This window comes from Phyllostomus hastatus, unplaced genomic scaffold (assembly GCF_019186645.2).
Source record: "Phyllostomus hastatus isolate PE091 unplaced genomic scaffold, TTU_PhHast_1.1 phas_contig_948, whole genome shotgun sequence".
Taxonomy (NCBI): Eukaryota; Metazoa; Chordata; class Mammalia; order Chiroptera; family Phyllostomidae; genus Phyllostomus; species Phyllostomus hastatus.
The window spans coordinates 4,889,109-4,958,039 of record NW_025333993.1 but is presented as its reverse complement, the minus strand read 5'-3'; the positions used below and the strand labels follow the sequence as shown (position 1 = coordinate 4,958,039).

Sequence of the window (68,931 nt, the reverse complement as noted above, 5' to 3'; positions counted from 1 at the left end):
GGACAGTGAGTAGGTGGACACCGTCGGGTTAGGGGGAGGGTGGGATGCCCACTTCCACTCCCACTGGAATGCTGAGGCCTGGGCCTGGCTGTACCGTACCTATGTCCCTAGAGGTTCCCTCTGAGTCTCAGGTGCACCGAGGGCTGGGGCTGCCCTGGCTGTCCCGTGTCACACGGTGCAGGATGCCACCCTGGTCTCCAGCGAAACAAACATTGATGTAACACGCGAAAATACCGGTTTTCTCCTCGACCTGACACAAACTGACTGATGATGAGTCCCAGGCCTGGAACTACACTTGTCAGTTGATCGCATTGTTCTAGAGTGTCTTCGTGTTAACACCAATCAGCCATGCCTCCCTGTTGTCATCAGTAAAAACACGCGGCTTTCCGATTATCCGGCGCATCATTGAAAAATGCAGGTCTTAGACCAGCTGCCTTGTTCTTAATTAACTGATTGATTAAAATCTTAGGCAGAGAATGTTTACTTAGTGTCTGCCGGGCACTGAGGTTATGAAGAAGGCCAACGTCTTTCCGCCTTCAGGGATTCGAAAATAAGCAAAGCTGGCAATCACGTAATTGATGCCCATGGTTAGCACGCCGCTTTTTGATCCATGAGATTTACGGTGGTGCACGGGTCAGATCGGGCAGCGCTTGCATTTCGAACCGTCAGGGTTTACAGTGTAACGCTGCCTGTTCTTACTGCGCTTGGAGCATCATTTCAGCACGTTGCTATCGCTGCTGGGTTTATGGTAGTTCCTGCACTGTTACGGCTCAGAAACCACCCACCATGAAAACCATTGTTCTAAATGGAGAAATGTGGTCCAGCTAACAATGTCTTTTTTCTGGCGCACACCACGGCGAGGCGACAACTTCCTGTGACGATGATAGACTTGTGCATCATGTTCACTGAATTGTAGAATTAGAAATGAGAACGTCCAAGATCGAGACACGTTCCTGGACCACTCAGTTCTGCTTTTGCAACACGGTGGACGAGGAATGAACACCTGCTAAAATGTTCAGAACGAATGACGGCGTACCTGTCGTTCTCTAGCAACCTTTCCACAGGTGCGGGAAGACCGGCCGTGTGTTCTGGACGGAGGGCTCTTCACAACGCAGCATTTATGAGGTTTCCAGGGTAGTACTTTTTGACATGCTTTGGTCTCTGTTTAAGCAAAGAATATATTGCAAAAAAACCTAGAAGGATATCATAGAAAGAAAGTGTTAAGACCTCACAAATAATCGTGGAAGCCTGGAGGAAGATACAGGGGAAGAAAAGTGGGCATTTAATAAAGAGGAGGAGCAACGGGCTGGACATCTGTCTGGGGCTCAGAACAGAAGTGAATCCTTACTTCATTCCAACAGCAAAATAAATATAAGAGAAATAAAAACGCAAGTGTTAAGAACAAGCCTGAAAAGAAAACGCAGAGTGTGGTAAGGAAGAGAGCCCAGTTAGTGGAAACAGCTGCGTAGAGACTGAACGTTTTTGTGTGATGAACACCATCGAGTAACAAGGCACGCCAGCGCCCGGGCGAACCATTTCCAGCGGGGACGGAAGGAGCTGTAGCGGGCAAAGAGGGCACGGACGTGCCACAGGACGGGCACGTCCCGGAACACAGACAGCCGGGAACGTGTAAGACGCTCGAACTTGCTCCGCATTGATTACACGGACATTAAGATGGAGTCCAGTTTCATCCACCAGAATGGCGAAGACTAAAGAAGTGGGGGGAACGTGGTCATCGTAACTCTGATCGACAGCAGTGCTGACCCCGCCCAGCTGTACAAAAACTCAGAGAGCGAAGTGTATCTCCGTGGGTGTGGCCATGTCAACATCTCCGAGACACGCTCATTTTCTGAGCGATGTCTCTGTGCAGCTCAGCATCTGCCCGAGTCAAAGGCGTTAACATCTCATTTTTTAACAGCTGAGACTTGCTCGGCCCTAAAAAAAACGAAATCTTACCGTTTGCGGCAGCGTGGATGGACCTAGAGGGTGTTACGCGAAGTGAAATAAGACGGACAGAGAAAGACCAATACCGTGTGACTACATCTATAGGCAGAATCAAAAGAATAACAGAAGTGAACAAACCAAACAGACACAGACTCGGAGATGCGGAGAACAGACTGAGGGCTGCCAGAGGGTTTGGGAAAGTGGGTGAAGCAGGCGAGGGGATCGGGAAGCACAAACTGGTAGTTACAAAATGGTCACGGGGATGTAAAGCACAGCACAGGGGATGCGTGTACAGTCAATACAATTGTAATAACTACGGGTGGTGCCAGACAGGTACTGGAAATACCGGGGTGATCACTTTATACGATCGTCTAACCACTACGCTGTATACCCCAAAGCAATACAAAATAGTGAAAGTCAACTGTAACAGAAAAATAAAACTTAAAAACAGGAGAAGATTTAAGACTTGCGTTTGGCTCTGTGGAGGGGCCGATTCGTTCCCACCCCCCTTGATGTCTGGATGCTCATTCCCAGACTCCGTGAACCCCCGGTCCTGGGCAGAGCCTGTCGCTTCACAAAGCAAAAAGGACTTCGCAGAGTGGCCAGCGGCTGGGTCTCTAGGCGAGATGGCCCTGAATTGTCCTGGCTCACCCACCTGGGGCTGGTGCAATCACAAACACCTTTGTTTGGCAGAGGGGCACAGGAGGGGGTGGGGGGTGGCGCTGTGAGGACGGACACAGGCTGGAGAGAGACGCTTCACTGTGGCTGTGAAGACGGAGGCACAGGCCAGAGGCCGAGCACAGGAGTGTTAGTCAGCGAGGGAAGGCGAGGGAAGGGGTTCCCCCGGAGCCTTTGGGAGGGGCCTCAGTTTTAGCTCCCTGAGACTCATTTCAGACTTCCGACCCCCAGAACGGTAGGAGAATAACTCTGTGTTGTTTTAAGCCAGAGTCTGGGGTAATTTTTTTTTCTTTTTTTAAATAGCAGCAATAGGAAACGAATACAGGCTACTTGGTGTTTGAAGAACACCAGGAATCAGAATGAGACGAAGAGCAGGCTGTGACACCGGAAATGAGATGCACTCTTACAAATCTGAAGAAGTCAAAGGTGGCGGGGAGTTCAGAGGCTCTGGGGAAGTCACCTCACGCTTCCAGGAACCGTCACCCGGGCCGCCTCTGGGAAGAGTCCAGGGGCAGGGGAGCCGGCGGGAGGGACTGCAGGGCAGGCTCTCTGGGTAGCACTCTGGATGGAGGCCTGGAGGTGTGGGGGAGGCCCCCCTCGGGTTGGGAAAGCAGGGTGCGGGGGTGGGGGGAAGGCTCGTGGAAGGCGAGGGGGTGGCAAAGGTGACAGGGAGCTGGCGAGGTCAGGATGTTCATTACACAGAGCAAGTAAGTTAATGGAGGGAATAAGTAAACGGACTCCTGGAGGCCAAGGTTCTTCGTGCCTGAAAGGGCTGTACTTCCATATAAACGGGGAAGGCTGGACGGAACCCCGGGTGCTGGACTGAAACAGGACATGCTGGGTTGCTACAGACACGCACGCAGACCCAGGGATACGGATCTGTGTGTGCGTGTTTCCTGCCTCTGCTCTCGGCGAAGGCCTAGACACCGTGACACCCCAGGAACACGGGTCCGGTGAGCACCACTCCCCAGTAAGGGAAGTCGGGGCTCCTGGCAGAAGTGGATGATTCAGGCCTGGGGCAGGTGAAGTTCAAGGTAAGGCTGCCATGTGGGAAAGGACACAGAAGCCAACCTGAAGCGGCCTGCACCAGTCAAATCCAGGACATGTGACTGTCAGATTAGATGAGGGGGATTATGAGAGAAGAACCTATTCCATCAAATAGGAACCCGCAAGTCCATACTGATAGAAACGAGCAAGTGAGAAAGTTCTTCCTTTTGGGAGGATGACAGCGAACACACGCACACGGAATGGTAGAAACGGGTGACGGCCACTTGGCAGCTGCCGTGGAAGGAGCTGAAACAGGAGCTGTCAACAGATGCCGTGAAGGGAAGTTGGATAAGGAACAGGATTTGGCACAAACACGAAGGGAAGATGGTGACCTTGTGGAGAAACCCGGCAGATACCACCTTGACCAGGTCACTATCGGGTTCATCCTCGGTGGTGGGACAGGTGGACCTCCTGTGTCCCTGTGACCAAGAAGGGTGCAGGGTCATTTCTTGGTCTTCCCATCGGGAGCTCGGCCCGAGTCGGGTCCTGAGGACACACCAACTTGACCCCCAGGGTGAGGGTCTCCCACAGGACGAAAGGCAGGGTGTGACATGACGAGAAAATGTCTTCCCTGAGCTTATGAAATCAGTATGATAGAGGGAAGACGATCGCAGACCTCAGGGCACTCAGGACACCATTTCAAACGCGTATCCACTTTTGAGATTAATGTGTTTCCAGATTTTTGCTTCAAACGCTTGGTCCCTCTGATACTGGAGACGAGTTTAAGAACGAACACGGATTAAGAAGAAAGGGAGTGTGCTGCACAAGAAAAAAAATGCTTTTCTGGGAAGGCATCTGAGTTATATACAGCGCCAGCTCTTCCAGGGCAACGAGCTTTTGTCCTCGGTTGTTTAATGTATGTTATTAGCTGAACGGACTTCTAAAGTCCAGTCCAGCATGAAAACCCTTCAATTAAACATATCTATCTATCTATCTATCTATCTATCGTTAGAAATCTCAAGCTTTGATAACACAGACATGTGCTATAACTTTAAATATAGAAGTTAGGTAGGTTTTGGTCATTTAACAATTTTACATATTTTATTTTTGATAAAAAGCTTAAATTTGTCACCAGCCTGAGCATTCCCGAGTAGTGACTTCAGGATTAGAAACTGTACTCTGCTGCCACCAAGTGGTGGGAAAGGAAATACAGGTTTCCAAACGTGTGTATTTTAGCTCCCTGTGCATGGCCGCATTTCTTGTTCATTTTTAGTGTTGACCTAATTATTTTCACTAGAAATTTCATTCTTTTTATTTTATTTTTTAATTTTTTTAAATTTTATTTATTTTTAGAGAAAGAAGGGAGGGAGAAAGAGAGAAATATCAATGTGCGGTTGCTGGGGGCCGTGGCCTGCAACCCAGGGCATGTACCCTGACTGGGAATCGAACCTGTGATGCTTTGGTTCGCAGCCCGCGCTCAATCCACTGAGCTATGCCATCCAGGGCTCATTCTTTTTATTTTAATAAAACTGTACTAAAATAACACCCATTTGATATGTCTTGCATGTTACACGTTCATTTCATTCATTCAACACGTATTTGGGGGCTCCCCATCAGCCAGAACCCGTGTGAGTCATGGGGATTAATAAACACAAACAGAAATGTCCTCGTTGTTGGTGCAGATTATGTGTTGGTAATAAAACCGTCCCGGCAGCGACTGTTCTAAGTGTGTTCAAGGAAGGTGGCACCACTCTGTGGGGACACACATGACAAAGAAACCGGATGGAGACAGTGACCTGGGAAGTCTTCTGTAGAAGCACCAGTCTGAGCTATGAAGGGGCAGTGGGGACTCGGTAGGCCCAGAGGAGTGGTGGGGAGGGAGGAAGAACGCCACAGAGGCGGAGAGAAGACAGCGCCAAGGCCTGGTGGGTGGACGGGGCCCCTGGGGCTGGGTGCGGCCCCCTGGGCTGGGCGCAGCGAGAAGCACCGGGGGCTCCACGTGGGTGTGTACGTTGGGGCTGCAGGGCCCCGGGAGGGCACGCTCATGACATGAATCATTAATCCAAGAGCAATGGGGAGGGAGCAGTAGGCGAAAGAGGCAGACCGGGGAAGGGGCGAGGTGACAGCGCCGCCTCCCGAAGAGGTGACCGGGGCTGCTGTACAGAGCGGGTGGTGGCAGCCAGGGCAGAGGGTTGCAGAAGGCTGGATGAAGGGAGGCGGGGATGGGGAATGACGAGCCAGCGGCGATGCAGAAATGTGAAAGATGCACAGGAGACGTCGCCAAGGCTGGGTGACCCCCCAGGTGCTGGGGTGACGGAATAGTCAAGGAGGAATCCCAGTTTCCCACGGGAGAGGTCCCCGTGGGTGGGGTTGTGGGAGATTGTCCGGGCTCATGCGTGTTGAGTTAGCGGTGTCTGTGAGGTCTCAGCCGGTGACACCGTTGAGCTGGTGTGGACACAGCGGTCTAGGTCAGAAAAGAAGGCCCAGCTGGAGGGACGAAGTTGGGGGTCAAGGGCATAGAGATGGTGGGCATGGATTTGTGCCTAAGTCAGGATATAGGGGACATGGGGGCGCAGCATAATGCGAAGAGACACTGTGCTTTGAGGAACTGCACTACTAAGGACCCCAGCAGAGGGGAGTGAGCCTGGGTGGGGGCAGGAGGAGCAGGGGCTAAGGGTTGGGGAGGGCTGGCAGGCAGGCAGGCAGGGAAGACCGGGTGTCAGAAGTGAGGCGGGAGCAGCAGTGTCAGGTTTCAGCGCTGCTGAGAATGAGCCCCGTGAGGCCTGCAGTGTCTGGTGGGTGTTTTTTGTCTTATGACAGAGTTGAGGGCGGAAGGCAGACTCCAGTGGGTTGAGGAATGAGAGTCAGGAATGGATGTATGGAAGAGGGCAATTCTTAAAAAAAGTTTGCCTTTCAAAGTGGATGAGAGATCGGGCAATGACTGGACGCTGAAGGAGAATCCAGGGAGTTTTTTTTTTACCTCTTTTTTGTGATGGGAGACTTGCGCATATTTAAAACCACGGGAAAGAGCCCGTTGAGATGGAACAGGTGACTGTACAGGTGAGAGAGTGAATAAGAGAGACTGACAGAGGGACAGCGTAGGGCTGACAAGCCGGAGGATGTGACATCAGAGTCACAAGGCAGGACGGCCTGGGACAGGGGGAAGGATCCTGAGTACAAGGTAGGTAGGGCTTGCGGCTGTGGAAGCTGGAGAGTGAGGAGACCCCCACTGGGCTGCATTAGGTGTCCCCTAGGAAGTGACAGCGTGAGGGGCAGGTGGGAGGCCCAGTCTGAGTGAGCACGGGGAGGTGACCATCTGCGACGCCCCGCAGACCTGCCAGTCTCGGCAGTCCTACCGCATCCCTTCGGTCAGTCGGGGTGTCACTCTGTGGAGAGAGAGGGAACGTGGGGGTGGGGGTCTGAGACCGGCAAGAGTACAGGTGTGTGGGGGCCATCGGCACCCCACGGGCAGGAACCTGCCACACCCATCAGGGCATCACTCTGTGACTGACAGACGAGAGCATCAGAGCATCGGTGCCCAGGTAGTCGCTATGGAAACCATCAGCACGGGGGTGGAGGCGAGCATTTGTCTCCATTTCAATGGCCTCTTTTGGCGCTTCTCTACAGAAGCGAAGAAGAAAGGGTAGGGAGCAAAGAGCCTAATTTCTTACGTGACTTTTTTTTTTCTCACTGGGAAGAAGTCCACGGACTATTTTATCCTTCCCAACAGCCAGTTTTAAAGTTCTGGCCATAGTTCCATCCAGTGACACTGTCTTATGGCCCAAGAAAGCCAAGGGACAGACATCTTTTAACGTTTAGCCTGCGATTAGTCAGGTGCTTATGTAGCGTTGTCTATCTGGTTTTTAAAGTTGCAATTCTCAAAATATGTACTAAAACTTGTATTTTTATCCATAAAATTCATGGGCAGTTTTTCCTAAACTCACTCACTTGAAAGAACAGAGAAAGAAGAAATAACATAAGACTGTCTGACTTCAAGGTGGGGGATGCGGGGGTGGGGAGTGACAGGAGGGCACAAGCAGGGAGACCAATTAGGAGGCGACTGAAATAATCAGGCACCTGATGATGGCGCCGGGAGCAGGGTGGTGACAGTGGGGGTTGGTAGAAAAGGACTGTGCATCTATTCCGGGTACATTTCGAAGGACGGGTTGACAGACGGAATGTGGGGGGAGGAAGAAAAACAGCAGTCAAGGAGGACCAAGGTCTGGGCAAAGGGGAGAATAGTTTCTGGTGCCTGGAGTGGGTAAAGGTGTGGCAGGAGCAGGTTTGGGGGAATGTCAGGAGCTCTCTGGACCTGCCCTGAGTTGAAGGTGCCTTAGCCATCTAAGTAAGGGTGTGGACAGGTGTCAGAACACGTGTCTGAGGTTCAAGGGAGACGCAGGGCTGGACATACATACTTTTACGGCTCACTGGCATTTAGATGGGTTTTGAGTCTGTGAAACTGCATGAATTCATTCAGTTGAGTTGGTGTGCAGGGGAAAATGTTCAAGGCCATGTTCGGTAGTGAAAAACGGGGCTAAAACAAAGTTACTGTTGGCACAAGCGCTCCAAGGCTGAGCGGGTGAGGGACAAACACAGCAGACACTTGAAAGGATTCCGAGTTTCACGGGCTGTGCTGGGGAAATGTCTGCACTAAGGTGAGCAGGGAAAAATAAAATAAAATAAAATAAAATAAAAAAGCAAAAGCAAATAGGTAGGTGCAGTACTGAAGAGATCAGATTCAGATGTCATAGAAAAATATCGGTGAAAGCCTGCAAGTCAGGGGGCGGGGTGGGGTGGAGGTGGTGAAATTGTCCCCTAGGGCCGGTGACCGGAGACTGCCCGAGGTCCTGGCCCCTTCCCCAGGCCGTACCCGGGCCGGCTCAGGGCAGTCCCTGCCCGAAAGCCCCCGGCGGCCAGTTTGCGGGGCTGGCGGGACCTCAGACGGAGCGACGAGGTCTTGCGAGCGTGGGGCGTGCGTGCGGTCACTCTGTGGGCGGGGGAGGGGCCGGTCGGACCACCTGGACCACCCGGCTACGTTACCAACTCGAGAGCGGGCGCAGCACCGAGGCCGAGCTGAGCCGGGGCCAGGCGACACCGGGAGGCCCGGAAGCTTTGGCAGGAGGTTTTGGTTTGGGCTCGGCCGGGACCGGGGCAGCAGGGGGCGCCGGCGGGGCCGTTACCTGCTCTGCTTGGTTCCCGAGGCAGCACCAACCCCCCGGCCTCCTGGCTCAGACTCGTCCCCTTGGAAACCAGCCCGCGGGGTCTCCTGGGACTGACGGGCAGCAGGGGAGGAGCCAGGGGGCGGGGCTGTGAGGTTCGTGCGCATGCGCACTCCGGTTTTGTCGCCTGGGTCGGGGGCGGGGTTTGGTGGCCCTTGGGGCGTCTTAGGCTCTGCATATCTCCTGGAGGGCGAAGTGGGAGGAGTAGTGCAGACGTCCATAAGGAAACCGCCTGCCGCCCTAGTCGGTGGCCCGGCGTGAGATGTTCCGTGGGCGCGAAGATCCCGCCGCTACGTCCCGCGCTCGTTTGCTCTTGCGCACGCACCGGGTGCTTTGAATCCGAGTCCGGAGCGAGACCAGTTCCCTGCCGGGGAGGGCGGGGGGCCAAGAGCCGAGCGCTCGCGTAGGCTGCTAGGCGCGCGGGTGTGGGCGCCAGGTTCCCCGGGAAGGGGGTGGACCCCGACTGGCAGGTGTAGACGCCTGGTCTTTGCCTATTAACCTCTCTCTGTAAAGTTGGATTTCTTTGGAGAAAGAACATGTGATCCCAAAGCAACGCACATTTGGTGTAGAGAATTTAGAATAAACGGGAAAGTGCCGAGAAAAACTAAAAATCAGCCCTGGCTGGTGTGGCTCTGGATTGGGCGCCCGCCTGCAAACCCCAGGGGCCACAGGTTTGATTCCCAGTCAGGGCACATGCCTGGGTCGCGACTGGGTCTTCCAGTTGGAAGCCAGCGAGAGGCAACCAAACTCTATCTCTTGCACATTGATGTTTCCCTTTCTCCCTTCCGTCCTCTCTCTGTAAAAAGTAAATAAGAAGAAAAAGAAAAGTAAACTTTCTTAAAAAGAAAGTAAAAACCATCTAGGTGATGAAATGCGTATTAATGAACATTTACATTATTTCTTCTCTTTCTCATTCCTACCCCCATCGTATCGCTGCCTTGTATGCTCATGGGTGAATCTTGGGGTCACCCCTGTTTCCTCAGGATACATGCATACAGGAGAAGCTGAAGGGTTAAAGGATGTGCACACGCTGAGGAGTTCTGGAGGTGATAAAAGTTTGCCTTACAGGCAAATGTCTTCAGTCATTAACCCACATTGGGGATAATCTCACTTCTTTTTGGAATGCCCGTTTTATTGTCAAAAATGGACATCTTTGATTTTATTCATTTCTTTGATCACTAGGAAGGGTAAATATTTTTCCATATGGCCAGTGGCCATTTGTACTTATTTTGTAATTTGCCTGTTCTGCCCTTTTGCCCATTTTTGCACTTGGTGTTTATTCATGTTTGTTAAAATGATTTGTTAGAATTTTTGATGTCCTTGAAACTCAGTTCTGTGAGATATGTTGCAAATGTTCCCCCCAGTCAATTACCTTTTAGTGGTGTTTACAGTGTATTTTGATATTTGTGGAAAGTCAGATTTATCGCATTTTCCCTCTATGGTTTTTGCACTGGTTTCTCTGTAATAGGGGCAGTCAGTGGACACACCCAAGCACACTGTCTCATTCCAGCCTTTTTGGGTGTCTGGGGTGTTCCCTTCCCATCACCACCTCTTCCTCCAGGGGATTGCTTCCGTTTCTGCCTTTGGAAGGAGTGCTTCCTTCTCATATGGAAGGGAGAGAGGTCCTTGGGATACAGAGTTGAAGAAGTGTCTTTTGGTTCTTACGGCGGTTCCCTCCATCATGCTACAAACCAAATGTACGCATGTGTTTCTCTATCCATTTCTTTTTTTTAATTAATTAATTTATGTTTAGAGAGGGAAGGGAGGGAGAAAGAGAGAGAGAGAAACATCAATGTGCGGTTGCTGGAGGCTGTGGCCTGCAACCCAGGCATGTACCCTGACTGGGAATCGAACCTGCGACCCTTTGGTTCGCAGCCCACGCTCAATCCACTGAGCTACGCCAGCCAGGGCTTCTCTATCTATTTCTTAAGGCGGCTGTGACGAATTGCCGCAGATCTGGGTGGCTAAAACCACAGGCATTTATTCTCCCGCAGTTCTGGGGGTGAGAAGTCTGAAGCCGAGGTCCATGCTCCCTCTGAAGGCTCCCGGGGAGAGTCTTCCTGCCTCTTCGGCCCCAGTTGGCTGCCCGTGTCCTTGGCTGCAGCAGCACCACTTCTGTCTCGGCCTCTGTGTCCACGTGGTGTTTTTCTCCGTGTCTCTGGGGTGCCTTATCCTCTTACAAGGACATCAGTTCCTGGAGTTAGGGTTCACCCGACACCCAGGATGATTTCACCTCGAGATATTTTCATCTGCAAAGACCCCGTGTGCAAATAAGGTCACAGTCTCAGATTTTGGGTAAACATGAATTTTGCCGGGGGGGGGGTCACTATTCAACTCACTGCAGTTACTATGGAGGTCACCGCTGTTATTCTACATAATGAAAACATGCCTTTATTTCTTGTTTTAGATTACACATAAAGTTCGGTAAATCAAAACATAGCATCTGGTTTCCTTTTTTCATGACATCGTCTGAGGATCTCTGCGAAGCTCGGAAGCCCATACCTCATACTTTTATCGTTAAAATGAGGTCGGATCCTCCTTTTACAATGTGTCCAGACGTACACTTTAAATACTGTAGAGCTTTTGTCAATTATACCTCACTAAAGCTGGAAGAAAGAAAATTCTGTTAAAATGGGTTCAAATAGAAACATACTGTTATTCGACTAAAACATCAAGGACTAGTGAGTTGCAATGATTAGCCTCCTGCCTCCCCACTGGATTAAACAGCTCATTTCTGAAGTGCATTTTCTAAGAGATTCATTGAGCTTTCTTTTAGGATTCATGTGGAATGTTTGGTATTTCTATTAATTATCTTGAAGTTCAGTGGTATCCCTGTGATAAATTAAAAGATCTTTCTGCTAGAGTTTTCACATTTCTAATTTGTACATTTTCATGGCATCAGTAAAAGGATAAACGTCTAAAAGTAATTCATAGTGAAAAAAGGGAGCTCTAGGAGTTTGAGGGTAGCCTGTCAGGATTTTTTCTGGTGTGGTTTGCAGATAAACGGGTTTAGTTCAAGTCTTGGATGCACCATTCACTGTTCCCACCATCTCCAGTTCTAAGTCCTCATCCGGGAGTAGACACAGTAATAGAGCCTAGTTGTAGGGTGTTTGTGCAGGTGAAGGAGTGGTTTATGCAGAGCACTTGGAGCAGGTCTGGCATGGGGCAAACACCTAAAAATTGTTAGCTATCACCTTGAGCAGGAACTTTACTTCTCCCAGGGTGTGCGGATGGAAAGCGGCTCCCTTACTGAAGGCAGCTTGGCCTCACGTGATCAGGGGGTGCACGCACCCTAGGGCACAGGCGAATCCAGCTATAGTTCATGTTCCTAATTTACAAAGTCAAGCAGTGCACACAGGAAGGGAGGGAGATAGAGAGAGAGAAAGAGAAACATCAATGTGCGGTTGCTGGGGGTCATGGCCTGCAACCCAAGCATGCACCCTGACTGGGAATCGAACCTGCGACACTTTGGTTCGCAGCCCATGCTCAATCCACTGGGCTACGCCAGCCAGGGCTTGCTTCTTGCTTTCTTAACAACTGGAGAAAAAGAACATGCTCATGTGACAAACTTTTAAGACCCAGGTAGTAAAAAATATATGACAAAAATTGTATATATTCACTGTAGAAAGTCTGAAAATACAGAAAAGATGAAAGCGGCGGTGACCTATGATCTTCGGTGGGCTTTAAAATAAAACTGATGATGCTGGTGGCTTCCAATGGGGGGGCACCATTAATCATCTCCACCCAGGGCGTGCTTTGGGGAGTGGCTAACTTGGCGCGTCAGGGCTGTGAGTTACTCTCCGGTGGAATCATCTCAACTGCTCGCCCTGATGTAAATGAATTTGAGCTCTGGTGCAGGGGCAGGGCCTCCTTTCTCATCACAGGCGCCTGCCTGGGTGGGAAGGTAGCAGGCCTCCAGGCCTCCCGGACGTTGGCCAAGGGGCCGTGGCGCAAGCCTGGCGTCCCTCCCTGTCCCAGGACGCCAGGGCCCCACCTCTGCCATGAGGAGCAGGGACTTCAAAAGTAAGAGACTCAAGTATCCAAGAGGACTGGATATCCCCCGAGGGGCCTTTGCCCCTCATGCCCTTGATCTTGCTGTTTCAACCCATTGGAAGAGCTGGCGGCTCGCATTGGGGCTTCTTACTAGATTTTGAATTCCTCCAACTTTGAACATAATTCAAATGATATAAATAAGATGCATAGAGCCTGTGACAAACAGATCAGTTAACACCCCCCCCTCCCCCGCCCCAATATAGTGAGACAATTTGCTCGCTGAAGGCTTTGCACTAATGGGCACTAATGGGCCTCCCTGCCCCGTCTGGGGTGTCAGTGAAACATTACCCACCCACCACCCGTCAGTTTCTGTTCTTTAAACAGAAACAGGTGGTCAGTGAGAAAGTGGAAATAGGCCACTCATAAAGGAATCTATTGTATGACGGTTCACTGATTTTCTTTCTGGGCCGCCCGGACACTCTAAAGGAAGGAAGCCGCTCTTCATTTATTTCAAGGCCTTTGTGACTCTTTGGACCCTGCCCGTGGTTTGCCAGAAGCCCTGTAAACTCAGCCTCTGCTTGAGGCTCAGTCGGTGTGTCCCGGGCCTTTCCAGCGCCCAAGAGCGCCTCCCCCCTTCCTGTCGCCTCCGCTGGGCGCCCCGCCTGCCTCCAGCCCAAGGCATCCCTGCGCAGGGCTCTGATTGGTGCGCGGTGCAGCCTCGCCTTTTAGGGACTGTTGTCGGGCATTTGAAGTGGTAAGGGAAAGGGTCCAGGGACTGCTTTTATCGACCAATCAAAAATCTTCCTGACAGGTCCCCAAATATTCCCGGGCCAATGGAAAGGACAGTCCAAGATGCCTGGGCTGCTCCCGGGAGAGGCAGATCTTAAGTTGCAGCGGGAGGGGCAGGAGCTCAGAGGAGCGCTGGGCCCCGCCAGCCCCGCCCGCCCGGCGCACGCTGGGCCGTGCCGCGGTCAGGATTTGTCTGGCGCCGCGTGCCTTCACAGGGGTGTGTTGGGGGGAGTCCTCTGCCCGACTATCAAAATGGTTATCAAAGTGTTTGTTGCCACATCTTCTGGGTCCATAGCGGTAGGTGTCTGATGGGATTTGTGGGCTTTCGTCCTAGACTGTTTTCCGAGTCGCGCAGACTCGGAAAGGAGCGGGGATGGCCCAGCGCTGGCTTTAAATGTCTTTTTGAGGAGTAAGTAAACGGTGGCTCTGCAGCGAGCCTGCGTGCCCTTGCTTTCTGCGTGTGTTTTCCCGGTGTTGAGGAAGTGTGTAAGCTGGGTGTGAAAGGAGACACGAGGAAGGGGGTGTGTTTGATTCTAGACTTCTTAACAAGTGATTTGTGTCTTATTGTGTTGCATATATTATGGGACCGAAGGCTTTTTTTTTTTTTTTTGGAGTGTTTTTGCCATTCATTCTACAGGATTTAGATAAAAGCTGCAAAGAAAGGAGAGTTGTTTAACAGTATTTGGAGCTAGAAGACTAAAACGACTCCTGGGTGTAATTCCTTGTGTGTGCAGTGTAACCGTACCAAAAGTGTAATACTATTATTTGAGGAAAATGATGTCACAGTGACAAGAACAAACATCCCTAAGGCCACAGTTTTAAATTCTCCAGGAATCCAAGCAGACCGAAAATAGGCACTGAACGCCGACCCCAGAGCAGTGCTCTCCCTGGGACCAGGCTGGGAATCAGCCGTCCGCCTGTCCAATCCCAGCCTTCATTCCAGGCGCCAGAGACCTGCCTTCGGAGACGGGGGTAATGGAGGGATGATTCCGGCTTCGGGACTGACATTTGGACCCGCATTTTAGCAGGAGTTTGGGAGGCTGTGGAGAGAAAACAGGGAGGGGGCTGTTTCCTTTTATATCCAGGTCCTGGATGGGCTCGGGTGACAGCTAGGGTTTCAGCAGTCACTGAGTCAGGGACGATGGTCTAGGTGAGGCGCTGGTGGGAGCGGCGCCAGCGGCAGCTACTGAAGGCCCCGCTCCTAGTGCGCGCGGAGGATTCCGGAGGGGGAGGGAGAGGGAGCGGGGAAGGCGCGAGAAAGGAGCCCGCCTGTCCGTTCTGAGCCCCACGGATCAGCAACGGCTAGTGATTTCTAGAACATCTTTTAACAGAAAAAAGTGGAGGAGGCATTCCAAATGGACAACTCTGCGAAGTGTTTCGCGGTTGTTGATGACCTCGGACACTGTGAGCTGACCTGCAAGGAGCGCACATTGTTGGGTTAGTTAGATAAAAATAACTCGGGAGGAAAATGGTTTTCGTGGGTTTTAAATACACTGTCGATGCTCATGGCTGGAAACGGCACCACTCACCTGCCCATCTTCTGCATGTTCTGCAGACCAGGTCAGGATGGGCCCGTGCATCCTCCTGGAAACAACGAATAAACTGATGGGTTTTGAAGGGATGGCGTGCTGTCCTACATGCCTTGAATTAGGTTTCCTCGGAGCATCGGGACAGGCACCGTCGGCTCCAGGGCCTTGGGAAAGCCACGTTACCTCCCTAAGCAAATAGTTTGGTGACGCTGGGAACCGTGTGACCTTGGAAAAGTTGTTTCACCTTGCCAAACCTCAATTTCCTTATCTATAAATGAGGATACAAATCATACTCGTCCGACAGGGGGCCTGGCAGGGTGTCAGGGGCTGAATCAGTGATTAATAAGTCGTGTAATTATTAATGTCATAATTATTAGCTCTGGTTAGTTAATATTTTATTGTTGTAAGTATTAGTTATTATAATTGTTAGTTAACAATAATCCGTATTATTAATTATTCATTAACATTAGTAGATCTGAGTCTATGATGATTATTTTTATTTTTAAATTTTAAAAAAATTTCTACATAGTGGTTGTAGAACACCATTTTATTATTTATTTATTTATTTATTTTTTAACATTTTATTTATTTATTTTTAGAGAGGCAAAGGAGGGAGAGAGAGAGAGAGAGAAATATCAATGTGTGGTTGCTAGGGGCTGTGGCCTGCAACCCAGGCATGTGCCCCGACTGGGAATCGAACCTGCGATGCTTTGGTTCGTATGGTGATTGTTTTTATAGGCATCATCCAAAGCCACAAAAATGGAAGAATTTCAGTCCAGTCCTAAAGAAAGAGAATAGATCATTTCTGTGGTGTCGGTTCCGACGATTTTTCCTGGGTGGGGGTGTTTCACCCAGAAGCTTCTCTGCAGGAGGAGGACCTCAGGGCGGATTCTGTGACTCAGGCTGTGTGTGGGGTGTTGGTCTGGAAAAACTTTACTCCTTCCGACTTTAGCCTGTGCACTTCAAAAACAAACTCGCGCCTCTGACCTAGTCAACAGGGGCAGCGAGGCATTTGTCGGATGCGTGGAATGCACGTAAGAGGAAGAACCAGACTGCATCTCTTTATGAGAGGTTACAGCTGTGCCCTGGGCATTATGGCTCTACTTTAACAGTGGATGTGAAAGCGAGGTTTTCACCGTGGGGTTTGGGTGGAGAGACCCCGGCAGCGAGAGAAGGCCTGTGCCCCTTCTGTGCTCCTCCTCTCTTCCTGAAGGCCACTGTCATGGCGGGCCGGGGGACAGAGGGAGAGAGGACAGCTCTCACCCTGTCCAGTACGCACAGCTCTGGAACGGCAGTCTTTGTTTGGGACAGGGCCTCACGGGGCTCCTGGGTGCCTCGGTCCTTTCTCCAGCCTTGCGTGAGTGTGAACACAGCAGGGAAACAAGGCTCTTGAGTTCGGTGGATCTGGGTAGACACCTTGGAAACTGTCTTCATTCCCTGGTGCCTCCGCTTTGTTATTTTAAAATGGTGATCAGAGCTCAGAGCCAGCAAGTCAGGCAAGTGTGCTGCCGGGTGTCTGACGGAGCAGGTTCTCGTCTTGGGGTACACATGCTTCTCCACATACCCCCTTCCAGGGTTCTCAGCAGGACCCGTGAGGAGGGTGCGCTCTGTCCGTCCTGCGGAGGAGGCGGGTGGCCAGCCTGCTCGGACAGTATCCTTCTGAGCCAGCGTGGAAACGCAGGTCGCCTCTCCCTCAAGTGCGCTGTGCTTTTCACTACAGTACAGTGACCTCGGTTGGAAAGGCTCCTAACTGTACGAGACAATAAACGGGCGAGTGTCCCAAAGATCACTCTGACACATTAGTGGGCCCGACAGCGGCCGGGTGACTTCAGGACAGAGCACGGCACTTCTGTCTGAGTCAATGCGACAGGGTAGGAAGCTCTCTGAACCAGCGCTGTGGTCCCAAAGGCTCCAAACGACACAGACCCCCAGGGACCCCCAGGTCCTCAAGAGGGGCTGTACCTCCCGGGGGCCACCGTGGTTCATGGCGCCCTGGAGGGCCAAAGGGGCGAGAAGTAGAGGCATCAGTGTGTCCGGTGAGAACTTCTGGGGTGCTGTGCCTGCCCCTCCCCGTGAAGCTTTGAAGAGGAGACCCCCTCTAACGCCTTGTTCCTGGAGGTTGGCTCAGGAGGACACGTGGAGAAGAGCTGCGCTTTGACTGAGGGTCTGGGGGGCTTCCTGAACAGAGACCCATCCCGGGGGAGGGCTGCAGGGGAGAGTCTCCCCAGCTCGGGGTGGGCATCAGGGTGTGGGTGAAGGCAGCCCTGCCAGCCAGGTGAGCTCACATGCTCGCTACTCCCCTCTCCCCTCCCCTGACCTCATCCTAAAACCCTTCTCCAGCTCTGGCAGGACTCAAGGTCAAGGGCTCCAACAGCCAGATGCCTATGCCTTTGGCCCCATCTCAGTTACTGGTGTTTGGGAGGTACCGAGGGTTACATTTAACTTTCCTTCCCTTTCTTTTGGTGGGGGCTGAGAATAGCATTTTGTACAATAGGACGCACCCAACCACCCTTGACATCCTGAAGACACAATTGCTTGTCTTGTGAGAAATGAGAGTAAACAGGTCTTCCCTTCCATCGCCCCCACCTCTCTGATTTTCTCCCAGAAGAAACATGTGAGGACTTTGGACCTTTCCCATCTATTCAGAAATCATGGGATGAAATGAAATCCCTCTGTCGTCTCCCTGCAAGGCCTGAGGGATGATTGATAGAGATGAAAGTAATGTTGGAGAGGTGGCAGCGGACGTTGGCCGGGCTGATTTGACTCCTGAGAAGGGTATTTGAGAAGGAAGGAAGACAGGGGTTTGGACAGAATAAAGGATGTTGTCTTTTGAATACTTAATTAAAGGTACACCTGCCTGAAATGCAGACACCTCTACTCTTCAAAACAGTGAAATTATCTCTGAAAATATCTAAAGGAATAAGGAATGTATAAAGTGGTGCAAGTAATTTGGACAGGTTGGCAAGTATGTAGAGAAAACAGGATTAATGAAGATAACAGTTTTGTCCAACCACCTGTCATCAGGGATGATGGGATTTTGTAATGTTCAGAAAGGGAGCCATGAAGCCGTGGGGTCCGGAGCCCAGTGTCCAGAGGAGGGGCGGAAGGTCTGAGCCTGCTCTCCCCCGCTCCCCCCCACAGGCCCCGGCACAGCCTTGGGGGAGGGCGCAGGGCTGGAGGAACCAGCAGGTCCTCCTGCGGCTCCGACAGACGCGGCACTCAGGAAGGTTCCAGCGTGCTGACGCCGGAAGCTCAAGAAAAACCCCATTATTCCACATCATTCTGTATGGCTTTTATTTTTATTTTTTGCCCACACTTGGTACAACTCTTACTGATTTGAAGTGTTGTATGGTGGCTACCAGCCACATTTAATTTATTAATCTAGGAGAATGCTTTTATTTGCAATATCCTTGCTATGTTGATGGTACAAATGTTAATTAAAAAGTAAATGTGTGATTACCATTAATATGTATGTGTATATGTAATTTATATATAATTTATTTTATGTTAAAAATTAGTATTAGTTTATATTATATTTATAATGAACATAACATATACAATCAATACACCACCCCAAACAAATCTGGGCTTAAGCATCCAGGGTTTAAACATCTACACGTACCTTACTTTTCCTTTAATTAAGAAAGAAACACTCAATACTGAAGTCGTTGATAGAATCATTCACTTTGGCAAAAATGAATAAAATAATTTTTGTTCGCATACTAACCTCCATGAAAGAAATCGGGTTTAAAACCATTTTTAATGTCTTGATTTCATCATTAGACAGTATTCACAGGACTTAAACATTAAGATATTGGATATTTCATGTCAACAATACTTCAAATTTTAATCTTAGTTTTAAAAAATGACCATATGTTGCCTCTTTATTATATTTATCTTGTTATACATCTAATTTGTGCCAACGAGTTCTCTATATTTTCCTTTTATCTAAATACACAGCTTATGACCCTTTCCAATGATGAGCTTGGCACAATGTCTAGTGCAGATTAGACAATCAATAAGCAAGTGTTGACTGATCATTCAATTGATCACTCTGGAACAGGGATGTCAAACTCATTTTCACCAGGGGCCACGTCAGCCTCGAGGTTGCCTTCAAGGGGCTGAATGTAATTTTAGGACTGTGTACATGTAACTGCTCCTTAACAGTTAAGCGAGAGCTCAGCACTGTTTCTGGGTAGAAAGAAGGTGCTGGGCTCGATAAAACAAGGTGGAGGGCTGGATTCCGCCCTTGGGCCTTCTGTTTGCCCCCCCTGTGCTCTGGAAGTTTCTCCCAGACGTTGTTAAAATCTGCAGTCCAGAGTCTGCTGTGACCTGTTCACCAGTGTTTATAAAAGAGGGCATCATGCATTTTTGGGAGAGAGTTCTTTGACTGAAGAGAGAAAATTGTTATAATTCTTTCTGGAAAGGGTTTCTGAGCTTTAAAGATGGCCTCCTGCATGAGAAGTGGCAGTTGGTGGAACAGTCAGTCGCGTGGACGTGGACGCCGGCTGAGAAAAGGTGTGGCCTTCAGAGCTGGGCATGTGCAGGGAGGGGGAAATCTCAGGGAGCGCAGAATTGTTTCACTGCGTTACTTTTGTGGGGGCCGGGAGAAACGTCCCCCAGCTTTCCCTGGCTTTTTCTCTGTCCTTCCCCTGCCGATGACCTCCTTCACGTGGGATTTGTTGGTTACCTGTATTACCGAACTCCTTTGGTTCAATGCGACTCATGTTCCTGTCTTCATAACTGGGACTGAGTGCGTTCTTCATGTGTGCATACTTGGTATTTGAGCTTCATAGTCAATTGTCATTTTTCTCTTCTCTTCTTGGTCTTCTCCCAATCATCCTTTTTCCTCTTAACCAATTCTTATTTATTTTTCGGCCTTAAAGCTTAGCAAAGAAAAGGACTTTGACGATCTCACACAAAAGCTGTGATGAAAGCATGTCTCTTTTTACTGGGTTAATTATACCATGATGAGTTTCAGACATTGATGAGTTTCAAACTTCAGAATTTAAGTAATCACTCTGCTTATCCTTAGAATGAAGAGGCATGATTTTATCTTTTTTTTTGTTTAAATACTTTGCAAAATTATTTCCGTTGTGTATATATAGTATAGTTGGATAAAGGGTTTAATTTATGTAAATGTAAGCAAAACATTAAAAAAAACAGTCTAATAGTTGTCTTTCTCTTCTTTTGACCAGATTAGGAAAAAACAACAAGAAGTGGTGGGCTTTTTGGAAGCTAATAAAATCGACTTTAAGGAGTTAGACATAGCTGGGGATGAGGACAACAGGCGGTGGATGAGAGAGAATGTTCCTGGAGAGAAAAAACCTCAGAACGGGATTCCTTTGCCTCCCCAGATCTTCAATGAAGAACAGTATTGTGGGGTGAGTTTGGGTTTCTTGGAAAATTCTTCTTGCATGTGTGTTTCTCAGAAATCGGTTAAAGCAATGACTTTTGAGGCAGCATTTGAAGGTCACATGTTTCAGGTCATGACCTGTTTCTACCATCCAACATCTGGATGGTAGGTCCATTGTGAATAAGCAGTTATTGGAGATTTACAGCATGATGGAAACAACAAAATGATGACTCAGAAGTTCTCAGGATTAGTTTAGGCTCCTTATTTTTTATCTGAAGAACTGAGGACAGTTGTTCAAACACAATATGCCTTTAGTTGGAAGGAATTCTAATCAGCCCGGCAGTGGTCACAGGTGCACCCCAGAGACACAGGGTCGTTCTCCCATTTATCAGGAATGGTCTGCAGAAGTGCAGTCTCACTATGGATGCAAGATACATGAATGTGCGTAAATGTGTCTAAGTGGTTTAAACGCAGTCCTGGACGTTCTGACTGCAACGGCGGTTTTATTGGGTGCATTTAATGGTTCATTTCACCGTAAAACCACTTCTTCAGAGTTTACAGATTCTATCCTGTAAATCAAATTGTTGGAAAGGAGGAACATATAAAAACTCAAAGGACTTTAGAACCTGAGAATTGGGAGTTATCTCAGGGGTCGTCTAAGCCTCCTCAGCCACTTTTCAGGTGCTGCAATGCCAGTGGCCCCTATGTGGTTTTAGGTTTCTTGACACATGTACGGGTGGGGTCCGCAGTAACACACTGAGCTGACCTGAGTGGTGTCTGGCTCAGGCGAGGCCGCCCAGGCTCCTGATTCTGCGTGAGCCCTTCTGCGACACTGTGGAAGCTGCGTCACAGCCCTGGTGACAAAGATTGGCTGTAATAAAGTAGTCTGGGGGAAGATCGTTTGTATTTTACTGGTAAACAAAAAAAAATGGAACTCTTCTGAGTTGTTGACAACTACACTACTGCAGAGTTGGTTTAGGGCTGGATCCCCAGTGAAGAGCTGACCCCTGGGCGGGGCCTGAGCTGGGGGCGGAGCTTCCTTGAGCTGCAGCTTTCAATCCACTGCTCGGTTTTAGATCACAGTTTCCTCCATTTTGCCCAAACAACCTCTGCTCCAAGCCGTCCGTGATATTGTGGCTCCTGGTATCGGAAGGGCCTGAGATGAGTCTGCACCCTCGGGAGCTACTAGAACGACAGCAGAAGAAGCCTGTGTTGTTCTGGTCTCTGCTGATCAGCCCCAAATTCCTAGGGCCAACTGGTAAGGGAACCAGCTAAAGCTGTGAAACTCTTGGAGAAGCCTTTTACTGTGCACACCTATCTGAGTGTTTAGCAATTCCTGAGCATGGACAGTGTGGGTGTGTGTGCGAGCGAATTCTCACTGTGTTGCAGTAGTCTTATTGAAAGCGTGTAAAAACAAATGTGAAGCTGGCAGACTTCTTAACTTTGGGGATTAGTCATCTCTGGCGGAGCAAACCAACATAACCTAAATTAACGGCTAATAAGAAAGAGATCGACTTAGGTGGGTATCCTGGCTTACAAGTGTGCAACAGGTTTAAACATTCTGTTTCTTTTTTCCAGGATTTTGACTCTTTCTTCTCTGCAAAAGAAGAGAATATCATCTATTCGTTCCTGGGTTTGGCGCCCCCGCCAGGCTCACAGGTAGGTAGGCTTGAACACCCCGCTGGGGCCCAGTGCAGCCGTCACACCTGCAGGCAGAAATCAGCATCCGAGACTGTTTAATAAACGATGACATTTAAATCAACATGATTTCAATGCACTCCCTATTCTGACAAACTCTTATGTATAGAGATAATGCAAAGTTTTTATTGACACGTATTGCAAAACTATGCTTTTCATATTTTTGCTTCATTATACTTTATTATACAAAATATGAAAGTTTGACAGTACCTTTAAAAAAGAAATATCATTGCATTCAGTAATTTGAAGTATGCTAATTAAATGTGTAAAAATATGAGTTCCCAGGTTGTGTTTAGGAAATTTTGTTACGAATTCTCATATATCTTATATTAGTTAATTTTATAATGATATACCACCTACTTTAATTCGTTCTATTTACAATAAATTAAGCTCTGCCTTTTTAGGCTAAGAGGGAAAAAGTAAGATCTAGACTCAAGAACAAGGTAAGTTTCATTAGTTTTTTTTCCCCTTCTGGTGAGGTTTCATCTTTGATTATGTATAATTATGGCTATTAAATAAAGAATTGTGCCAATGAAGTTAATGCCACGAATTCATCTAGTGACGATCACCCAGCCTTCCCCCTCTGCGGTGACCCCTGCGTTCCTCACCTCTGCCGACAGCCCCGTGCAGGACTCTCTGTGGACACGAGACGAACACACGTCTGTTTGATTCGTTTATTTCGTAATTCATCTGTTTGCTTGTTTGTGCCCGGCTTCATGTCTAATGAGCTATGTGATGACGGAGCCCAAATTAATTCTCACTGTAGGAGAAACAACCCAAATTGACCTTGGAGAGATGGGCTTGTCTCAGAGGCGCGTGTCTTTCATGAGTCAGCAGTCTTCCGGTAATGACATTGAGGTGTCCCAGTGCTTAGGCTGGCACCTGCAGGCCCAGCCCGAACGCCTTCCCCAGGTGGTAACACGTAGACTCCACTGCTGGTTAAGGGGATGTAAGAGGCAAACACCTTCCCTTTTAATGGAATCCCTTGCTGGCTTTGGCCAGCTTAAAATGTAGCCCGTTACATACACTTTATTAAGAGTGTAAAACAGGAACCAGCCAGGCAGTGAAAGACAAATACCATATGATCTCACCTTTAACAGGAACCTAAACAACAAAGCAAAGATACAAGCAAAATATAACCAAAGACACTGAAATAGAGGACAGGCTGACAGTGCCCACAGGGGAGAGAAGAGGGAATTTCAGGGGAGAATGGGAAGGGTTCACGGGAACAAACTTAAAGGACACAAGGTCAAAAACTAGGGGGAGGGTGGTAATGGGAGGGAGGTGGGGAGGGTTGGGGGGGGCTGGATTGAGAGTAAAAGGGAAAAAACTGTATTTGAACAATGATTAAAATAAAATTAAAAAAAGATTGTAAAACAAGTGCTAAAGGGTATTCCATGCAATTTCATCTTTTTTTATTTGGTGTTGGAGTTGGGTATAGGAGTGTGTTAACTGGGTCACGTGAGTTGAGTTATTGCATTTCAGAGGTGGCGCCTTCGTCGTAAGGTCTGTTCCTTGGTGGGGACACTCGGGACACTTGTGTCTTGGAGGGTGGAGGGAAGAGTGTCGCAGGCCGAGAGAAGAGCAAGTGGAAAGGCCCTGAGGCAGGAGGGAGCTTGGGGAGATCTACGGCCTGCCAGGGGCCCACGTGCTGGAGCTGGGGGAGGGCCCCCCGGGAGCCGGCAGCAGCAGGCGGGCAGCGCCCTGGACCCCGTCTTAGGGGCGATGGAGATACTGTAAGTGTTTTGAGTACAGGAGTAAAGGAACCTTCCTTCTTTAGTTTTGGCTACTGTGGGATAAATGGCACGAAGGGGTCAGGCTATGATAGTCATTCAGATGAGATGTTACGGCTCGGACTAGGGTGGTGGGGATGGAACTCGACAGGAGTGGATGATCTCAGGGTCTGTTTTGGAGGAGGGATTGATGAGACCTGCCGGCGGGCCTTTGCTAAGACCTTGGGTGTTGCCAGCTTTGCTTGGGGCTGTAGGTGTTTATGTGCGCACATGGGAAAGTCCTTCAGCTATCCTTTGGGAAGACAGGCACTTGATTTATGGAGATGATATTATTTGTCACAGTGGCTTTTTGTAGTAAACAACATTGTGGGGAAGTCAGCAAGGAAATTAATCTCCCTCAGGCTAAAAATAGACCCTCTTGACAATTACGTAGAAATGTACCCTCATAAAATGATAGTAAGTACCATAAGGAGCATTATTGCTTTTAGAAAAATTTTCTTGTCTTCGGCAGGCTGTGCCCGACCAAGTAGCAGGCTCGTGTTCCCAGGAGGGCTTTCTAAGTACGCTCTGTCTCCATAAAGTCCACTTTCGTTCTTTACAAGCATCTGGCCACATCTGATGAAATGAGCATCATTCTTAATCCCATGCTCCACTGGAGGCCTTGGTTGCATAACTGGTTTCCAATTTTGCCCTAGTAATAGGGAACACGGATTCTCCCTGAGCCAGGGCAGACAACTCTATTGCCATAAAGCATAAAAGCGTTCAGTAAGAATTTTTAGCCCTGGCTGGCGTAGCTCAGTGGATCGAGCGTGGGCTGTGAACCAAAGTGTCACAGGTTCGATTCCCAGTCAGGGTACATGCCTGGGTTGCAGGCCATGGCCCCCAGCAGCTGCACATTGATGTTTCTCTCTCTATCTCCCTCCCTTCCCTCTCTAAAAATAAATAAATAAAATCTTAAAAAAAAAGAATTTTTAAAGTCTGGAGGGGTCAGGCAGAGAGAATATCATTTACAAACATTTCCTTTCAACTTACAATTGTAGAGTCGACTACGTTGTTATGATTTATAAGAAGCTTAAGAGGGAAGACAGAGGGCTTCCTTATGTATCTAGAAAATAGAACACTAAGGTAATGTCAACAATATTGCAAAGAAAAGCTACCATCCTCCCTCATCGGTTCACTGAGTCCTGTGAACGTAGTTCTTGTTCCACTGGGCCTTAGGTTAGGAGTCTCATGAAGCCATCTGCCCCTTGACCACAGTTCTGGAAACCCTGACTTAGGATTGCGAAAGCTTCTCGGGAAGCATCCACGTAAAACAAGCTCAGAAAAATATCCCTGGGTGACCAGAGACCCAAGGTGACTGTGGTTCATTCATTACTGATAATTTTCAGGTGTGAAAGGCTTGATGAACTATAACAAGAATAAGGCACCCGACAGGAAAATTGGGCGGTTTTGGTGGTGTGCAAACAAAATAAAAAGTCAATCCAAGAAAGTTTTAGATAAAATGTCTACAAACATAATCAGAAAGGCTATTTTCGAAGGTATTTTCGGAGAAGACAGCCAACATTCTACCTTATTGGTAAAAATGGACGAATGCAGGAAAATTATTGCTCTAACACAATTATCTAGACACCTTCTATACTGCAACTATGTCAGGCATATGCACCATGCAGTATACCGTGAATGCTAAGCGTACTCGTGCCGTACGTGGCAGGGATATATCGACACTATCGAGTAACGAGATGCAGTAGGTCTGGAGCAGGTCCCGACACCCACAAGTTAATACAACTACGTGTGTAGGTGATGGGCATCCCCAGCTGAGAACCACTGTCCTGAAACGTGCTGCGCTTATTGAACTCGTTTTGCCATTGCTCCGAATTGCTTTCCACGAGAGCCCCCTAATCATACTGGAAAATGAATACAGAAACCTTTGATTGCGTGTCATTTTTGGCTAGATTGAAATGAAAGAAGGAAAGTCATGACCTTTAAAGCGAGTAACTGAAGTTATGGTTGATAACAGGTTCCGTCATTGTCAAATGCCAGGCCGTAAGGCACTAGGATCAGTGTCTTTTTTATGCATTATTTTAGGGGAGTATTGCTGAGATACCAATGGAAACTACCCAGTTATATCTGTAGAGCTATCCCCCCTAATTAGCAGAGATGAGTCCCGTCATGACAATGTCAGAGTGTGACACTTACTGAATGCTGTTGGGGTTGACTCTTCAGTGTCAGCACTTGTGTGTCCCAGTGGGTGCTGTCCTTGTGGGAGCCCCCTCAGGAAGCTCTGACATCACAGCAGCAATACCGACATTGCTCCAAAGAGGTTTCAGGCCCTGGCTGGTGTGACTCAGTGGATTGATGCTGGCCTGCCAACCAAAGCGCTGCTGGTTCGATTCCCAGTCAGGGCACATGCCTGGGTTGTGGGCCAGGTCCCCAGTAGGGGGCATGTGAAAGACAACTACACATTGATGTTTCTTTCCCTTTCTTTCTTCCTCCCTTCCCCTCTCTCTAAAAGTAAATAAATAAAATCTTAAGAAAAAGAGAGAGAGAGAGAGATTTCAGATCTTGTTAGAGACCCGGAGGCATCTTGTAGCTGAAGTTGGGTTTCGAGGATGCATCCAGGTCTGGTGACTAACACACCGATAGTTTGTCTGGATAACACCATTTTCAGCCCCAAATGACTTGTGATTAAAAGTTCTGATACTCATTTTCTGAAATGATTAGTGGGCTCCCCTTGAAAGCACTTTTGAGGGGTGGCAAAACTTTCTAAATAAGGGCAGCATGTCCCAGGCACGTGACGGAGGGAGAACAGACAGTTCCGAGGCCTGCAGATGGAGGAGCCTGAAGGGAGGAGGCAGAGGGAGACTTGGAGAAACGCGGGTGATATCCATAAAAAACATGAATCTGGGGCGGAAACATGTTCTGGAATTTCCTTGTTTACAACTGCAAGATGAGCAACAAAACACGTACACCATCGAGGCCCACACTCTCGTTCAAGAGGACCAGCAGTGGAAACACCTTGAACATGAACCAAAGCCTAGAGAAACAGGAATCACGAGGAGTAGTCACGAGTCAAGAATCAGGTCTCCAACACAGGGGACCTGGTGAGTGACTCACAGGAGTCCCAGGAAGAGAGGATCATTAGAGCGATCCGGGAGGGCCTTCCGGTTGGAGACAATGCTGATTCCTGCCCCTGCAGCTCTTTGTCTCATGACTGTGCAGGGAAGCCAGAGAGGGTGCTGCCCGAGGACCGGAAACTGGAGACGAACCCCTGAAAGATGGAAAGCAAAAACTTATCAAATGGAAGGGCTGCCTCCAGATCCATGAAGCCTTACACTCTCAGGTTGGGGTGGAGAGCTCCCTGGTGAATGCAAAATGCTGCTAATGTTGAGAACCACTTTCACTGTTGTCATTGTAATAATAGTGAAATCAAGGATGTCCAACTATCCTGGAAAAATCTCGGAGTGTGGAAGGGGCCAGGTGGAAAAGGGGACATACTATATCTGTGAGCACATATATCATGAGGCTACTGTGTGTGGATGGGGATTTGTCGTCTCTCCTTGTCGTCTCTCTCTCTGACGACATGTGCGCTAAACCTTGTGTTGTTATTCCATACTTATCTGAAGCTTTCTTCCTTTAAAAAGCATCTCGTTTCTCTCTGGTCCTCAATTAGATGCTGTCCGTCGTGTGGATACACCCCACTTTGCTTTTCCGTTCATCCTTTGGTCGCCTTTGGGCTGTGCCACCTCTTGGCTGTTGGGAGTAATGTGAACTCGGGTGTGCAAATCCTCCTCCTCTTTTAAGTGTCAGCTCCTTCTAGAATCTTCTTGTGTTGGTCCATTCTTGTTTTGCCCTTTAACATTTTTTTTTAATTTATATTAAAAATGTTTTGCCCCGAGTTCAGAGTCACCGTGTGTTGGAGGACTGGGCTGTAGAGGGTACCGCGTGGCTGTTCTGCAAGGGGGCGTTGTCGGTGAGGTTGGAGTGTAACAGGGATTGAGCCGCACGTCATTCATAAGGGCACAGTACAACAGTCCTTCAAATAGAAACGCAAGGAAAAGGAGGAGACTACAACAGGCCTATAGGTCCAGAAAGGAAGCTGGAGTAGAATTAATAACGTCAGATAAAGAGGAAGTCAGAGCCAAATGCATTAACTAGGGAAAGGGGGTGTTATGTAATAGAAAATGGTATCAGGAGCTATTTTAAACATGTACACAAATATAATGAACAAACTTAATTTAGTAGATATTTTAGATATGTTCAGGATATACATACACACACGCAAGAATAATAATAATACATAGAATTAATAGAATGTATTTTCCTCTTTTACTTATTAAACAGTTTCCAAAGTTGTCATACACTTGGTCACTTGGTCAGGAAACCTTCATAAATCTCAAAAAAGGATGTTTTAGCAGACTGCATGCTTAGCCCATGTATAGACTTACAATCTGAAAGGGAAACATAAAAATTGGAGAAACAAATGTACACCATTTAAAATAGCTCCGCATTCAAGTGACAATAAAACTGATACTACAGAGCATCAAATAATGAACAAAAGATTGTTTCATACCCTAATCCCAATATGTAGCTGCGTTAATCAAAAGAGCATAAAGCAGGCGGTATAGACCCAGCCCTTTTACTCTGGTTTGTAATTGATGTTTTCTGCCTTTATTTTCTTGTCTCTCTGGAGTAAGTGGTGGTGACTGTCCTCCTTATTGAGGTCACAGTGTTGTACAGATAAAATGAGGGACAAAGACAAAAAACTTGAACAGTTAAATGATGTTCAAATGCAAGCTATTATCCTAAAAAATACTCCGAAACATTTTCAATTTATATGACGCAGGTGACAAAGCCGACGGAGGAGGAGTCTTCCCTCCCCAATGGCGACGTCGCGGGAGAGGCACCGAGCACCGCGGAGGTAAGAGCTGGTGTCTCGAACCACTTTGCTGCAGCCCAGCTTCCTCAGAGTGTCAGCTTCGTCCTCGTCCTTCTGTATCTACGTCTGTCGGTCCACCTTGTCTATCATCTGTCATTCTGGGTTATCATCCATCCATCTGTCCATCCATCCACTCACCTATCCATCTTCCCGCTCTCTCTCCCTCCCTCCCATCCATCCATCCATCCATCCATCTCCTTCCTTCCTCCCTCCCTTCCTTCCTTCCTTCCTTCCTTCCTTCCTTCCTTCCTTCCTTCCTTCCTCTCTCTCTTTCTCTTTTTCTTTCTTTCTCTCTTCCCTCCCTCCCTCCCTCCCTTCCTTCCTTCCTTCCTGTCTCTTTCTCTTTCTTTCTCTCTCTCTTCTTTCTTTCTTTCTTTCTTTCTTTCTTTCTTTCTTTCATCACCTAGCTAATCTTTTAAAATCTCTAAAATTATAAAGCCTCCCTCTCACAGGAACAACAGAAAACAAACCTTGCCTAAACATCGAATCCTTTGGCATTCTCTTTGTAAGCCTTAAATAGGTAAATTGAAACTCCTCATTTGACAGTTTATTACTCTACGGTGCTCGTGAATCAGATCTGTTGAATTTCACCAAGAGCTCCAATCCGCAGTTTCGATGGGTGGTGACCCTGTACTCTAGTATGGCAATTGTCACCCACTGTGTGGTGGCACACTGGGGCATGCGAGGGTTTTTAAAATAGGCAACACCTGACTATTTGGTCAGGGACACTGACCTCTTTTCCTTTAGATTGTCACATAAAAAAATGACAACAGCAATACAACAATAGCCATCTGTTATGAATAAATCAAAATTGTACCTAATTTTTAAAATCAGATTGGCAAGAAGTATAATATGTTTTTTGGCGTGCCACAGAATTTTACTAGTTTGTGTGTGCCAGGAGATGACAAAGGTTGAAGATCGCGTCTCTAGTCGCTCAGTGACCTAATGAACAGGAGGTTACGATCGCATGGTTTATACGGTGCGCGTCCTAGTAAGGACACACCGCGGCACTTGTGGCCCGGCGTCTCCTGGGACGCTTATCTCAGATGAGCGACACAGCGGGTTTCCTTTATGACCAGGGAACAGAGACAGCTGAAGAAAGTGGCGAAAATGAGGCACAAAAGGAGGACAAGGAGGATGAGGACAACGTCGCCGAATCCCAAGAGAAGAACGTGAGTGCTGGCTTGTCTCACCGTGGTTGCGCGGGGCTGGGTCCTGTTCACCAAACATGCACGGGGCCCCTCCCGGCTGCTGGGGATCCTCCTGGGCACAGCGTGAGGATGCAAGGAGGGAGCCTGGAGTTTAGCTGGGGAGAAGCAGGTCATTTTCATGTGATGGGTTAACTGCTGGGCTGGAGGTGGGTGCAGGGCTGAAGGGAAGCCCGGGGAAGCACCTGAACCCAGGCCTGGGGGGCCGTCTAGACAGGACTTTCCTAGCTTGTCATTGTGCTGTTAGGGTTGGGTTGAATTTTTGTTCTTTATGAAACAAGGGACCTTATTCCTTGGTCACGAGCAATGAATGACAGGCTCCCAGCACACGTCCACCAAGAGCACTGCCCGCTGGGGACACGGCGCGCAGGCTGTTTTATGGGAAGCCAGTAGGAGCTGAGGATAGACAGGGGGCCCCTGGGGAGGGGAACCGAGATCAGTTAAAATCCAACCAGGGAATCGTTACTCTCAGGGGAGCGGAGGCCTGTTCCAGTCGGGCGGGGCTCCGATTCAGCAGCCACAGGGCAAAGGGTGGGGGAACGTGATGGGGGGAGAAGATGGGTTCTGGAAGCGCCAAGCTAGATAATGGGGGACCAGATGGACGTCTTAATGCAGGAATTCTAGGAGTGTGGCTGGGAAGGCAGGTGAGGGGCATCCAGGTGCAGAGGGAGCCTGAGCAGGTGGGGTTGTGGGCGCTGGGCTGCGCCTCCCCCCTTTGGCAGAGTTACAAGGTGAGCTTCCGCGTCCTCGGTGCGGTTGTGGCCAAGACTGTTTCCTGAACCCCGATGGTCTGCCCTTCTACCTCGTTATCAATTCCGCAGCGGTGTGGGTGGTGGGCCCCTATTCCCAGCACGTGGGCTGCGACTAGGAAGGGCACCGAGACTGGCAACCGTGCCGTGAAAGTGGGGGTTTGGGGCGTGGGCACCAGCCCGCCTTTGTCTTAAGGAATTGAAATCCGGGAGGGCTGAGGGCAGGAAACTCCTCGTATTTGAAGATTGCCATTTCAAAATATGCACAATTTAAGGCCCTTTGAAGTTATGTTTTTATTTTAAAGAAAGATGAAATCTTTAATTTTGACCTAGAAGTGAAATGGGGTTTCACGGCAGCCTGTATCATTCAGAAATTAGAGGACAGGCTGACAGTGTCTAGAGGGGAGAGGGGAGGGAATTTCAGGGGAAAAGGGGAAGGGTTTACAGGAACAAGTATGAAGGACACACGGACAAAAACTAGGGGTTGTGGAAATGGGAGGGAGGTGGGGAGGGCTGGGTGGGTGGGCTGGGATGGGAGTAAAAGACAGAAAATTGTACTTGAACAATAATTAAAATAAAATTTTAAAAAAGAGAGAAATAATAAAATTAAATGAAATATAGGGACAGGTTCATCATCTTATAATTGAAAAATCTGTTTTTATCCTCTGAACTTGGCACGAATTGCCTGATGCATTTACAATACTATTGATTTATATGTCGAGATTCAGTTTGCTTCTTTTAAGACAGAGAGGCAAAGATAAGAACGTTACACCCGATCCCTTTCTCCTGTGGGTCCGAGAGGAGGTGGCGTTTGTGGGGTCAGACCTGCCTCCCCGTCAGGGGCAGGATCTGTTCCCGCCTCTCGGCCCCTGGGCCGGGCTAGCTCAGGGGCATGCTGAGCCATCCAGCCTGCGGGTTCTCTTTGTTACTGTTTTTTTTTTTTTGTTTTTTGTTTTTAATTGTGAGGCCAAAGTGAATTGTAGCCTTGTGAATTCTGATAGGAACGTAAAAGAATCATTTTTGTTGCTTTGCATGGGCTGTGATGAAAAACGTGACAAAGGAAAAAGCAGTTTTTAAATTTTAAGATGAAAGTACTGTTCACATTGCACTATCAAACTCACTTTTTAGCTTTTGAATCATGTTCCGAAATAGACAGATGCTGGCTTTTTCTCATTTGAGAAGTGACACATGCTCTTTGACCGACTTTGATTCAGTTCAGTAACAAAAACAGCCCCATGCTTTGTCAGTAGACAGATGAAAAGTGACATCATAACATGATTCGCTTTGGGATCGAATATAGAGGGGCGTTCGTTGAAAATGCAAAAAGGAGGCAAAAGCTGTCCGATGTTTAGAAGCCGCGTTTCGTGCTCTCAGAGCCTGCTGTCTGTTTCTGTGGCCTGGGGTCTGTCCGCAGACGTGAGGCCGGGACGGCTGTCTGGCTGTTTGTCGTCACACCTTACCCACAGGGCCCGCAGGCTCAGACAGGCGCTCTTGTAATTAACAGGCCAGTTAGATCTCAGTGTTTTACCTTGTTAGCATTGACCTTTTCAACATTGATTTTCAAAGTACTGGACACACCCTGGTAGGTCCTGCTAGACATTACAACCCAAAAAAGCCAAGTCTTTTGGACAAAAACTCTGGCTCCGTTGAACCCTTTCTAGAGGAGAGTTCCCGGATGCTTACGTTTTCTCTCCCCCTGGCCTGCGGTGTTTAAACGGCCGTGCTCCCCAGCTTCCCGCTGCGCCCAGCGCTCCATGAGCCACAGGCAGGATGTGGCTCAGCAGGCCTGGATCTGGTTCCTGCATCTTGCGTGCGAGGAGAGGCAGCTTCCACTATTTCTTTGGATGTCATTACATCGGCTGGGCCTCCCCCTCTCATGGCTGTCAGGAAGTTTAGCCCTGGGGGAAGTGTTTCGGGGACCCTCTGCTGCCCAGGGTCTCGGGGTCATCCTGCGTCTCGGGCGGTGACTGGAAGGGGAGGAGGCTCTGCTGCTGTGTCCGTGGTGGGCGTGCGTCGGTGCGCCTCTCCGGCTGCCTGTTGTAGCTGTTGGGCGCTGGTCCCCTGCAGAGAGCCCAGGGCCACCTGAGTGCCCCAGAGGTCCCTGGCTCTGCTTCTGTGTGCAGGCAGGACTTGGGCAGCGCCACTCCTGGAAAGCCACCTCCCCTGTCCCCTTCCTCTTTCCTCTGGCTACTTCCATGTCCCCACTCTAAGCCCTAAGCTCCAAGCTCTTTTTGTTTTTCAGGAACCATGTAGCTTCATCAGCTCGATTAGCCCGGGGTTTTGAACAGCAAGGCCTAGAACTTCTTCCCTGGGGGCTGACAACCAGGACAAATGTGTGACTATTATCTTGGAGCATGGGAGGGGCAGTGGCAACTCGACTCTGGGCCCGCAGTTTCGTGTGGTAGGGAGGACAAAACGAGAATCTGTAGCCTGGTATTCGGGCACACGGTTTATGAAAGGACTGCAAATGCATTTTAACCTTTTATTCTAAGATAATTATGGACTCACAGGAACATAGCACGGGTCTGTGTGCCCTGCCCCTCAGCGTCCCCCAAGGGTGACATCATGTGGTACGTGGCTGCAGGGTGACATCGGGGCCGGGAATGCGTCACTGCTGCATCTCTGTTAAGTAGACTACAGACCTTGTTCAGCGTTCACCACTTTTTAAACCTGTCACTTGAGTGTTAAGAGCCATTTTCAGGTGCACGATGGTGCCAACTCCCGTGGGAGCTGGCAGCATCAGGCTGAGGACAGACCCTCCGAGTCAGTGTCTGGGGCACAGGCCCGTCCACCTCATCTCAGCCGCGGCGCGTGCCCACTCCGTGCACCTGTGCATATCAACCGATGCCCTTTTGGCGGAGAGAAATATTCACCTAAGAAGGCTGTATTGATGGAAAAGACCAGAAACGGAGACAGAAACCGTTAATGACGTGGACCTCTCCTGACTCCCTGTCCACGTCTCGGGGGTTCTGAAACGCAAGGGGCCAGGGTGTGCGCCACCGCCGGCTGACAGGTTGGGGCAGCGTTTGGGAGGCCGGACGGGTACGCTGCTGCAGAGACCCTGGACGGACGCCCAGGGAGATGTTGTCTGTAGCTGCAGACCTGCTGGGGGGGGAGGGGGCTCCGTGAGGACCCAGGGAGCCATGAGGGGCTGAGGGGCAGCGGTGGGCTCGTGGATGGTACCTGAGGAGGGAAGGGGGAAAGCGACAGTTCTCCTCAGCTCCGGGGCATGCTCTCACAGGGACTGTAGACCGGGCCATCGTGAGGACGTTACGAAACCCTGGAAATACTGAGGCTGGTTCATGTTTGTGTCTGGTTTTCATTGCCTTTCAGTTGTGTTCTCTGCCAGCTCAAGTCCTCTCCAAAGTGTCTTAAGACCTTGGCCCGATTATGGTTTGTAAGTCACGCCACTGGGCTTCCTCCAAAACCGGTCGGGAGGAAAGTGGCTTCCGCAGGAGGCAGGCATCGGTGGAGGCCCTGGGGCAGCCCCCCTGTCTGGCTCCCGAGGTGCCTGCCGACGGGGAGAACTCAGGCCTCGCCGCCGCCCTGAGCCAGCTGCCCTGCCCAGGTGACTGCTGGCCAGCCCTCGGCTTCCTTCCACGCCTGCCACCTGTCCCAACCGGGCGGGCCTGGCCCTCACCACAGCTGACACCTGTCCTTACTGCTGGCCTCGCACCGCCTTGGCAGCCTGCTTCCCTGGCCAAGTGCCCACTTCTGAGGCTCCCCCGCCTGGCTTTCTTAGAAGAGCAACGTGGCGAAGGAATTTAAAGCTGCAGCTTTGTTAAGGGAATGGCTTATACCCTTGCCCTAAGATTTGGCAAGAGTTTGACTATGTGATTACAATTATTTTTATATTTATTTATTTATGTTTAAGATTTTATTTATTTATTTATAGAGGGGAAGGGAGGGAGAAAGAGAGGGAGAGAAACATCAACGTGTGGTTGCCTCTCACATGCCCCCTACTGGGGACCTGGCCCACAACCCAGGCATGTGCCCTGACTGGGAATCGAACTGACGGCACTTTGGTTTGCATCCTGCGCGCAATCCACTGAGCTACACCAGCCAGGTTGATTATAATTATTTTTTAAAAAAACCCCATCCTTTTCATCACTATAATGATCTGCCGAGCAAAACACCATTAATAAAGCCCTTTTTGTCAACATCATTATCCGCCGACCATAAAAGTCAGCCCCAGCATTGTGTGTTGGTAAGGATCTGCCTGATTCTGATGTCTTACAGCTCTGTGAGCTAAGGAGGGGCATCTAAGTGTTTAGTGCCTCTATCCCACCTCCTCCTGAGGGGGATTTGAGACAGGAGCAGCTACCTAAGTGCACTCATCCAACGCTGTGTTGACAGAGGGGGTGCTGCCCCCTGCCCCGTGCAGCTCCAGGGACCGGGTGTGAGCCCCTGCCACGCGGTCCCTGCCTCCGGAGCGCGGGCTCTGATGGAGCTGGCGGCGGTCAGATCGAAGGTTCGTCAGAGCTTGCTTGGCCCGGGCGTTTCTGCAAATTCTCTGAGCAATTGCTTTCTCTATTTCATGTCTCTTTCAAGAAATTAAGGTCAGTTCAGGTATTGATGAAGACCCCACGGTCCTCATCCTGCGATAATGGCTGCTAGCCAGCCTGTGAGACCCTGGCGGCCCTCCGGGCTAGCTCTAAGGATGACCCATTTTTAATAGTGTATCTCTTCTTCTTTTTTTAAATGTGAATTTCTTTTTTTAAAAAGATTTTATTTATTTATTTTTAGGGAGGGAATGGAGGGAGAGAGAGAGAGAGAGAAACATCAATGTGCGGTTGCTGGGCGTCATGGCCTGCAACCCAGGCATGTACCCTGACTGGGAATCGAACCTGCGACACTTGGGTTCACAGCCCGAGCTCAATCCACTGAGCTACGCCAGCCAGGGCTGTATCTCTTCTTAATTCACTTGTTTCAGCTGAGTACCGTTAGCACGAATAATTGGATTTAGAAAAAATGTAAAACTCACGGAGTTGGTAATTCTGTGTTGCACATTGTGAATTTTCATTTGATATGATGTGGATAAGAGGACAATGTTCTTTGAGATGGAAAGAGTTCATAGCTGACTTTCCATGCTGCTTTACCCAGGTAGCACGCGGACTGGGCTCACCCCTTGGTTGCAGACGGTGGCTGGGTCCCACAGATCCCAGATGAGTGGGATTTGCCCACCTGAGACCCATATAATTTTGTTAACCAGCATCACCCCAATCCACCCAATAAGAAGGAAAAGTACCCCAAATGAGTGAGATACAGGTCATGCCTCAGGGAGTACTCAGACTGGTCAGGGAGACAGATAAGAAATGATGATTGTGGGAGCAATGCGGGGGGGACCCCTAACTCAGCCTTCTGGGCCGGGAACGTCTTCCTTGAAATGTCATTTTAAGCAGCATCCTGGACGCGTGGCTGACATGAGAAAATAGCACGTGTGTTGTGTGTGGCTGAGACAAAGAGGGTGACGGTGGAGCCTAGATGGGTAACGGGGGCCCAATGGTGGTGGCTCTCCAGCCATTCTGAGGATGACGGGTGTATCTTGGAAAAGTCAGAAGTTTTGTTGTTCTTTGTTGTCACAGCAACAAAGAACAGGGAAGACTGGGAAGCCTGGAGGCGAAGTAACACAGGTGAGGAGGGCCAAGGCATGGGCAGGTTTAGGCAATATTAAAGAGCTTAAGTCATGCCCTGGCTGCAGTGGCTCAGAGGATTGAGTTCCAGCCTGTGAACCAAAAGGTCGCTGGTTCAATTCCCGGTCAGGGTACATGCCTGGGTTGTGGGCCAGGCCTCCAGTAGGGGGCGCATGAGAGACAGCCACACATTGATGTTTTTCTCCCTCTCTTCCTCCCTCCCTTCCCCTCTCTCTAAAAATGAGTTAAAAAAAAACAAAGAGGTTAAGTCAGCGCATCACTGAGAACCTACCTCCGGATTTTGCAACGAGTCCAGGACTCTCTTTTCCTGGGCATTCTTTTAGCAGTGACACTTGCGCGCCATCGGTGGTGGTTAACGCAAGGACAGTCTGGTTAACGCTGAGTCCCGTTTAACGCCGAGTCAGTGCCTGGGGCTGACTCAGCCTTGGCCAGCTGGATCCGGGCTTTCAGGGTCTGCTTTTTCCATGCCAGTCTTCAGAAACCCAAGAGTATTGTTCCAGAACTGGCCAAGAACATAGGGCTGGGCTGGGGGTTGCGACAGTGTGGTGGGTCCTCTGTGCCTTGCATGCCACGGTTCTCCCTGTTCTGTGAGTGATCCTGAGAGGCAGCAGGTCCGGAGTGGAGGGCTCTGATTTAGGAGCCAGGAGCCTTGAAGTGAGTTCCAGCTGTTCTGCTTGCTTGCTCTGCGGCCACTGGCAAATTATTTAAATCTGTCTTTCTCCGTCCAAAGAAGGAAGTGGGTGACAGGATGCCCGTGGCTGCGGTTGCTGCTTTTGTTGTCTCAGTCCGAGGTGCCGTGAGCGCACTGCCCGAGTGGTGAGACTGAGAAATTTTTAGGGACCGCTTCCCTTACTGAAAGCAGCCGTAGTACTCTGGCCCCGGGGAAGTGGATGGGAAGGCTGTTTTGGGAATGGATGGGAAGGCTCTTACTTTTTGCATTTTTAGCAGGTATGTCTTGGTTCTATTCCTTTGATCTGAGGGAAAAAAATAGAAATTCTGTAGAGAATATAGTCAGTAATACTGTGATAGCTATTTGTGGTGCCCAGAGGGTACTAGACTTATCAGGGATCGCTTGGTAAATTATATAAATGTCCAATCACTATGCTGTACACCTGACACTAATAAAAAATACTATTGACTGTCAACTGTAATTGAAAACTGAAAATAAATATCACCGCCACCCCTCCCCTCACTTCATTAATAAAAAAAAAGAGAGGAGTTCCAGTGGGCTGGCGGAGGGGGGTCCTGTCCGAGCCCGTGATGGCCTCCACCCCCCTCACCTTGCAGGTGTCTCTCTGTAACCGGAAATCAGCGTGTGAGCCGTACGCGGCTCAGAAACGGTATCACACTGTCTGATGGAGGAGGGGCGTTTGATCTGCTTTTATTAATTGGTTCCAAGCTGTCGTAAAGGCACACTTATGAGGACACAAAAGTAGAAAAGACATAGTTTTGTTCCAGTTTTCTGATTGCTTACATATATGGTAATCTGTGGAAATTTACTAGGCAGCCCTGTAGATCTGCAGTAGGTGTTGGACGCGAAGATAGAGTTAAACATATAATGATGCAGTATTAATAATTCTATTTTCTCAGGTGTATGAGTGACAGAAAAATGTCTTAATCTCCTAGTGTTCTAAGGGCTTGAATCTATAATGCGTGCAGTAAGTAGGTATCGCTTAGTTCTCATACCTTTGCTCTTTGTATGTTTTATCCATAAATTGTTCTCTTTCATTTTGATGAACGTGTATTTTATTATAGTTTGCTTAGTATTTAGATTCAACTTCAGACTCATGCCAATTTATATTTTTTCCTTTAATGTCGGCTTATGGACCCGAGGAGGAAGAGGCAGAGACAGCAATGGAGGAGGTGCAGTAGCAGACTTAACAGCTGTGCTTATAAAAAGCACAGGCTTTTGTAGTGAGAGAACTGTAGCTTCAGCCACGTTCTCTTTGTTCTTCGAGATACAAAGAAGCTGATGCAGCCCACGCTCCCAGAAAATCCTCCTTTCCCTGCTGAGAAGGGAGAGATAATAAGTTGGAGATAAATGTATCCAAGGGAGGTGGCTGGGAACGAGGGCTTGGCGCTAGTCCTTTTTCTGAGCCTCTGGGGGTGAAGGTGTTGCCAGGGAAGCCAGGCTGGGCTGGGCCAGGTCCTTAGGTGGAGATTTCTTCTCCATTCTCTCCACCCCGCCCTTATGCAGCTTGCACGGTGCCCTTGCTGCTGTTACGACCACTTCCTGTTCCCCCCCGCTGTCCTTCACTGAGGTTATGGGGGTGGCTGATGCACCTGACACCAGACAGACGAGCTGGACGGTGGTGTGTGAGTCACGGGAGGAGGACGCCGTGCAGTGCGGGGCCACGCAGGGGTTGCACTTGGATTGGCGTGAACACAATCAGGGGGTTGGATCGGGGCTCTGTCGTATCGAGAGGATGGGGTGTCCCTGGTTCTCACGGAGGATGTGCTTGGCCTGTTTGTACATTTCGGGGGAGAGGCAGATACCATGTCCGGTCCCTGTGATGGGGAGGGTCGCTTGGCTAGGGGACCTCATCTGCCGGAGCAAGTGGGGAGGGGACCGAGAGTGAGGCCGTTCCAGGTCCTCCCGGTTTTAGCAGGTGTCAGGACAGCAGCAGAGGTGGGCACCTCGGACACCGTGAAGTTCACACGTGTGGCTCATCACAAAGTGTCCGCAGGCTCTGTGACCTCAGGAAACCATGTGGCCCCAGAAGTTCTGGCAGGGACCTCTCCAGGGAGAACATTATTGATCTGGGAAGAATTTTTTAACCTGCCTCCCCAGCTAAGGTTACAGGACAGTGGTTCTCACCCAGGGGCAGGCACTGGAATCGCCTGGTGATTTGGAACCTCAAGAAGCCTGCCTCCCTCAGCTGGTGACTAAGACACCCCTGGCCTGGCGGGCCTTCCGAGAGAGCTGGGCTCCGGAGCCTTCCACACAGGGAGGAGGGATGAGAGATCACACAGACATACAGGAGTCTCCAGTTCCTTGTTTGGGTTATAGGCTTCCTCCCATGGCCAAGGGCAAAAAAGAATTAAAATTAGCCCTGGCTGGTGTGGCTCAGTGGATTGAGCACTGGCCTGTGAACCAAAAGGTCGCCGGTTCAATTTCCTAGTCAGGGCACATGCCTGGGTTGCAGGCCAGGTCCCCAGTAGAGGGCGCTGAAGAGGCAACCACACATTGATGTTTCCCTCTCTTTCTCCCTCCCCCTCACTAAAAGTAAATAAATAAAATCTTAAAAAAAAGAAAATTAGAAACATAAACATATACACTCAATAAAATAGTGCATTTAAGAAGGAAATGTCTTAAATGAATAGAAGTAGAATAAGAACTAAAATATAAGAGAATCAGGACAAAAGGTTAAGAATTAAAAATAAGAAAGTATTGGAAATTAAGAGTATTGAGGGTATAAGACTTAAAAGTACAATTAAAACATTAAAGGAAAGATTAGAAAACAGTGTTGAAGTTATTAAGGATAAAATTTAAAGGAATAAAGTTTATCCTCTGTACCACGTAATTCAGACCGTTAGTGGGCTAGCTGGCATGTTTATTGTAGAGTCTGTGGTGTGCATTGTGTGTGGTGTATGTGTGTTGGGTGTGGTGTGTGTATGTGTTGGGTGGGGTGTGTGTGTGTGTTGGGTGGGGTGTGTGTGTGTGTTGGGTGGGATGCATGTGTGTTGGTTGGGGTGTGTGTGTGTGTTGGGTGGGGTGTGTGTGTGTGTTGGTTGGGGTGTGTGTGTGTTGCATGTGGTGTGTGTGTGTGTGTGTGTGTGTTGTGTGTGGGGGGTGTGTGTGTGTTGGGTGGCGTGTGTGGGAGGCCCTCAACTCTCATATGGGACTTTACACTGCATTCCTCACTGCATCTGTTGACCCTTCCTCTTCCCCACGATAAACTGGTTTTTGTTACAAACAGACGGGAGAAGTGACCGAGGAGGGGGCAGAAGGCGAAGCAGAGGAAGAGGAAGCGGAGAAGGGAGAAGAACCAGGAGAAGAAGAAGAAGAAGGAGAAGAAGATTCTTAGGCCTGTCCGTGCTTTATTTCTTCAACTATTTCAGGTGGTCACCTAATTCCGGGCTTGAAAACTTGTTTATTACTGTATGATTTCTATGCTGCATTTCAGTGGTCATGGGAGTGGCTTCTAGTTCAAATGTGTCTGTCTGTCTTCCTGAGGCTTGGGGCTGCCCCCTTCTGGAGCTGCATGGCTGGTCGACTCCGTCAGGCCCAGGGCTTGGGCCCGGGGCATGGCAGCGTGTGGATCCTGGGAAGGAGTGTACCTTTGAGGAGGAGCCTGCTGTGTGCTTATCTCCCCCTCCTTCTCCACATGACCTTTGTTATGTGTAGGCGCAGGCGGTGTTCTGTGTTCAGCCTTCCAGTCCACAGACCCGTCTGCCGACCCATGTACTTCCATGTCTGCAGGGGAATGACAATCGATGTCTACAGTGGTGGTGATAAATTGTATAACTTCAAAAAAACACAGAGCTGGCTGTCATTCAAGAAAGACAGATATCGCTGCTAGATGTTTAGTGATAAGAGCTTGGTATGACACACTCGCTCATTAAGTGTTAACCAGAACACTCGTGCAGAAACACCGTGGAACATGGTGACGTCGCTTTAGGGAAGTTTGAGAAGCGCATTTGCTGCCTGGTAGTTTTAAACTTCTACTGAGGATGAAAAATCATTATATAATCCTTAAGTTCGGCAGGCGCCACCTAAATATATTCATAAGGTAGTGATAGTATCTAATGGTAGTAGATATAAGAACATGGGGGAATTGCTCAAGCAGCGTGGGCCTTACAGGTAGGAGAGACTGTGCAGAAACACCTAAAGATCACTAAGTGCTATAAAAATAGCTGATTCTACAAGTCATATAGCAAATGCTTATGTAAATGTATTGTCATTATTTGACCCTAAAGTTGAGGCCGTGGTTTGCTCTGGTGTTATAAGAATTCTTTTTAAAATTTAAATCAAAATGAAGAATTTAAGAAAGTTCCCTTCCTTCCATGTCATGCCTCCACCAACATGCCCATAAGACAGGGTTTTGGGCTGCTGGAGTCAGGGGCGCAGGGCAGGCGGGAGAAAGTGCGGGAGTGAGCCCCCATCCACCCCGCAGGTCTTCATAGGGTCTGCGGTGAGGCTCAGAGCCCGTTTATGCAGGGTGCGGGGAGGGGTCGCTCGGAGAAGAAGAAAGAAATCCCCGGGGCTTTGTCAAGTGTCTGCTCCCGAGTGACACGGCTCTCGGTACCAAAGCCCGGTGTAAATAGCGCAAACCTCCTCTCATGACATACTTCTACCTAGACCTGAAGAGCCAATGGACAGTCTTGGAGCTAAATACATTCTGAGGGAATCTTAGAGCTGGCGAGAGTAGCCGTCACAATTGGTTATGGGACCGTGAACGTTTCACCACTCATGTATTTAGACTGCACGGCCAAGGTAGCCCATCATCGGGCGTTTTCCCAGGCGGTTTCCTTCCTGTGCTGGGCACATGTATTTCTACTCTAAGGCCTAATGCTGTCGTTTTGGGCATGATCCCCTTTATCTTATTTACTTATTTGTTTTCCATGGTCACTATTGAGAAGTCTGGCATCAGTCTTACTGGTGTCTCTCATCCCATTTCTGAGGAATTAGGTTGGGAGCCGTATTTGAAAAAGAACAACAGCCAGGTTAGTTTTCGGAAGTTTATCTGAAGAATGGGTGGGAAGGAAAATAAGCTGATATTTGTCCTGATAGCAAAAAAAAAAAAAAAAATTCCCCACAGTAGAAGACTCATAGGTGCTGTGCGAATTCACCTCTACTCCCTCTGAAGTTCCCTAGGAGCCATGCAGCTCTAACGCGGCAATCATAACACCGCACTGAATGTGGAACGGCGCAGCTGAGAGAACCCTTCGTGTGCCCAGGTGGCTTTGCAGGCTGATTAGAAAAAACAAGTGATGGCAGCTGTGGCCAGTGCCTTGTGCCAGTTTCTCTGGTGGCTGCTGGTTCGGAATCCTGTCCACAGAAGCCTGCGGTGGGGTCAGGATGCCCGACGGGGAAGGAGCGAATCAGACAGCTCCCTACATGCCCCCTGACCCCTGGGAACATTCAGTATCCTTCTGTAAACTGCAGCCCGGCCGCGCAGTCTGACATTCGGCACACTGTCCAGCTTCCAAAGACAAGCCCATCTCGTCTTGTAGTTCACGTTGGTGGTGTTTAGGGAGAGTGTGGCCATGAATGGAACCAGGAACACATTGTCATTTCCTGTTTGATACTGATGCTCAGCTGCTGCCCCTGGAGAAATGCCAGGGGGCAGGGGACCGAAATGGCACTCCTGGAGGGGCTCCCCCAGGACCAGACTGTCAGCTGAGCCTCTCCGCTCACGCCCTCCACACCGAGGACGTGGCCTTCCTCACGGTGTTTGCCATGTGCTAATACAGAGAAAGACGTAAACCTGGTCTGGTTTCCCGTGAGAAACACTTCATTTCCTTCCGTGCGCTTGGAACAAATGAGGAGTAGTGGTTTATGGAATAAAAGGGGCCATACGCCCCTTTCTTGCGTGATGAACAGTGAAGATTGTGCTAAACATTCTTTTTCTCCCTTTGACAGCCGTCTCCCTAACGCTCTGTCTTTCTTCCAGAAAGCCCAAGTCTTGAAGCGACATTTCAACCGTCTCCCCACAAACCAGACTCAACACACGCCTTGGCCGGAGGCGAGCCTACCTCTCAGCCCACCCGGGGCCCACGGAGGACGTGCACTGGCTGGTCAGGTGTCCGTGAACCTTTCTACTCATCACATCACCATGAAGTTCAACGTCAGGGCAACACCCGCATGCCTTCCCGGGCCTCGGCTTTTTGGCCTTTGCCTATTTTTTTCTTTTCTCTTTTGCTCTGCATGCATAGACCTTCTGGCTAATACCCTGAAAAAAAAAAAAAGGATTTCCAAATATAGAACTCCTCTTTGTGCTAGGACAAGTATTTCTCTGTATGTGCCTTATGCGACTTGCCTCGGAATTAGCTTTCAAAGTAGAATGCTTGCTGGAGAACAAGCATGCAAATAAAGATGAATAGCAGAGATCTTGTCCCAAGAGCAGCCGGTGTTTTTGGTGTGGTCTCTCCTTGAACGTGCCTGCGCTCCATCTGTCTGTTGCCCCGCCCAAATCTCAGCCGAACTTCTCGGTCTGCTGGGGTTGGGTGTGTGTGGTTTCACCGATGACTGGGTCCGTGTGTTCAAACACCGTTGATTGTCTTACGACGCCCTGTTTTCTGCTGTGCACACCGCTGCGTGCGCTGTCTTTGAAGCCTCGCCCAGATGTAACACTATCATCCAGGTGTGTGGGGATGGCAGCAAGGGTAAATACATTTACAACCCCGTGTCCTTGGCATGTTTCCACGCCGAAGGGGGTGGCTGCTGCTTTTTCTCGATGGATCGGCAGCCGTGGCTGTGATGGGCCGAGCCTGGGCCTGTGATTTTGCCTCCGGATGCCGTAGTATCTGTCCCGCAAGAGCTGGTCCAGCCCCAGTGACTCTTCCGCCAGGAGGTTCGACAGCCCTTTTCCGCTCACCTGCTGCCCCTTGCTTCATTATAGATATTTTTCTTTCTCCGGAGGTTTTGTTGCCATCCGTCCCTTTTTAAGGGAATGTGCTATGCATTCCTCGTATTTTTCTTGCTGCAAACGTTGCTTCTGTGCTGTTGGAATAGCTCATTTCCTTGCTTTTTAAGGATGATTTTCTGATTCAGGGATGATGATGGCAATTCGACTGGGCGTGCCCATCAACTTTGCCTCCTCCCGAGTCTGCTGGTTGTTTTGCAGCTGAGCCTGTTTGTGTTATTTCAGAATGTTTTCTACGGTGGCAGAGGCTGTGCGGATCTTAGGAATTCTGGGAAACAGCTCTTTTCCGGCCACCCTAATAACAAAAACAGGCCTTTTGAAGAGAATTAAGTTGATTTTGTTCCAAATCGTTGATGCAGATAACTTCAAAAACCTTTCTCCCTTTGCTAAAAATAATGCGAGAGCCGACAGTGAAATGGAAATTCACGTAGTTAATAAATTGACTTCTGTTTGTACTTCACTGCACTAAACTGTGTCCCCTCTAAGAGCATGTGTTATTTCTTAACAACTCCGTGCACAAATAGGCCTCACACTTTCTCTAGGCTGACGTTTAATTCTTCCGTGACAAGGTAGGACAGGGCTAGATTTATTCTTCTAGGGGCCAATTTTCCTCCTATTTCTCCCATTTGCAAATGAAAATAAGCCTTTGTGTTAATAACAAGCAAAGATAACAAACCAGACCACTTATTTAAATTGGATTACTTTTTTGTTATGTTGTCTTTCTGTAGTCATAAAAGGAATATTCTGGGAGAGTATTATTTATTCACATTACATTTTCTTTTTTTTAATTATTGCTCAAGTACAGTTGTCTCCCATTTTCCCCTCACCACTCTCCCCCGCCCCCCCCACCCTCCATCCTTCCCCCCTTTGGCTTTGTCCACGGGTCCTTTATACATGTTCCTTGACAACCCTTCCCCTTCTTTTCCCTGTTATTTCCCTTGTCCCTACCCTCTAGTTACTGTCAGTTTGTTCTTTATTTCCATGTCTCTGGTTATATTTTGCTTGTTTGTTTGTTTTGTTGTTTAGGTTCCTGTTAAAGGTGAGATCACATGGTATTTGTCTTTCACCGCCTGGCTTGTTTCGCTTAGCATAATGTTTTCCAGCTCCATCCATGCTGTTGCAAAGGGTAGGAGCTCCTTCTTTCTTTCTGCTGCATAGAATTCCATTGTGTAAATGCACCATAGTTTTTTGATCCACTCATTTACTGACGGGCATCTAGGTTGCTTCCAGCACTTGGCTATTGTAAATGGTGCTGCTGTGAATATTGAGGGGCATAGGTCCTTTTGAATGGTTGTTTCAGGATCCTTAGGGTATAGTCCCAGCAGTGGAATTGCTGGATCTAGAGGCAGATTCATTTTTAGTTTTCTGAGGAAATTCCATCTTGTTTTCCACAGTGGCCGCACCAGTCTGCATTCCCACCAACAGTGCACTAGGGTTTGCTTTTCTCCACAACCTCACTAGCACTTGTTGTTTGTAACATTACATTTTCTTTAAAGGATTATCGAAATGCAGACATTACTTGGATAACAATACCATATAAATAGAATAAGTTCTCTTGAAGATTTGGCTTAACCTTCAGTGGCTAGTGGGCCCAGTGGCAGAGGGAGGAAAATCCTCTAATACAGACTGTGCAATATCAAAATATAATTTAAAAAATCTATATGCTTTATCAGTGCAGGAAGTTTCTGGAAACTGAACAGCATTGTGAATATGTAAAAAAGGGTAAAGAAAAACCCAGTGCACAGGAAAAGTCATTCTGCACAAAAGAGACAAGACCAGAAAATGGAATAATTATATGATTCATATATAATTATATGATGATTTGATGCTAATAGAAGCTCAAAGAGTTTGGTTTGTTGGTCTGTGGGAGCCCTAAAGATTCAATGTAACAGTTCCTTTTGTGTTTATAATTAGAAAAGCAAATACTCCCAAATTTGAAGGCATTTTTTCTAACCGCTAAACAGGAAGTGCTCCCTTCTCTCCGCTTCATCTCCCTCTTGTTTCCTTGCATTTCTGCGGGTTGAAATCATTTGGTACAAGAACCCAAGATAGGCAATACGAATGCTTTGTGGTTGTCATCGAGTTCTTAGTTTTCCAGATGAAATGCATTGGCTGAGAAGGCTCTCGAGGGATATTTAAAACTCTCTTCTTTCAAAAGCAGTGTAGCTGCTACACCTGTGCGCGCAGGGTTCGGTGATGTGGCCCCAGTGAGTTGTAATAACAGAGACTGACCATTAGGTGGGGACAAAACACAAGCTTCTTGATAAAGTGTCCGCCCTCAGCGTCCTGGGCAGTGTGTCCAACTTGGGGCACTGTTGGAGTCGGAAGGTGGGCTGGAGGTCCTTGTTAGCCAGAGGAAGAACTAACAAACAGAAAAAGTCCACCCCCCTGGGTCAATTAATTAGTGTATTGTTTATAAGGATTTTACCCAAGATCATTTATTTTGGGGAAAATGTTATTGATGCCTTCTTTGAAGCCATTGAAACCAACCGTTGATGGTTTGAATTTCGCAGCTTTGCCTCACACACAGCAGGAGTCCAAATGGAGTCTGCAATCTATCACCTACTGACAGTTCTGATGACGGTGCAGGGCCTTCCTTTAGCCTCTCAATGGTTCTAGCTCCTCAGAGAAGAATACACAGAACCCTGGGGAGCCAAGTGGCTGCTTGTCCTCCTCTGTTTCAAGCCTTTTTGGCCATAATATAACACATTCCCAAATATCTGGAAAGAGATTCATGACCCTCACCAAAGCATTCATTTTATGATTGTCTGAGATACTCAGCTTTAAAAACAAAATTATTTCCGCCCTGGCTGGTGTAGCTCAGTGGATTGAGCCCAGGCCTGCGAACCAAAGGGTTATGGGTTCGATTCTCGGTCAGGGCACATGCCTGGGTTGTGGGCCAGGTCCCCAGTAGAGAGCCAACCACACATTGATGTTTCTCTTCCTCTCTTTCTCCTTCCTTTCCCCTTTCTCTAAAAATAAAGAAATAAAATCTTAAAAAAAAGAACCCACTTAAAAAATTATTTCTTTTGGAAAGACTTTCTCGTAAGTGGATAAATAAGTTGCTAAACCTTTAAAACGCCTCAGTAGGTCAGGTTGTTTTCCAGGCCTAGACATCGGACATTGTTGAAGACACCGCAGTGCTCCCGGGGGTGAAGACTCACAGTGTGAAGGGCTCCACCAGGCGGTGTGTGGGGCCTGGAGGGGCTAAGGGGGGGTTGGGGAACAACTGGGGGGAACTCGGCCAGGTGCAGGGGAAGGGTCCTTTCAGCTCAGGAGCCTGGCACCTTCTCTCACCTGCTCACACACATCCAACTCAGTTTAGAATTAAAATTAGACCGCTGGTATTGTGTTTCATGGTATTTTAATTTGCTAACATTCATGATGTTAGCAAATGCCTGCTGTGCGTCGGAGTCCGTATCTAGGGCTTCACATAATCCCTGTGGTAACCCGATGAGGGGGAGCCACCCTCATTTACAGATAAGGAAACTGAGGCAGGGGTGAGTTCAGTACGTGTGTGAGGTCACACAGCCTGGAGATGGCCAGGCTGGGACTCAGATCCACCTGAGTTCCACTCTGAAGCCCGGACCAGCCTTCCCAGCAAACCCTTCCTTTCTGTCCTTGACCATGGCCTTGTCCCTGGACAAGGCTGGCCAGGGTGGTAGATGGCGTGCACCCTGTGAGCCTCCTCCGGTCCACAAATTCTGCCCTTAGACTTGACGCCATGGTCCAGGCGAACTGTCACGAGGAGCAGTCCCGTTTCCTTTTCTTCCAAGTTCTCGTGATGCCTGCTGTGGCTGCCACCAGTTACAGAGGGACTTGGTCATCCTTCTCTACCATGACAATTTACTAACACAACCCACAGGACTCGGAGAAGTGCACAGCTCATGATTAGAATCTACTGTGCAAGAGACACACGAACAGCCACAGGAACATGTACACAGAGCAAGGGCCAATAGGGTCCTAAGGGGGCACCTATGTCTCTGTGGAGTAGGGGTGCACCGCCCTCACGCCCATGGCATGTTCTGAAACCAGAAAACACCCCCAAACTCATCTTTCTGAGGTCTTCATTGAGGTTTCATTTCGTAGGCAGGATTGATTAGCCCATTGTGCTTGAACTCCACCTCCAGCTCCTCTCCCCTCCCTGGGGTTGGGGTTGGGGTGGGGATGAGGCCGGAAGTTCTAACCCAACCGTGTGACCGACTTTTCTGGCAACCAGCTCCCGTCGGGAGCTCTCTGGATCCCCCCACTCCTCACGAGTCATCTCATGGTCCGAAGGGGCTCCTCACAAATAACAAAAGATGGTCCCATTGACACTCAGGACAGTCCCAGGTTTCCGAGAGCTCTGTGCCAGGAGCCGGAGACCGAGGCCAGATGTCCTCTTATTGTGCCACCGCACCCACCGTGACTGTCGGGTTGGATGGGTTCTGACAACTGTGTCTGTTCACGCGACAACACCCCAGCGAGACCCAGAACATTTCCATCCCTCCGCAAAGTCCCCCGTGCACCTCAGCTGCTGATCTCTCCCCTCCCCTAGGACCCGGGCAGCCTCTGCTCGGTTTTCTGACACTTTGCTTATTTCCTTTCATCTGCCTGGCTTCTTTCTCTTCCTTCTCAAGATGTTTTGGGTATTCACGCATGTTGGTATCAGGAGCTCGTTTCTCTCCTTTGCCGAGTAGGGGGCTGTCCGAGGTTGTGCGTTCATACAGCCGTGGGTGGCCATTGGAGGCATCTCCAGTTTGGGGCTATTTTGAATAAAGACCATGAACACTCGTGGGCAAGTCTTTCTGCAGACAAATGTATTTACTTCTGTGGAGTCGATACCAAGGTTGTAGGGTTTTGGGGACAGAGTGCGCATGCCATCGTCCTGGTCACCCCGAGCACAGCGCCTCGAACCTCCGTGTCAAAGGACTTTCTTGGTCAGCAAAGGGAACAAAACTCACAGTTTGCTGTGTGTGCCAGACACTCTTGAAAAGATTTTTCGTATATTGTCTTATTTAGTCCTTCCAACGCCCTTCAGTCCTAAGTGTTACTCTTACAGAACTGGATTTCTGGCTGAGGAGACAGAGGCTCAGAGCACTTAGCTGGTGGGCTGTGTGACGGGGAGGCCACCCCCCTGTGCGACTCCAAAGGCCACGTTTATTTGTAACCACTGTTTCTGGCTGCCTGCCCAAACAGCTCAGGCGATTTCATTTGCGGGAAATGTTCAAGCTGTCCAGACAGACTCCGAGGCGTCCCCGTCCTCCCCGGAGCCTTTCTGGCCACTGGACTAGGTCAGACCCCTCTGCAGCGAAGGACGAAAGTGAGCCCGCCACTCTGGGACGCTGGCCGTGTTGTCGTGTCACTTCCTGTCCAAAACAAGAGACTCGTCAGCTGGATTTTAGACACGGACCCCCATCTTTCACGTTATCCCCGTTTTGCTATTCAGCGAATTCTGCATTGTGACCTCGTGGGAACTGAGACTAATTGCCTGGCTGCTGATGTTCTGCGTCTTAGCAAACCACACTTCCACCACGTCCGCGGGCTACTCTGGGGCCTTTCTGTTGAGCCGCAGGGATCTTTTGGAGAAAAAGACAGCCTTGCGGGGATTCAGTGTTCCTCCCCTCCCAGCGGGCGTGAGAGGCGGGCACAGGAGTGTTTGCGAGCAGAGCTCAGCGTGGCCTGCAGCGCGGGAACGAGGTGAGAGCGGCCGTCGCGGGCTGGCCTGTGCTGGAACGGCCCGGCTTGGCCGCAGGACTAACGAAATGTGGACACAAGACTTCGGTGGCACCAGGTAAATGGCCCGTGGCCCCAGATCCTCCCCGGACCGCCCTTCTCTCCACTGCCTCACAATCCAGCTTCTAAAGGGTTAGCCCCCCGTCTCCACATGGGGCCGCTGAGCCCTGTTCCAATGGCTCAGCCATGTCTGTCGCCACCGGTCAGTCCCCATGACACAAAATCGTTTGGATGCAACTCCTGGCAAAATGATTAAAAATAAAAAACCTTACAGGTATTAGGCCAATCATATTCTTAACTCACTTTTCAGCATTAAAACCCCAGCAATCCATTGCTCTCTCCCCTCACATTTCAAACACATACTTTAAGAACAAACAATCCAGGTAGAGTTTATCTCCACGTTTTTCTGGCCATGCAGAAGCACAGGCAGCCAGCACAGTCTAACGAACAGTTGTGAGCATGAATTTGGGGGTCAGACAGCGTCACTTTTGATTTTTGTTTTGCTACGTCCTCGCATGGCAAGTCATGGCAAGTCACACGACTTCTCTACGCCTCAGTTTTCTCATCTGTAAATTGGGTAAGATAACATCTGCTTCACAGTGTTGCTGGGGAACGCGTGGGTGCAGAGGCTCACCCGCAGGGCTCCCTACGTGCTGGCCAGTATTTCAGCCGGGGTCCTTCCTGGGGGTCCTTCAGTGCTGAGTGCCGCTATGAGACACCTGAGGCTGCTGCTGCTAATTCCAAAACGACTTCTTCTGTTGCCTCCGACGGCCTGGATAGACATTGATTTCAGCAGTCCGCCTTTCTGTTTTCCTTTTTGGTCAGAGAGTCTATCCTTGAGAATTATATGATTAAAAAAATAGGAAGTAAAGAAAAAAAACAGCATATGAAAATGAAAAACAAACTTAATGTTGAGTTTTGCATGCGTGGTCTTTGCTCCTTTTATCTGCACAGTGGAGGGAAGTCGGCCACAGCTGTGTGCCCTGCGCATAAAAAATGTTCGGAACGTAAAGACGTATGGCCTCTTGGGGCAGAAACCCTGCACATTTCTCGGGCTTCAGATCTTTGGTTTTAAATCATAACAAATACAGAAATTCCTATTCTACCCAGCTAGTCTCTTCCTTGATAAGACTGTATTTTTGAATGAAAAACAACACACTGCTTAAGGCAAAAGCAATAGCAGCCTTCACGCTAAACATGCCAGGAAGAGAAGACGGGAAGGGGCGTGTGTGTCCGAAGAAAATAACCCCAGAGAGACGGAAACTCTGAGCAGGAATGGACAGCAGGGAGCTTCCAGGCCAGGCGCGCAGTTCTCGCGATGGCGGCGTCCCGACCTGCCCAAGCTCCTGCCAGTCATACGGACACGCAGGACAAACAGTTATGGGTGGTGGGTGAGGTTCCGAAGGCCAGTGGTCCTTTTCATTTAAGAGTACTTCCTCTGTTCACATCTATTCTTGGTTGAAAGTTCATTTGACTTGTCTGTCTTGGGGAAGCCAAAGGAAGACACTAGAAATATACCTAAGAAGTGGAAAGGCTTCTTATTTGTAAGTAGTGATGATGGAAGGTTTTTTTCAAAGATGCAATTGCAGATCGGCTTTTATTTTATTTTTTTATGAAGAGTAACAATATAACAGAAGTCTCAGAATCCTCTTTCTTTTTACCCGTATAATCTCAATGTCAGCCAAGCTTAGCTGTCCTTTAAGATTTACTTAAATTTGGCTCAAAGTCCTGTTTTGTTCACAGAAGGAAAACTGTTTGCCACTGGAAATTTTTCAAGAAAAAATATTACCTCGTTGGGATGTCTCAGCAAAAAGACACAGTCAGGGTGGCATTGTTTTTTGAGTGTGGTTCTCTGGTGATTTTTACTCCCGGTCTCCCAGGTCCAGTTCTAAAGCCAAAACATGTTGCCAAAGGCAGCGGCTGACCTCATGAATTTCCCATACCTTGAAGTCCCGCCAGTGTCCAGCTTTACTGCCCCTGGGTGCTCGGGGCCACTCGGAGGAGCCGACTGAATGAGGATAGTGGCGAAGGGGTCCCGGGTAAATCTGAGTAACCACCCAGCCCCTGAAGCCTCCTTCCTGGCCACACGCTACGGACGAGACTGAAGCAGAATGTTCTGCAGAGACAGGCAGACAAAGTGGGCAAGGAACCCTGAGAGTTTCTAAAGCCACCTCCAAGGGGGAGACTAGTTTTATGTCCTACCTAACGTTGCTGCTTAAGTAGATGGTGGTTTGGGTGGGTTAATTCCTTCGGTCAACCTAACAGGTGTGAGGCGGTGTCTCCCTTGTGGTTTTAATTTGCATTTGTCTGATGATTAGTGATGCTGAGCATCTTTTCATGCTTATTGGCCATCTATAGGTTCTCTTTGGAGCAATGTCTGCTCAGGTGCCTCTGCCCAGTGTTTAACTGGATTGTCTGTTTTTTCTTTTTTGGAGTTGAGCTGTCCGAGTTCTTTATACAATTTGGCAAACTGTAATAAAAAACTAAAACAAAAAGAAGAAAGGCTAAATGCAATATACAAGAGTAAATTCTACAATCAGCATAAACATCTTTTTTAAAACAAGTGAACCAGTGTGGGCAGAGGGAAGGCCAGGCAGTATAGCCTGGGGCTGCCAGGGACCTTTTCGGGGTCACAAATACATACATACCTGCCAGAGTCGGGATCTGAACCCTGGTCACTGCATCCCCCGGGGCCACGACTCACCTCCTCTGTGCTTGTCTGGAACCCGACACCATGAACACTGCAGACCCTCCCCACCACTCCCTCTGACTCTTCGCCCCCTTTCTCCCCTTCTCTTCCCTGAGTACGTCCTCCTTTCTCTCATGTCTTCTTTCTCCTCCGTTTCCTTTCTCCCTCTTCTTCCTGACATTCTTCCTTTTCTTTCTCCATTTCCTCCTCCTCCTCCTCCACCTTCTTTCTTCTCAGTGTTACTACAGCTGCCACTTGCTGGATGTTTTCTATGTTCCAAGTGTCGTGTCAAGCACTTTCCCTGCAGTATCCCATGAAGTCACACATTTGGTGTTATCCTCCCCATTTTGCCGTGAGGGGGTGGACACTTGGAAACCTCCTCAGGCTCCCCAAGTTCTCACAACAGCAAGGGGCTGGGATTTGACCCCAGGTCTGCCTGGCTTCAAAGCTGGTGCTCGTCATGGCTGTGGACACTGTCCCTTAATACACACACACACACACGTGTCTGTCTCAGGCTTAGTCGTGCAGAAAAAGCACACACCCTGCATTCTGTTGTGTATATGCACACTCATGTTTTGTGTGCATTATACACGGGATTCCTATACCCATTATTCTACCCATGGCATGTAATCATTATACTCATGTAGAATGCGCATCCTTATTTTACCCTCAAAAATTCAGGCAAAAAAGTGCACATTATAGATGGCAAAATATTGTAGTTTCCCTCCTTGGCATGGGTTCTGTTGCCCCCAGGCCTTAAGTGCCTTGTAGATTCTTAAAACTCCAAAGTAAATGATTACCTGCCCTGGTATTGTTTCATGTTCATGTATGTTGGGTTGACCTCACCTTCATAATGATGGCCAAGGTCCTGGTGCCCACACAGAGCAGTCCTGCCTTTGATGACATGCTGATGTCACCGAGGTTGGTGCGCGGGACTGGCTTCTGGTGGCCTGTCTCTGAGGGGTCCTGCTGCAACTACATAAGGGGTGCTGATGACCCCCCACCCAAGACCTCTGCTTTCCTCCAGGGCCCAGGGTGATACATCTGTGCCTGGCCTTGAGTGATTCTGATTTCTGGGAGAGAATTTATGCCTGCAGAACACAAATGATGGTTTTCAGGTAGTCACAATGATTTACTTTGACTGATCATACCTAAACATTCCTTTTCAATAGGCCAGGATGTCTGTGTCACCCTGATTACGCAAAAGCAGATGCAACACAGTGTTAACACTTTCTTGCCTGAAGTTGCAAAACTACGTGTGCGCACATAGCATATCATTTAAATCCCTTTACTCCCTTTCCAGCCTTTGGACTGAAATTTATCACCTGCCCTTCTTATAGCCCCTGCCCTTGTGAGGGGCCTCACCGTCTAGCCACCCAGGCCAAGGCCTCTCCTCCGCCATCCCCCACCCCTGGCCACCAGGTGCTGACAAGACATCTTCCTGAATCTCCCTGGAATTGCTCTGTGCTTTAGCAAAGCTCCCTTTTGCACGTCCATTTCTCCAGAAGTCTGATGAAAGTTTTTAATTGCTATGCCACCACTTTCTCTTCTTTGGTCCGTGGTGTCAGCTCCGACTCTGCTTGCTTCTGTAGTTCTTGTATCACAGTCCTAGTCTTATTGTACATAGTTTCTTTCTGCTCGACAGCCACTGGCTTGAAGTGGGCATGCAAAGTTTGCTGTCGAGACTTCATTGCTGATCATACCTGTATGACTGGGTTTCTCTCGCCCACTGAATCAGGATGATTAGTCTTCTTATTTTTTTAAAGATTTTATTTATTTATTTATTTTTAGAGAGGGAAGGAGATAGATAGATAGAGAGAGAGAGAGAGAGAAACATCAATGTGCGGTTGCTGGGGGTTATGGCCTGCAACCCAGGCATGTACCCTGGCTGGGAATCGAACCTGCGATACTTTGGTTCGCAGCCCGCGCTCAATCCACTGAGCTACACCAGCCAGGGAGGATGATTAGTCTTGATGTCATATCCCAGCCTCTGCTGAATGTAACCCAGGTCAGAATCAGTCTCCTGGAGCACCCACTGCAGCTTATGGACGGCCTCCTCCTTGTGGAATGGTTGACGTTCCCCAGGCCTGGGAGACGTTAAGCTGCCTTGTTTTTATTTCAAGGTGTCAGTAATGCGTGTTTGTAGAGGAGGGGTTTTCATCCTTGTTGAAGTAATTTGTCATGGGGTTTCCTGGTAGGAAGCCCCACCTGGGCCTGGCGTAGATACACGGTAAAGACACGTGTGTAAAGGCATGAAGTTCCATTTGCCAAGACACGTGTGTGCCTGTGGTAGCGCCACACCACACTCCCCACACTCTCAAGTACCAGAACTGAGATGCACGATTTCCCCCGCTCCGAGAGGCACGATGGTTTTCAATCCAAGACTAAAACCAATAGAAACTGTGAATAAAAGCCAAGAACCGAGTCTGTTTTCTAGCAATATCTGTAACCTGGGAAGCCTCGCGTGCAGACCTGGTAACCATGGCAACAGCAGGGCCCCAGCAGGCGGCAGGCTCTCAGAGCCCTGCAAGCTCAGGCTGGAGGCTAAATCCTCTTAGAAAGCCTCTTCTGGGTTAAGCAGGCCCAGGGTCCAGACCGTGGCCTTAACAAAGCTTCAGCCTGAAGACCCAGAAGAGAAAATGGGAGTCTTTATTTCTTTTTTAGAAATCCTCAAATGAGGACGTGCTTATTGATTTTTAGAGAGAGGGGGAGAGAGGGAGAGAGAGAGGGGGAGAGAAGCATTCATGGGAGTCCGCTGCCTCTGGCCTGCGGAGCCCTGACCTGGGACCGAACCCGCAACCTAGGCGCGTGCCCCGACCGGGAAACAAACTGGCGGCGTTTGGGTTTCCGGGATGATGCTCCAACCAGCTGAGCCACACTGGCCAGGGCAAAAAAACGTGAGTCTTCATCTTCGCTCCATTGATTACTCCATAAGACGATGAATGAAAATGCTGGCAAACCTGATGGATGTGCCCATGGCATTGGGGCTCCTCTCCTGAAAGGTGTCTTTGCTTCACTCCCCTTGTTCCCCCAGACATGCACTTGACGCTCCTCGTCCACAGGGCTGGGCCGCGCTCTTTAAATATCCCTCACTTTATGTACAAAGGGTGCAGCCACCGCGGCTGCCTCCGAGGCCTAAACAGGACGGCACAAGCCACCCTTTTGCAGCACGGGCTTCCGCGGAGCTCCCACCGCAGGAGTCTCAACGTGCATCAGTGGGTCCCTGCGCTGGTCTCGCCGTCAGCTCCCTCCTCGGAAAGAAAACGGGAATCAAAGTAGCCCCTTTGTCGAGACCAGATGATATGTGCCTTAAGTTTCTTTTCATCTATGCATTTAGTTTTTTCCTTGTGCGTTACTTGTTTGAGCAAAAGGCTGATTTATCTTGCAGAGTTTCCCACTGTCTGGAGTCTCCTGTCCTCCTGTGTTGTCTTGAGATTTGGCCCAGAGGCTAGAAAAGTTTAAATTTCTTTTACATGTGTTTCGTTTTGTGTATTCTAAGTAATAAATTTTTATTCTAATTTTTTGTTTTGGTCAATATTGTTATTTGTTAGCAGAGGTGTGATACTATTATATTATATTATATTATATTATATTATTATTCTTTATGTATATATAAATTATGGCCTGATTGGTGGCTCAGTGGGTAGTGCATCGTCCTGCAAACCAACAGGTCTCTGGTTCCATTGCCGGTGAGGGCACAGGCCTGGGTTCCGGGCCAGGTCCCTGATTAGGGTGTGTGCGACAGGCACATCAATGTTTCTCTCCTTCTCTTTCTCCCTCCCTTCCCTTCTCCCTAAAAATAAATAAATACAATCTTAAAAATAAATACATATATAGACATGAGTTCTACTACATTTAGGGTTTAGGCATGTTGTTATTTATGTGTTATACCTCAATAAGCAATAATAAAAAAATGATTGCCACCCATAAGGCCTCTAGAATCTGCCCATATAAAATAAAATTTTCTAACCAGTTAAAAAAAAAGGAAGTAGCACCTTTTTCATGATGCAATTTCCACAAGATTTTTAGACACAAGATGTAGAGAGTTTATTGTCAACGAAGATAACCTGTATGTTATAAAATTGAGGAGAAAATAGATCCCAAGTTCATAAAATGCCTGGGATGGGAAGTATTGAGCTTGAAAAGGGGTGTAATGTTGAATTCTAAAGAAAGAGGAGCACTGAGTTTGGGAATTTTGGTGACGGTAAAAGCGTGTCTGAATCCTGGTTCACTGTGGTGCAGGAGGCTGAAACGGTGGGAAGCTGGGACGGTGAGATCCTAGGCTGTGTGGTTGGATCTGGGTTTTCGTATTTTCCAGGTGTGAGATTTTGGGTGAATCACTTCACCTCTTTTGAGGCAGTTCCGGAGTTCTGAAAGGGGGCTAAAAATAACACCCGCCCCCCTGCGTGCTGTGAGGAGTGATTGAGGCAGGTGGCGTGATGCGCTTTGCTCGCTGACAGAAGGGCCCACACTGTTTGCGACGTCGGTGCATACGTCGTGGCTCGGTCATGGCCAAGTGCATCCGATCACGTGTGCGTCTGCGGGAACTGTTACTGTTTAAGGGTTTAGCCTACGGATATTTGCACAAATACGGAATAAAAAAGGGCAGAATGTGGCGACAGAAGGGGACAGAGTTAGCCTAATTTTTGGCTTGTGGTGGAAATTATTCAAGATGTTGGCTTCAACGCCCGGACGTGGCAGACCGCCGTAGGATCAGCTGTGGGATGTGCAAACCCATGTGCTTGGTGCATTGCATCCCGCCTTGGGGACGGGGAGGGCTGGTGACGTGAAGGGTGCTCTCTTTTTCAACAGAGGAGAATTAGGATGCACGTCTCATGGTGAACGGTGTTCCTCGGGCAACTGCCAGCCTGCGGTCCAGACTCGGGAAAAGGGAGCACTAGGGAATGTCCAGGACGGGGCATTGTCAAGCAGGGCCTAAGCCCGGCTCCACTCCAAAGCTTTGACCTGCAGCTCTGAAAATCTGACAGCAGCGTATCCTATGGGTCTTAAGTGAGCTCAGGGACAAAAAGAGCGGAAGGTGTGAGATTTTGGGTCTTCCAGTGGGTGGCTTGGGTTTTGGTTCCTGCAGCGGCAAGGGTGGGAGCTGCCGGGGGCTGTGTGTGAGGTCAGGGGTCTGGGCTCCGCGGTGGGCGGAAAGGGCCAGGTGCGCCAGCCAGCTCTTCTGATGGCTGCTGGACGCCTCCCCTCACGTCTCCATGATTTTGGCTCCTGGTTCACCGCCCCTGTCCCCATCACTTCTCCAGCCTCAATGCCTCATGCTTTCAACACGTGCAGCTGATTCGTCTAACAAGGGACTTTCTTGTTCCTTGAATCTCTCTCTTCCAGTAATGGTGTCCTGCACCCCAAACCCCTCTCACCTTTATGGTTCATAATACCCCTGACCTCTGCTGTCCAATATGGTAGCCACTAGTTAGTCACATGTGGCTATTTACATTTAAATCAGTTAAAATTAAGGATAAGTAAAACTTTGGTTCCTTAGTGGCACCAGCCACTTTCAAAGGCCTGTGGCCAGCGGCTACCATATGGGCTAGGGCATCATCACAGATAGTCCCACTGGAACTCTCCGGCATAGCTCAGTTTTTTAAATTACAAAATCATAAACATGTACTTCTGTAATGTAACAATGTCACACTCAAGCATACCATGTAACATTTTAGTTGAAATGTTCAAATTAAAACTATAAATCATTACACCCATTTTATTACTCGACCAACCGTCCTCAGGCCTTACTTCTGTCAGACCCTGTATTTACTTATTAAATTATATTTTATTGATTATGCTATTATAGCTGTCCTGATTTTTCCCCTTCTGCCCCCTCCACCCAGCACCCCACACTCCCTCAGGCAAACCCCCCACCATTGTTCACGTCCATGGGTCATGCGTGTAAGTGCTTTGGCTGCTCCACTTCCTGTGCTGTACCCCACATCCCCACGGCTGTTCTGTAACTACCAATTTGTACTTCTTAATCCCCTCACCCTCACCATTCTCCCTTTCCTCCCTCCCATCTGGCAACCTTCTGATAACTAATGTCTTTTCTCATGCTGCTTTTAAGATTCTCTATCTTTAACCTTTGTTTTTTTTAAAAAAAGATTTTATTTATTTATTTTTAGAGAGAGAAGGGAGGGAGGGAGATAGAGAGAGAGAGAGAAACATCAATGTGCAGTTGCTGGGGGTCATGGCCTGCAACCCAGGCATGTGCCCTGACTGGGAATCCAACCTGTGATACTTTGGTTCGCAGCCCGCACTCAATCCACTGAGCTACGCCAGCCAGGGCTTAACCTTTGGCTTTTTAAGTATGACATGTCTCAGAGTGGGCCGCCGTGCGCCCATCATAACGGGGACTCTCTGTAGCACAGCTCGTGACTCCACCATCACCAGTCACTGCAGCTGCAGCTCCTCCAATCACCTTCTGCTCTCTGCCCTGCCCTCCTTCTCTGGGTTTTTCATGTTCCCTCCGCCTACTGCCTGAACTCCGCCGATCCTTTGCCTCTTCACGAACCTACACACGATTCGCTGAGTGTAACCTCTGTTCACTGCCCCTCCAGCTGCCTCCCTGAGCCTTTCCTCTCTCCTCCCTTACCCTCAATTTCCCGCTCAATCATGCAAGTCAGTGGCTTGCACATTCTCCCCTCCCTGACTTCTCGTGGTTGCCTGTGCTTGCTCGGTGAAACCATTACCTCGCTTAACTTCAATGTGTCAGGCACATCTTTGCATCCAACCGAGGGAACGTTGCGGGAGAAAACCACACAGCCGCAGTGAAGGGTCTCACTCAATTTCCCGACCACACACCTGTAGTGCACCCAGTACTGTGCATTCCTGGTCCGCTCACTTTGTCCTTTGGATTTTTTTAGGCTGTGTGGTGAGGTGCTGACTTTACCTTGAAAGCCATTTGAAGGTCATCGGAACCGGAATCTCATCCTCAGCGAATCCCTTCTTCCAGGTTTCCATCTCTTCCAGCGTCTACCTGCTTTCTAGGGTCTTCTGGTCGTTTTTGGGAGGGTGCATTGTTCAGAGTTCATTTCTCTTGGATAGGCTGGACGTGCTGAGCCAATCAGTGCAATTATGTTTCACTTTTGAAGAAGCTGCCAAAGTGATTTTTAAAGTGGCTGCATTTTTTTTTTTTACATTTACATTTTGGAAAATGTTGGCCACCGTTTCTTCAGATTATTTTTCTGTTTCCTTTCCTCTCTTTACTCTTTCCGAGACTCTCATTACACGGAGTAGCCATGCTTGACGATTGCTCGTAGGTCTCTCGGGCTCTGTTCATTTTTACGCAGTCTTTCTTCTCTCCACACTTCAGATGGAAGTTTCTATAATCTATCTTCAAGGTCACAGAGTCTTTCCTCTGCTCTCTCAAATCTGCTTATCGAGTCCTTCTTGTGAAAGCTTCTTTACAGTCGCTGGACTTTTCACCTCCAGAATTTGTATTTTTTTTTGGAAATTTACAATTTCTATCTCCTTGTTAAAAAATCTCTATTTGTTGATTTATCATTGTCATAATTTCCTTTAAAAGGTTTTACATATGATTTTCTTAAGTTTCTTTAGTATATTTACATTAATTGCTTTGACGTGTTTGTCAGCTAAATCCAATATCTGGTGACGCTCAGTTTGTTGGCAGAAAATTTCCCCCTGGATTATGGGTCACTGTTTTATTTGCATATCTTATAATTATTTTTTGTTGCAAATTTATCTTACATTGTATATTTTATCCACTTTGGATTCTTATTTTCCACCTAAATGCTTTTAATAGTCTTTTTTTCTGATTTAGTCTTTTTTTTCTTTGTTTAGTGACTTATTTGGGCTAACTTTGAAATCTGCTCTTTTCCCCGTGGAATCCAGTTGTTGCTGAATATATGCAAACATTTTTTAAAGCCCAGTTTCCTAGGGTTCACCCCTCTGCTGGTGCAGCTTCACAGTCAGCCAGTGGGGCTGTGCCAATATTGAACTACATTCATGATGGAATGGGTCTTCTCTGAGCACAAGGATTCATCCCTAAAAATCTCTGTGTTGAAATTCCAGGTTGAGTGAGGGGGAAAAAAAGGGTTAGTGGGGGCCCAAGTAGGAAATGGACCAACGAAAGCACACACTTAAAAATGTATGGAAATGCAATGCACATTCAGAAGAGAGCTCTTATCCTAAGCGCTCAGGTCACACCTTGACCCAGAACTCAAACAAGACACAGCATATCACCAGAACCCCAGAACCTACCTGCTTCCAGTCCCTGGCACGTTGCTAGGGTGACCACTGTGTTGACTTCTAACAGTGGAGATTACTTTCGTCTGTTTTTGAGTTTTGTGTCAGCAGAATCTGACAGTTGGTCCTCTTTGCTGCCTGGATTTTTCTCAACAGTGTATCTACAAGGTTCATTTACATTTATTGCTTGTTGTAGGTAGTTCATTCTTCTTGCTGGGTAAGGTTTCATGGCTTGACTCTCATGGCCTGAAAAGTACCCAATACCTAAGCACTCCCAAGTTATACAACAGCAAAATGTAAACATTTTGGTCCTTGGAGCCAAAAGATGTGCGTATTTTGATAGTGGGCAGAGAAGGAAAAAGAAAAAGAACTAAACCAGACTGGGGCCCGAACATTGTGTGAACCTCACAGATGACATGCATGCCCGTCACAGCGTCTACCAGTTGTCTGAAGCCTTTACTCTACAATTTTGTAATTTTATTTCCTCCTTTCTCGGCGTGCTCTCCGAATTCCTGGTCCTCTTGAGATAGCATTTTGGGGGAAGGGTTTCTACGTAGGTTCATTTTATTTCATAAGAACGTCGCTAGGTAAAACTAACCCTACAACATCTGTTGCCAGGTTTAACCACTAATTCTACTTTGAAAACATTTCCTCTGGTGAAGAATAGGAGGTGTGGCTGTGGCGGGTCAAGTGCTAAGGAAGCCAGGGAAGGAAGGAAGGGGCTCTTCGCATGCAAAGCGTCTCAAACATCTAGTCGGGGATACAGGGAAGAACGAGGCTCTGGATTTGGGGGGGGAAAAGACCACAAGTGGAGAAAGCTGCCTCATTTCCCCAACATTCTATGTAGTTTCTTCAAAGGCCCCCAGCATCCGGCCACTACAGATGCACGTTGTGTAGAAAGAGGTGGTCCAGGGGATGGCTTCTCTCTCCCCCTGGCCCCACTTCCTCGCTCTCCATGAATTTCATCCTGGAAATGCTACGGACTGGGAGGAGTGGAGGGACGCAGGGTGGGCTGGGACAGGAGAAGGTGGGGGGAAAGAAGAAATCTAAATATTAGTGCGAAATGAAGGAATGATGATTTTGGCTAAAGGTAGGCTCTTTTGAAGTATGTTTTATATCTATTGTTTATACATCTGTCCCGAAAAGGCAAAATAAGTACAGACTTGAAAACCACTTGATGATCACATTTATGTTAATCTGGGGCAAAAGGTGAGAGGAAGTCTCCCGGGGACACGTGGAAACAAGCAGAAACTGGCGCTCGGGTGCATGGCCAGCCTGTTTGCCGGTGGCAGAGAGAATCCACCAAGGACAAAGAGAGCCTCGGGGTGAGACTGCAGGAAGTTGAACGAGGAACTACTCCAGAACCCCGCGCACGGAGTATAAAGTGACTGTCCCGTGCGCTGAGCCACCCGTCTCTGCTTGGGCAGCTCCACCGCCCTGTTGCAAGAGGCTGCGTGAGTTTCCTTCACACTCAGGCAGCTTTCTGCGTATGCACAGTAGGTGACACATACATTTTGCACATTGATTGAATTCACTTGGCAACTTTATACAAATCTTGGCAGAACTTGTTTTTTGTTTTTTGGTTTTTTTTTTTTTTTTGCACTGGCAGAAGCAAGAGAAACATAAACTACTGCTTGAGAAATGATGTGGTTAGAAACAGACTTTTTCTTGGAGAAAACGCAAAATTAATGACTTCTGTGATCTTGTAGGGAGAATGCACAGAAGACAATGAGGCCTCCTTAAGCCTGAAATACCCACACAGGTTGCAAGCCTCGAGTAAGTCATGGCTATTTAAGAGGGATAGAAATGGACTTTTAAAACGTGGAGAGGTCAATCTAAAACATTATTGTGAATATTAATATGAAGCCAAGCATTTAAAATGCTTTCTTTTATAATGTAGAAGATCCTTGTTAAACAGGTGCAGTACCCAGCTTTCAAAGATATCACTGGAAACTCTCGGTGGCCAGACACAACAGAGAGACATTTCTCAGCCTCCTGTAATGGCTACTTAAGTAATTTAGGAATTGATATGATTCAATAATTCATAATTATTAATAAAATTTTTGTAGTTATTTATGTCTTAAAATCTTGTTACCAGAGACAAAATCCTTTGGGAGTATGATAGAAAAACAGGTTCAGAAGGTACTTGTGAAGTAAATTCTTAATCCAAGTCTGGGAAAGTTTGCAAATTTAGAAGGTCCTGAGGGCAGGGCAGGGCTGGGCAGCAGCTCTGCTGCCCTTCACCGGCCTGTGCTGGTTGGGACAATGGGGTCCACACAGGATGGGGAGAAGCTTGTCTCTGAGCCCCGATGTCACAAAGTCTTAAACAAAACATCCTGTTTGCCTTTTATTTACAACACTACTTCTTGAAGGAGGCCCCCAGTGATGGGCTGGGCACCCCCAGTTTCCCTGGTTCCCTCCACGTTCCTCCTCAGGCCCCAAACCCCACTTCCCCTCCTTCAATCACAGAGCCACATTCCACCCCAACAAGCTTATGAAAATGGATGCCTGAGTGGGGTGGATGTAACCCCGGCCCCACACCTCATTTCACTGGAGCTTCACTTAGACTCCAGCTACACTCAAGTTAAAACATTTAACTTCATAGAAAGGCTCCACCCATCCAACTTAGGAGTGCACTTTTCTACAATAGCCCACACGACTAAGACAGGGGGTCAAAGCAGCTCTACCTAATGAATAGGAACAAACACAGGGAGGCTGCCAGAATGAGGAGGCAAAGAAAGATGGCCCGAATGAAAGAGTAAGACTCCAGAAACAGAACTACACAAAGTGGAGAGAAGCAATCTATCGGATGCAGAGTTCAAGACCCTGGTTATTAGGGTGCTCAAGGAACTCAATGGGTACTTCAACAGCATAAAAACAACCCAGGCAGAAATGAAGGTTACACTAAATGAAATAAAGAAAAATTTGCAGGGGACCAACAGTGGAGGGGATGAAGCTGAGACTCAAATAAATGACTTGAAATATAAGAAAGAAAAAAAAACATTCAATGAGAATAGCAAAAAGAAAAAAGAATACAAAAAGAAGGATAGGCAAGGGGTCTCTGAGACAATTTTAAACGTACCAACATTTGAATCATAGGGGTCTTGGAAGGAGAAGAGAAAAAGCAATAAATTGAAAACTTATTTGAAAAAAAAAACAATGAAAGAAAACTTCCTTAATTTGGTGAAGGAAATAGACATATGAGTCCAAGAAACACGGAGAGTCTCAAACAAGATGGACACAAAGAGGACCACACCAAGACACATCATAACTAAAATGCCAAAGGTTAAAGGAAAAGAGAGAATCTTTAAAAAAAAAAGATTCCATTTATTTATTTTTAGAGAGAGGGGAAGGGGGGGGGGAAAAAGAGAGAGAGAGAAACATCAGTGTGTGGTTGCCTCTCATGTGCCCCCTACTGGGAACCTGGCCTGCAACCCAGGCATGTGCCCCAAGTAGCAATTGAACCTGTGACCCTTTGGTTCGCAGGCCAGCACTCAGTTCATTGAGCCACACCAACCAGGGGTAAAGAGAGACTCTTAAAAGTAGCAAAAGGAAAGCAGATAGTTACCTACAAAGGAGTTCCCATAAGACTGTCAGCTGATTTCCCAAAAGAAACTTTACACGCTAGAAGGGACGGGCAAGAAGTATTCAAAGTGATGAAAAGCCAGTACTTATAACCTAGACTACTCTATCTCGCAAAGCAATCATTTAGAATGGAAGGGCAAAGTGCTTCCCAGACAAAGTAAAGCTAATGGAATTCATCTTCAACAAGCCATTATTATATGGAATGTTAAAGGGACTTATTTGAGAAAAGGAAGATCAAAACTGTGAATATTAAAATGGCAATAAATCCACAGCTATCACTAACTGAATCTAAAAAACAAACGAAGCAAACAAGCAAAACAGAAACACAATCATAGATGTGGCGATCATTTGGAGGGTTATTAGTTAGGAGGGGAAAAGAGGAGAATAGGGGGAAAGGTGCAGGGATTAAGAAGTACAAATTGGAAGGTACAGAATAGGCAGGGGATGTTAAGAATAGTATAGGAAATGGAGTAGCCAAAGAACTTACATATATGAGTCATGGACATGAACTAAAGGGGGTGGAGTGCCAGGGGGAGTGGGGTGGACTGGGTGGAGGGGGGCAAAAGGGGAAAAATTGGGACAACTGTAATACATAATCAATAAAATATATGAAAAAATAGGAATACACAAAAGAAATAAATAAAATCCTTTTTTTAAGGAAATACTTCCTGGATTTAATATTAGGGGAAATACTTTCCTTTTTTTAAAAAGATTTATTTATTTATTATTTTTTTAGAGAGGGAAGGGAGGGAGAGAGAGAGAAACATCAATGTGCGGTTGCTGGGGGTCATGGCCTGCAACCCAGACACGTACCCTGGCTGGGAATCGAACCTGTGATACTTTGGTTCGAAGCCCGCGCTCAATCCACTGAGCTATGCCAGCCAGGAGAAATAAATAAAATCTTAAAAAAAGAATTAATAAAGAAGCGGTGGCACATAGAATTAGGAGCGATGCTTGGGCCCATGCAAAGTCACCCCCACAGCCTGTGACGCCCCTCCTGCGGCGTCTAGAGTATGGGAGAGAACAATGGCTTCAGTGACAGTGGATGATCTGCGCAGCAGTGTTGCTGGTAGGTTCCACGTGTGACACTGCAGGGGTGAAGTGTGCCGCTAAGGACTGTGGGTGGTGTCACAGGTCTGGGTGGCCCGTGTGTGGAGCAACTCTCGCCTGGGCCCTGGGCTGCTGGCCCACAGCGGGACTCAGGGGACGGGCTGAACAGATAGACACTCAGCCACTCTGCTGCCTCCGCAACTCTCATCCCACGAGAAGTGCTTTCCTTTCCTTTCCTGTTTGTCTGCCTTGGTGTCACACAGCTTGTGTGTCTTGCTTCCTGGGGAAAGGCTGGTTTTTCACGGAGACCCGCCAACTAGAAGCCGTCTTTCCAGGAGACGTCGGCGTAGCCCTTGGAGCCTCAGTCCGTCTCATCTGGTCTGTCTTTTGATGTGACTTCCAGGGTGCACGTGGGAGGTGGGGTGTGTTATGGGTTGCACTGGGTTGCTTCCAACTTCATAGGTTGAAATCCTGGCCCCTATTGCTTCAGAAAGTTTTTGGAGCTAGGGTTTTTACCCAGTGAACGTGAGGTCATTATGGAGGCCCCTAATCCAGGATGACTGTTGTCCTATAAACAGGGGAAGTTTGGAGACAGACTTGCAGATGGGGAGAAAACCACGTGAACGCGAAGACAGCCGTCTACAAGCTGGGGTGGGGGGAGGGTGGGGCAGAGCCTCCCTGGCAGTCCTCAGGAGGAAGCCCCTGTGCCAGCACTTTGCCCTCAGACCTCCGGTCTCCAGAACTGTGAGGCCGTGCGTTTCTGCTGTGTAAGCCGCCCGCTCCGGGATGCTTTGTTTGTTTGTTTGTTTGTTTGCTTTTAATTAATTATTTATTTATTTTTAGAGAGGGAAGGGAGAGAGAGAGAGAGAGACATCAATGTGCGGTTGCTGGGCACTGTGGCCTGCAACCCAGGCACGTGCCCTGACTGGGAATCGAACCTGCAACACTTTGGTTCGCAGCCCCCACGGGGTGCTTTGTAATGACAGCCCTGGAACAGTAAAACAGGGTGAGAGACAGATTCTAAGCCATTTAGGGAGCCTCAGGTATGACGGTGAGAAAGAGGGGTGCATACACATTTATGTGTGTATATATGCATATATATGTATATTTACATACACATTTGCATAATCTCATTTTATTTTGGTATGAGGAATGGGGAATCCTTTTAAATAGGGGGAGGTGCACTCTGGCTGGCGTAGCTCAGTGGATTGAGCGCGGACTGTGAACCAAAGCATCGCAGGTTCGATTCCCAGTCAGGGCACATGCCTGGGTTGCAGGCCATGACCCCCAGCAACCGCACATTGATGTTTCTCTCTCTCTCTCTTTCTCCCTCCCTTCCCTCTCTAAAAAGGAATAAATAAAATCTTTAAATAAATAAATAAATAAATAAATAGAGATGCGTGCTCCTCAGCAGGTTTGTTTGGGTGGCACTAAGCTGTCCACCTCTGTCCCCCACGAGGGTGGCCTCTACAGCAAGGCTGTGAGCAGCTGTTTCAGGGTTTCACCTTCAGTAGGTGCCCCGAGGACTGAATGGTGTATTTAGAAATGATTTTGTTGCTTTTGGTTAAGAACATCCTGTTTGCCAAACCTTACTAAGTCTGATGCTTCTCTGCCATCAAAGCTCGTTAGAGTTTTTGGATTAAAAAAATGGCCTCCCATCTTAGGGATGGCTCACCTGGGACTGTCCCCTGCGGTTTGTGTCAGGGTGGTGGCTGTGGCGTCTGCAAGTCCTGGAATAGCCCTGCAACTTTCGGATTATTTTACAAAAGGCATGTACTTTCCATGTGTTTACTGCAAGTCTGGGGAAAACTGTGCTTATTTCCTTCCACTCCCCAACATTTCTTTGCTACCCTGAGAGAAATATCGATCAGTTGCCTCTTGTGCACCCCCAACTAGGGACTGAACCTGCAACCCAGATGCACGCCCCGACCAGGAATCCAACTGGCGACCTTTCGCTTTGCAGGACGACATCCAGCCAATGGAGCCACACCGTCAGGGCTTGGCTATAGATCCTTAAGAGGGACATTTACCCAACAAGAACAGAAAGTTTGGGAAAACGGAACGATGGTCAGGACTCACAGAGGACCCCAGATGGGAAGGCGTCTGGAGGAGAGAGAAGGCTGCACGGGAAAGTCCTAGCGCTCAGCCTTGAGGAACAGCGTGCACAGGAGGGAGGGCCAGGCGCTCCACTCAAAGGGAAGAAAGCTCTTCGGCAGGGGCCCGCGAGAAGAGGGTCAGGAAGAGCGCACGGCCTCCCGCGAGGAAGATGCTTTGGAGCCACAGAAGGAGAAAAGCCAACAGAGTCCTTCAGTCTGTGGTCTGTCTGCCCAGAGGTCTTCCAGCTGGAAAGAGCAGAACAATGTCTGAGGGGAAGTGGATGTCGTGGGGCTGGGAGGGAGTCAGAAAATCGACTCCCTGTCCAGAGCTGAGCATCCTTTTGCCACAACGAAACCTAGAAAAACAAAAAAAAAATGAACTAAGTGGCAAAAGGATGGTCAGCTCTGGACAGGGCTCACCCCAGAGTGCTTCTCAGAGCTGCTGCCAGGTGCCGCTGGGGATGCGTCGTCGTGGGAAGGGGACGGGGACTGGGAAAATGGAGACTCTCCGGTCTAGAAAACTTGAGGACTGTCCCTGGTGGCTTCTGCAAGGGTGTGTGGAACAGATGGTTCCTGAACATTTACAAAGGCAGACGGTGAACAGGGAGTGCTAGCTCTGGTTCCGGATGAAAGAAACACATAACCAGTGAGCCTCATTTTTCATCTTGTTTTTAATTAGAACTACTCTGTGCATGTTTTCAACTCATGAAAACACTCGACGAAGATTCTGGCAGAAATATTCTTCACTGAGGGGAGAAGGAGGGGGATGAGAGGCTGGAGGCCGGAAGGTGGGTCTGAACGGAGGAACGGCTGTCTTCAAATAGAGCTGATTAAGGATGTGGTTTTGAGGTAAGGCGCTGTAATCTTGGGCGACAGGTCTCTGTCCCAGGATGGATATTTTTTGTTTTTTAATTTATTAATATATTTTATTGATTATGCTATTACAGTTGTCCCATTTTTTCTTCCCTTTATTCCCTTTCACTCTGTACCTTCCTCCCACCATCATTCCCCCACCTTAGTTCATGTCCATGGGTTGTACATATAAGTTCTCCGGCTTCTCCATTTCCCATACTATCATTAACCGCCCCCTGTCTATTTTGTACCTACCATTCATGCTGCTTATTCCCTGTACCTTTTCCCCCATTCTCCCCCATCCCCCTCCTACTGATAACCCTCAAAGTGATCTCCATTTCTGTGTTTCTGTTCCTGTTCTAGTTGTTTGCTTAGTTCATTTTTTTTTTGTTTTTCTAGGTTTCGTTGTGGATAGTTGTGAGTTTGTTGTCATTTTACTGTTTGTATTTTTGATCTTCTTCTTTTTCTTATATAAGTCCCTTTAACATTTCATATAATAAGGGCTTGGTGATGATCAACTCCTTTAACTTGACCTTATCTGGGAAGCCCTTCCATTCTAAATGATAGCTTTTTCTGGATAGGCTAATCTTAAATGTAGGTTCTTGCCTTTCATGGTTGGAATACGTCTTTCCAGCCCCTTCTTGCCTGCAAGGTTTCTTTTGAGAAAT

General features: G+C 48.4%; 1 protein-coding gene and 1 pseudogene across 1 annotated transcript; one reads left to right on the top strand and one right to left on the bottom strand.

The window, feature by feature from the left end:
• The first annotated feature begins 13,672 nt into the window (after nt 1-13,672).
• SH3BGR (SH3 domain binding glutamate rich protein) lies at nt 13,673-43,539 on the top strand. Its single transcript, XM_045852481.1, has 7 exons — nt 13,673-13,907; nt 20,338-20,523; nt 22,074-22,154; nt 28,770-28,844; nt 29,942-30,034; nt 40,394-40,535; nt 43,091-43,539. The coding sequence occupies exons 1-6, from the start codon at nt 13,674-13,676 to the stop codon at nt 40,499-40,501; spliced, it is 777 nt and encodes a 258-aa protein (XP_045708437.1). The 5' UTR covers nt 13,673; the 3' UTR covers nt 40,502-40,535; nt 43,091-43,539.
• Nucleotides 43,540-53,935: 10,396 nt separating this feature from the next.
• LOC123827945 lies at nt 53,936-59,435 on the bottom strand (annotated as a pseudogene).
• Between the last annotated feature and the right edge of the window lie 9,496 nt (nt 59,436-68,931).

Excerpts from the sequence above, each read along its gene's own strand:
- SH3BGR (XM_045852481.1), top strand. The coding sequence starts at position 13,674 with ATGCCTGGGCTGCTCCCGGGAGAGGCAGATCTTAAGTTGCAGCGGGAG. Across the intron at positions 22,155-28,769 it reads CGCCCCCGCCAGGCTCACAG|GTGACAAAGCCGACGGAGGA; the intron begins GTAGGTAGGCTT and ends TATATGACGCAG. Across the intron at positions 30,035-40,393 it reads CCGAATCCCAAGAGAAGAAC|ACGGGAGAAGTGACCGAGGA; the intron begins GTGAGTGCTGGC and ends TGTTACAAACAG.